We start from the raw sequence: 67,957 nt of genomic DNA, 5'->3' as shown, positions 1-67,957 counted from the left end.
GATACTTGGGCAAGCTCAAGTCTATGACCCCTGGTCTCTGCAGTCTGTGTGCGCACACGCGCGCACACACACACACACGGGTTCCCGCACCCAGGTCACCTGACCTCTCAGAACCGCACAGGGAAAGGTGATCCTTGCTCCCCGGGAGCCCAGCTACCTTCACGGCATCCTGCCCACCCCACCCCCCTGCCGCCCATCTCAACTGCTGTCCCCAACAACAGCTCAAGTGCCCCAAACATGGGCATGACGGCACCCAGGCTCAAGGCAGTCCCCGGCTGGGACCTCTGCAGAGCCTGCCTGGAAATAGGAGGCCAAAGAATGCAGTGGGCAGCTTGGCAGAGGGACAGACGGAGCCACCGGGCTTCCAGTAACACGCTGGCCCTGCCCTGACCTCGCCCACCGGCTCAGGGACTCAGCCAATAGATGCCCGGTCCTGGGCTCCAGCCCCCAGCAGCGCCAGGCCCAGCACAGCTGCTGGAGGGCCCTCCTGGTCACCACCCCTTGCCCCCGGCGACAGCACGACTGGAACGGGATCCCTGGCCTCTCAGGGTTCCAGCCGTGCCGGGAAGGGGGTATCTTTAGTTTCCCTTCCTGGAAGCCCACTGGCTCCAGTCCCACGTGGCCCAGCAGCCTCGCCTCCAAGCCCAGGCCACCTCCCCCTCCAGCAATAGCTCCCAAGGAGAGGAGCAGCCGCTGGAGAAAGGCCTGCCTGGCCAGTCCGTCCCCGGGGTTAGGACCCCATGCCCAGCTTGAACGGCCCAGCCAGGCCTCCCGGGTCCCCTCCTGAACCCTGCTCGCTCGGGGGTGTTGGCCCAAATACACCTCACCCACGCTCGAATCAGAGGACCTTCGATAACGTCAAGGCGAGTCCCTTGCCAGAGGAGGAGACCGAGGTCCAGAGAGAAGAAGGCAGTGGCGTGGGGTCCCAGAGAGAGTGGCAACCAGGGCAGGACAAGACCCGCGGCCGTTCCTGACACACCAGCGTGTTTTCCCGGCACCAGGCTGCGAATCATGAAATGACCCGGGTGGGGGACTCCTCGATCGCACGACTTCCGGGGTGCAGGGACGGGCAAAGCCGTTGCAACCGTTTTGGGAAGAGCTGGAGTCCAGGAAACCGAAAGGCAGTAGGGCCGCCGGGAGCAGCCGGAGGAGAGGGGGCTTGAGTGCCCAGAGGGGAGAAAAAGGCCAGATGAGAAACAGCACCCACCTGTGGGGCCTGTCCCAGGAGGAGGGCCGGGGACAGGACAGGTGATAAGACACTGAGTCAGCAGCGGGCCAGGAGAGGGCTGGCAGGATCTCAAGCTGCAGGGTGGCCCCGGGGCCTTGGGAACTGGGTGAGAGGGCAGTGAGCCCCTGACCCAGGAATGAAAGCGGTCAGGTCGGGCCTGATCTCATTTCCTGGACACGAAGACGCACAGCATGGACTGTTCAACCGAGACTGGGTGGGGGGGGGAAGGGAAGACTGGAAAACTCTGCTGTCTGTCTGCCCCCAGGGGCTCAGGGTTTGGGTCAGGGGAGAAGGCGGAGAGGGCAGGCAAGACGACAAACAAGTAACGACACAGAGACTTAAACCGTAATTATATTCATTGTTTATATATAACAGAAAAATCCAGAGGCTAGGGGTTTCCAGAGCTGGTTGGCCCTTCAAGGATGTTGGCAAAGGGCCAGTTCCTTCTGCCCTTTCATGTCACCAGGTTAGGGCGACTAATTATCCTGTTGCCCAGGACTTTTCCAATTTTAGTGCTGGAAATCCTGCATCCCGGGAGTCACGTCCAGACGTGTGGTCACCCCAGCACTGGAGATGGTGCTCCTCGTGGGCACAAAACGGCTGCCGCAGCTCCAAGCATCACACCCTTACAAGACAGGGCACTAAGCAAGAGGAAACGGGGTGCAAACAAAACAGATTTCTCTCTGAGCCTCCCAGAAGCCCTCAGAGCCCCTCCCCTCCTGTTTCACTGATAGGCCTGGGTCGCATGGCCACCCCGGACCAATCACTGGCAAAAGCGTAGGGGGTTGGGATGACTGGTTTAGATCCACCACCATTCATCCCCTGGGGACTCTGGGGTCCCCGGGCACAGCAGGGGCACAGGTGTTCCCTTAGAGCTGAGGGCCAGCGTGGGGCTTCAGTGAGGCCTCGATGGCAGGAAGTGAGGGCCGTGGGGGGCCTGGAAGAGGGGGAGGGTGCCAGCAGAAGAAACAGGGGCCATTCCGAGCGGAGCGTGTGCCCGGGAGGCCTGGGAGGCTGGAGCCCAGGGAGGGGGCTGGGAAGAGGGGCAGAGGCTCAGTCCCTCCAGGGCCTGGGAAGCGGTGGGAAGGAGTTTGGGTTATTTCCCAGCTCCTGCCTCTGCGGGGCCAAGACCCCGGGGAGTGAAGGGAGGAGCCCCAGGTGGAGGTGCCTCCTGCAGGGGAGAGGCAGAGGCGTGAGGAGGGGCCGCTTCTGGATCTGCTCTGAAGGCAGAGCTTTGTGTCTGGACCGATCTCGGGGTGCAGGAGGAAGGAGGGGGGCAGGACAAAGGCCCCGTTGGGGGCGTGGGTAGCTGGTGGCCTGGTTTGCCAGTTCCGGAGCCCAGAAGACTATGGGAGGAGGGTGAGGGCGTGGGATAGATCCGGGCATCAGGCTGGATGCGGACGGACGGACGGACCGACCAAAGGGCTGTGTGCGGCTGCTTTCACCCTCACATCTGGGTCAGCGCCCTGGGCTCACACCCAGCGAGAGAAGCAGATTGCAGGGGCGGGGGGTGGGGGGGACGGGTTTGCAAACCTTTTAGGCTGAGATGTAACATCCACCCAGGCAGATGCAGAAATCCTGGGGGTCCGGGGTCAGGACACAGAACGCTCCCAGCCTCCGCAAGGCCTCAAGCAACCCTTCCGAAGTTCTGCGGGACGTTGGGGCCTTTTCCGCTTTCGGAGGTTACGGACGGCGTAGCAGCGAACATCCTAGCCCACGTCCTCTGATGAGCACACGAAGGGGTCCCGTGGCATTGCTGGGTCCTGGGCCGGGAGTCCGCTCAGCTTGGGCAGACACGCTGACGCGGGTACAAAGTGGCCACATCCCCGCGTGTCCCACCAGCGCGATGCGCGAGACTGCCCGGACCTTTACGCTGAGGATTTAATTTGCCGCACTCTTGGTTGCGTTTGCAGGCCTCTCAGGTCTCCGTCCTCCAGCTCCGGCACAGGGGACCTTAGCACCACTCCCAAATGGCCACCAGGCCTCCCCAAAGAATATTCCATCCGAGTAACCCAGGGCATTACCAGGCCAGCAGGGTAAAGTCAGGTCCCAGAGCCCCGGCCCTCCCTGGGGCGCTGCTGTATAGGTCCCTTTGTAGAAACTTTATAGAAATTCTGGAACTATCGCCGTCAGTAGCTCTGACTAGCGATAGAACCTAGAACCTAGCCAGAACCTGGAAGAAGCCCCGCTTCCGGAAGCAGCAGGACGCAGCGGGAGCCAGGCACAGCGGGGCCAAAGACCGGCAGCCTCCAGGAGCTGGGGCCTGGACCGGGCACGGGGCGCCGCTGGCCAGCAGGCGGGAGCTGACGGCCCCGAGGTGACCGGCTGCCCGTCCCCACTGCGCTTCGCTCTTGTGAAGAGATGTGGGGGTGACTCCGGGGACGGCCTATGGTCCCCACTCCTGGACAGGCAACCGGTGGCACGGTCCGCCCCACCAGCCCCAGCAGCCATGGCAAGGCTCAGGGGCGCCGTAGGGCACCCACCTGCTCCTGGACCGAGGGGAGCGGCCGGCCCCTCTCCCGCTCCCCCTGCACCTGAGCGGCTCGACCCGGCTGCCTCAAATACCCCACTGGATGTACGGCCAGAGATGTGAGGGTCTGTAGGGCAAGCCCCCGTCCCCCACGATCCTGCTCTCTTCCTGCCGTCAGCTCAGCCCGTGCCCCCAACCCACAACGTCAAGACCTCCCTGCTCTCTTCGTTCACAGTGGAACAAAAACCCAAACCCGTCTCCCCCTGAGCTGACCCCTCCGCAGCCTGCCCTGCATCAGCCCCTTCTCCCCTCTCCCCTGCGGGGCCATCTCCCGTCTCAGACGCGCCCCTCAGCCCGTCCTCGGTTCACGCAGCCAAAGGCCCACCGCCCCACCTGTGGTCTGCCCAGTCTGTCTTAGTCCCATGGGGGTCTCGGCGCACTCACCCCTCCTCTCGGGCCCGGCCCCGCTCTCCCGGGGCTTGCCCCACACGGCGCGGTCCTCAGTGGCACGAGCGGGGCGCCCTGCAGTTGAACTCTGACAACCGTCTACCTGGAGACAGATCCCACAGGGGAAGGGCTCAGTCCCGCGAGACTGCCCCTCCCTTCAGAGGCAAGGAGGGGGTCCCCAGGGAACCCACCGCTTCCGTCTGACTTGGCTACACATCAGAGAGTGATGCCCTCCTCCTCGGATTCGAGTACCTGTTGGAGAAGCAGTTTATTGTACCATAGAGGAAACGCTCAAGGACACAGGCGGCCGGCCGGGGGAGGAGACACATAGGGCGAGGTCTGGGAGGCTCCCAAGCTCAAGAGCTTCGGTCCCCGTGGAGCTGGGCCGTTTCACTCTCCTCGCATGTAGATGTGTTCACCCAAACCCTGTGCTTCGGGGGATTTTCACGGAGGCTTCCTCCCGTAGGCACCATCAGTCATCAGTCCGTTTCCAGCCCCTCCTCTCTCCTGGGAGGAAGGGGGCTGGGACCACGGCTCGGGTCTTTCAGGCGGCCGGTCCCCATCCTGGAGCCCACCCCCCACCCAGAGTCACCCCCCTGGAACAAAAGACATTCCTATCACCCGGGAGATTCCAAGGGAGCAGAGACCAAACCCTAGAACAAAATATGTTCCTAGAACTCTGATCGCTTAGGAAATTACAAGGGTTTTGGGGGCTCTGAGGCAGGAACCAGGGGCACAGACCAACACATATTTTTCTATTTCTTTACATGGGCCTCTCTTCTCCATTTCATTAAAAAAACATTTTTTTTTTTATTTAAAAAAAATTTTTTTTAACGTTTTATTTATTTTTGAGACAGAGAGAGACAGAGCATGAACGGGGCAGGGGCAGAGAGAGAGGGAGACACAGAATCGGAAGCAGGCTCCAGGCCCTGAGCCATCAGCCCAGAGCCCGACGCGGGGCTCGAACTCACGGACGGCGAGATCGCGACCTGAGCCGAATCGGACGCTTAACTGACTGAGTCCCCCAGGCGCCCCTCTCCTCTCCGTTTCAAACACCATGACAGCAGGGGTAGAGTCAGGAAGCAGCATTCTCTCTGTAAATGGTGGCAAAGTACGGCGTGTGGGCACGGGTCCACACTGCCGGGCTTTCTTGGGTTTCTTACAAGCTATTTACTCAGCCCAGGGTGAGCATCACCGCCCGGGAGAGCTAACACCTAAGATTATGTGTTGGCGGTGTTGGGCTGGGAGCCTGGCCAGGATCCACAAGTGGCCTTACTTCTGGGACATTCTCCCCATTTAATGAGCGGACCCCCTTCCTGTGGGCGACCGTGCGGCACGTTAGCAGGGGCCAAGGCTTGCAGTCTAGAGTAACACACACTTCACTCCCTGGAGACCCTGTGCCCCAGGGGACCTTTATGCTTCCGAGGCTCCAGTGTCCCGCATTCCCAGCTGTGCCTCAGCAGCGAGTGGCGAAGGGAAATACACTCTCCCTTTGCAGAGTCTGGGGGACTCTGCTTACCTCTTTGCACTTCGTGCCCCTGCCTGCCTCCTGGACCGCCAGTGGTGGTCACTCACTGAGCCCTGGAAGGCCTTCGTCCCTTGGGGCGCCCTGGGGACCGCTGATGTCCTCCCTCGAAACATCATTACCTGTGGTTGTCTTGCCCCGACGAGGTGGCCCTGAGGGCCTGCTTAGGGTCACGCGGGACAAGCCTGTGTGGATTTGGAGACCCTCTGGAAGAGGGTTCTGGAGAGATGCAGGACCGGGTGGGTGGCCCACAGCCAGGGTTCCGAGCTGGTGTCCCCGGGCAGGGACAGCAGAGGATTCCGAGGGTCGGCACTTCGTGCACGCTGGGTGTGGGAATAACAGACCCAAGACCGAGGGCAGAAAGGTCCGGAAAGTAAGATGGAGGATGTGGGCCCAATATCATACTCTCCTGTGGCAGAACGTTCCAGAAATCGAGTGGGCTTCCTCACCCAGTACTGGGCCCCTGTGGCTGGGTGCTCCTCTCAGGAATGCAGACAACTTCTGCAGGGGTGCTGGAGCGCAGAGGGGAGGGGCGTTGATCAGCTCAGGTAACTGACTAGCCAGGGTTCCGGAAAGTCTCATCCTTCCAGAGGAGCAGCCACCGGGAGGCGCCCCCAGCAGGCTCTCGGCACAGGGGCCCCGGAGCAGTTGCTGGGCCGCATGTCACTGGGTGCAGATCTCACGGGGGAATGGGCCTCCTCTAAGCTTCACCTTGCCAAATTTGGCAGACCAGGAGGTGAATTCCCAAATCAGGGACAGCAAGCCAGTGTGAGGGACAAACCAGACCAGGCTTTGGTGAGGGGGAGACCAGGTGGGAAAGACCAGTCCCCGAGTCACCTCAGGTCACCTTCGGATGGTCTGTACCCGGAGGGTCCACGGCACCTGGGGAAAGACCTCGGGCCCAGGCGGACCTTGGAGAGGCCTCCGGCTAGGCTGGCCAGGGGACTACTTGTTCCCAGAACACTGCCTGCCCCAAAGGCCGTTCACCCCGGACGGTCAGGCCGGGCCAGGGGGCAGGTCTCCAGCCCAGGAGCCAGCGGCGAGGGGTGAGAGATGCCAGCGGAAAGGCCCTGTTCATGCCTCCGCTCGCTCGGGCTGCCTGAGGCCCGAGGCCGTGGGTGCTCTGAGACGTGGGCCTGAAGGTGGGTGAGTGCACGGCGCTGGGACAGGGGCTTCGCCCCAAAGCGTGAGAGCTTCTCTTCCCAGCTCGTGCACACTCAGGCGGAGGGTCCCACATGTTGGCCTTGGAGGCTCCCACCTACCCAGGGCGGATGCAGGGATCCAGCAGAGGACCAGGAGAGCTGACTGGGCCGTAACTAGGGCAGGGCTCGGTGCCGAATGAAAATGCTGGGTCCCTGCTTCAGAAAGTACTGAGACTTCTCAGATGAGGACTGCCGAGCATTAAGCCCAGCGCAGGCTGCTTCTGAGCGTGGGGCACCTACGTGGGTCATATCCTCTGAAGCCAGCCCTGCAGCAGAGGGAGGAAGCGAAGAAAAGTCCGCGGTGAGGGGAGCAAGGATGTTATAATGGGCATCTTAGGTGCACACATGGCACATGCAAAAGCCCTGTGGCCACACGCCAAGGGCTATAGCGAGAGCCCTGGAGTCTACCTCCCTTTACATCTTGGGTCTCAGTTAAACCTCTAAATAACCCCATGAGATAGATGCCAATAGCCCAGCTTAAAGAAGTTCAGGGGTTCAGAGAAGTGGGGGGTCCTGCCCAAGGACACTCGGCTGGCAGACATTGGGATCCAAAACCAGGCCCCAGGGCTATCTCAGACCACCCTGGCCGTGCCCTGACGTGGCTCCCCTCTCAGTGCCATGGGGCCCAAATCCTGGCTCCCCCTCCGTGAGTTCAAATCCCAGCTCTGGCCCTACTTAAAGCTTCGGCCAGTTACTCTCCAGCCTTTGGTTTCTTCCTCCGCAAGATGGATATTGTGTCAATAGGCCTTCACCCTCTACAGGATTATTTCTCACAATATACACGGAATGCCGAGAACGGCACGGGACACGGAAAAGCCCCAGATACGTGTCCTCCATCAATGCATCTTGGCTCTTGCTCCTGCCCCAGTGCCACCCACCTCCCCACCCCGCCCCCCGCCCCTCCGGTTCTAAGTCTTGCCCGCCACCCCGGAAGCAGACCTTGTCCACCTGCAGGAAGCCAGGCCACCAGGCAGCGCGTGCAGGACTCCACGGCCCACGGCCGCTGCGGCCCAGGTCACACACACACACACACACACACACACACACACACACATTTTCTCTGCTCACTCTCACCGTGCATTGGGGCGGCTTTGGCCAAGTGGGAAGCCGGGCTGCGAAGGTCTCCCTCTAGTGGCCCCAGAAACAATGGCTGCTGCCATGGTTTCCGACCCCGCAGGAAGCAGTGGGGACCTTGCTCCTGTGCTGAGCGACAGCAGAATCCTAAGGGGCCCCCCCACTCCCAGCCAGGCCCGGACACCTGCCTTCTGTTCATTCACATGTGAGCGGCGGGAACCGAGCTCTTGCCTGCGGCAGCTCAAGCCAGAGGCTCGAATCTCAGGGCAGGATGACAAGGTTGGGGATCTCAAGGCAGCGGGGTCCCAGGCTGGGAGGAGTAAACCTAGCCCCCCCTCAGGTGCTGAGTGCCGCCCCAGGGCTCGGACCACTCACAGAGCTAGTAGAGGGGGCGGTGGGCACGGCGGGCAAGGGGTCCCGCAGCTCTCGATGTCCAGGCAGGAGAGGAGAAAGGCGGCCCAGGAGGAAGGGAAGGTGCAGGAAAGGCCCAGAAGCAGGAAGCTGTGAGCAGGGTTTGGAACCCTGGGCAGTGGGGCTTTGCTGAAAGGTAGGGGTGTGGGGCAGGGTAGAAAGAGAGCACGTTGGAGGGGTGAGCTACCACCACGTGGAGTGGGCGTGCGATGAGCGGACGACGGCTTTGCCCCTGTTGTCTCACGAGAGTGCCCGTGGCCCTCCGCAATGACCGATTCCAAGGAACGGTTCCCCAGCCTGCGGCTCTGGACTCGGCGGGAAAGGGGCCAGAGAACCCGGATGATCACACGCAGTCCAGGGGCGCCTGGGTGGCTCAGCCGGCTAAGCACCTGACTCCAGCCCAGGTCACGATCCTGCGCTTTGTAGGTTCGAGCCCCGCGTCGGGCTCTGGGCGGACAGCTCAGAGCCCGCTTCGGATTCCGTGTCTCCCTCTCTCGCTGTCCCTCCCCCGCTGGCACTCTGTCTCTCTGTCTCCCCAAAAGAAGTAAACATTAAAAAAAAAAATGTTTTTTTAAAGAAAAAAGAAAAAAAAAACAAGCAGTCCAGTTAATTCTGAGATCACGACTGGCCACTTCCCGGGCTCCCTGTGGCATCATCTAATTACCAGGGCAGGTTGCAGGCCGGAGACTCTGAGCTGGGTGGGGGGGGGGGGGGGGGGTCTGGAGTGAGCCGAGCACCCCGGATTCCGGGTCGGGAGGTGCTGGTGCACTGTGAGATACAGCAGACTGCGGGGCAGGGGCCTCGGGGGGCACCCGAGGCTAGCGGAGTTGGGAGGGAACTATCGGACCTCCGTGAGTCCCACGCTGTCCGGGCTCCTGGTCCCACCTGGGAGACGAGGCAGTCTGTTCCCAGCCTGCTGGGAAAGCGCGGAAATGAGGCCTCCCCCAGGGCTGGGAACCCACTTCGCTGCCACGTGTCCCGTGTTGCTTCCCTTCGCCTCTCTGAGGCCAGGTTTCCCCACAGCCGAATGGGACCGAGAAAGCCCACGGGTTCCTTGTGGCTTTCTCCTCTCTTCCCCCTCTTCTTCTTCTTCTTTTTTTTTTTTAAATTGTGGTAGAACACACATGCTGTACCGCTTGCCATTTGAACCATTTTTGAGTGTCTCGATTCGGTAGCATTAAGCACACTCATGCTGTTGTGCAACCGTGACCGTCACCCGTTCCCAGAACTTCGGCATCTTCCCGAACTCAGTCTCTGTCGCCGTGAAACACCCACGCCCCCTTGCCCTTCCCCCAGCCCCTGGCGCCCCGTCCCTCCGAACGGGACCCCTCCAGACACCTCAGTAAGTGGAACCCTGCGGTATTTGGTATTTGCCCTTTCGCGACTGGCTTCTGTCACTGAGCGCCTGGTCCTCGGGATTCATCCACAGGTGTCAGGATTTCCATTGTCCTTAAGACCCGGTGCTATTCCGTTGTGTGCACGGACCTCACGATGCCCCAGGGGCACCTCCTACCTGATTCTATCCTCAGGGCTGGTTCCTTTCGGGCTTTACCGTCTTCACTCCCAACTGGCAACAGCAACAGACCATAATGAGAATGACGAGGATATGCTACTATAGTGGGTTGAATGGACCCTCCCGCCAAATAGGCCCCCCCACAACCTACGAAAGTGATCGCGTTTGAGAAAAGGGTCTGCGGGGGATGCAATTCAGTTAAGGATCTTTAAGGAGATTATCCTGGATTGGGATGCGCCCTAAATCCAATCACCGGTGTCCTTATGAGGGATGGGGAAATGGCCGCCACGGCCACGGAGACAGAGAGAGACCTGAGACCACAGAGTCAGGGCTTGGAGCCGTGGAGCTCCACGCCAAGGAGTGCGTGGGCCACCAGATGCTGGAAGAGGCAGGAAGGATTCTCCCCTAGAGACTTCGGAGGGAGCACGGTCCTGCCCACACCATGGTTTCTGACTTCTGGCCTCCAAAACCGTGAGAGAATCAACTTCTGTTGGTGGTTTGTCCCCGTGGCCCCAGGAAAACAGCACGAGGACCATCCAGAGAGAGGTCACTGCACGCACTCATGGGCCAACCCTTCTCAGCCATTTTCTCTTCCCATTTCCCAGACTAGTAGGCTCTGACCTGGGAACCAACCAGCTCCCCAGGCAGCTGAGTCCCAGTGACCTTGACTTCTGGGCTGGGCTCCTCACCAACCCCCCCCACCCCCACCCCAGCAGGGGAGCGGCGCAGAGAGCCCACTTTTTCCGAGAAGAGTGTTTGATGTGTTTTACAGGCATTCTGTTATTATGCTTATTATTTACGGTCAGCTTTAGGGACATAAACTTGCAGCTGAATTGTTGGGAGTAAATTTTATTTTCATGGCTCTCAAACACAAACAAACAAAAATAATCAGCCCATTAGTAGCTGAATATTGCCATAATTCTGTGGGATATAAATTTTGCTGCCATCATAACTGTAAAATACCAAGAACCCGCTGCAGCAATATTATTGGGAATAAATGTCACTGTGGGGCCCCAAACACACAACAATTCCACACTGGCTGCAAAGGGGTCTCACCCTCGTGAGTTAGGCAATCCTCAAGCATGACACTCGGGTACTATTCAGAAGCTGTGTGGGGTTGTTGGGAATCCAGTCTACCCCTTCTGATAACACACAAATAAAACAGATGATTCCCTTTGTAGTTACGTTTTCAATCAGCGGGCTGACCAGAATTTTTTATTGCGACCGTAAACCTATAAGATGCAAAAAGAAGAAACCGTCTCAGCTCCGGGAAAGATGGAATGATAAAAACATACAGCTTGAATTGCAAGAAGTCTCTGGGATGGATGGGACTAGGGGTGTCAGATGCGATGCGAGAGGCTCCGTTATTTTGAATGTCTGATGAATAAGGAATAATTTTCAGGATAAGTATACCCCACCTGTAGCATGGATATACTTATACTAAACGGATAGCATGGATAAACTTATACTATACTTAGTATACTATACTATACTATATACTATACTAAACCATGTCCCCCCCTCCCCCGCCCCTGCTTGGAGTGAGGAGAGGTGAGGGGTGCTTAGAGAGTGTTCACGTAGCCTTGACGTTGACTGCTCACGTACAAAGGTGAAGGAGAAGAGAACAGGTGTGACTTCTTTGTTTTGTTTGGTGTTTTTTTGGTTTTTGGTTTTTTGGGGGCGATAGGGGATTTACGTGCGCATTTCGGTGAGGCCTCGGGGACTCTGGGGGGAAGTGGAGGGTATGCTAATTGCTGTTTTACGAACGGGGAGCTGAAGTAGCTGGGACATAGTCACACAGCTAAATAGGAATCCGGGCCATGGGCAGAACCCGGTCCTTCCCCTTCCTCTGCGGGGCAAGGTCACAGAGCGGGCAAGGTCACAGAGTGCTTGCAAGGGCGCTTCTCTCAGCTCTGCAGAGTTTGCTAACTCAGGAGGCTACACCTCCAGTCCTTAAAAGCTTTGCAGAAAGCCCGGCTTAGAACCAGCCTCTGAGCCCCCCACCCGCACCCCTGGGGGAAATCAGCCCCCCAACTCTGAGAGCCAGGGCTTGCTTTGGTTCTAAAGCTGCACCATCGTGGGGGCGGGTGGGGGGTGCCTGGCTGGCTGGGTCAGCGGAGCACGTGACTCCTGATCTCGGGGTTGTGAATCGGAGCCCCACCTTGGGTGTAGAGATGACTTAAAAATAAAATCTTAGCAACAAAAAAAAAGTTGCACCGTTCTCTCTTCTCTCGGATCGGCCTTGCTTCCCGAGCCTATAGGAAAGGGACTTTTTTTTGGCTGTGAAGAAACCCACCTTCCGAGGCAGCTCTGTTCCTCTGCCTTCCAACAGGAGGAAGTTGGCCGAGGGGAGCCCCAGGGACCCCTGGAGTAGCCTCCACCCCAAGGGGGCTCTCGGGATGAGCCCCCAGGCAACAGTTTAAATAGCCCTCTTCCCTGCTACTGCCCGACCTGGGGTTTTGGCAGAGTTTGGGCGGCGGCCGTGGGTGCGCACAGGCGCCCTGGAGACCCCTGGGGTCTGCTGAGCGGGGCCAAGAGCCCGGTGTCCCCTGGGACCTGCCACCCTTCCCACTTCCCATGTCAGGTGGTGCCCACAGGACATGCGGGTCTTCGTTTCTGCTTTTTGTTTTTTCTTAATGCAAATAAGGTGAAAATGTAATTGTGTTCCCCAACTACACGCAGAAACAGCTGCTTCACGGCAGGCTTCCGGGGGCGGGAGGGTGGAGGTGGGGGGTCCCTGCATCTCCCGGCCACGTGGTCCCCAGCTCCACCTCATGGGCTCCGGGGTGACCTGTGAGCCCAGCCGACCGCGGGGTGCCCCCCAGGCCCTCCCCGCCTGCCTCTCACCTCGCTGGAGCCTCAGGCCCCCTCGCAGTTCCCAGAGCATCACCCAGGACCGTTGTCCCCCAGGTTTTCTTCGCGGCTCCCGCCTCGCTGCCTGGCTTCACTGCCTTCACGAGGACCATCTTTTGAATTCTGTAATCCACCCGCCCCTCGCCTCGTCCCCCTAACCCGGCTCGCCTCATTCCTTCAAAACACCGTCAACCTGACACCCCGTGTCGTGCGGGTGTTTCCCTGCTGGACTGCGGGGAGGAGGGGGCCCAGAACAGCGCCCACCCTTGATGGGGCCGGAGCAAAGCGTTGCTGCAAAACAAACAAACAAACAAACAGTGAATGAAGGAGGGAAGGACCCAGTTTGCTTTACAGTAGCGACCTCTGGACGTGGAGCCTGGACGTCACCCTTTATTCTGCAGCGCGGGGCCATCATCGTTGACCCGTGCACCCCTTTGCCTGTTCATTTCTTCCCATCGGGATTAAATCCTCTGAAAGCAGCATCCCCCTCGCAGAGCCGGTGGGCCGGAGACCCTGCGTGCAGTGGGTGCCCCGGGGTCCCTCCCGCTGCTGAAGGACAACACGTTCTCCAACAGGGACAGGGCTTCTCACCCGGAGAGGGGGTGACCGCCTGCAGGGGGGGGCACTCATCTACATGTGTCTGCGCGATGCTCTGTGTAACCGCCTTTCCCAGCGGGACTTCAGAGACCACAGTTTGCAGCCCTGCCCTCCCTCTGGCTCCTGGAGCTTGGCGCCCAGGGGAATCAGAGAAGGCCTTTCTTACATCACCCCCCGCCCCCCGCACCTGGGCAGGGGCAGGGTGGGTCCACAGCCAAGACGAGGGTGCTCACAGCAGCTCCTGGGGCTGGGCAAGGCTTGCAAGGCCAGCCAGAGGGCAAAGGGGCCACTCTTGGGCCCCTGGAGAAGCGGGAGAGCCTGGCCCCTGTCCCTGGCCACACTGGGCCTGGGAGAGTGGGCACAGAGGGGACTGGCCCCTGAGACCCCGCAGGGCTGGCCCTGAAGCACAGAGGGCAGACGTCCGCCCTGGGGTGGGGGGTGCTCCTGGGGGACCATCTCCACCCCCCCCCCGCCCCCCAAGGCCGGTCTCCAGGAGGCCAGGTCGCAGGGTGGAGCTTCTGGCTACAGAGAGGGTGGTGATGGAGGCCCCAGATACCGGGCCTTCCTTCCTCTTTCTGGGAAAAGAGCGGGCCGCCCTGTAGGCCCTGGGAACCTGCCCAATGTCCTCCACACCCCCTCCCTGCACCTGAGTGACTGGGCAAGGGCAAGGAGCCCCAGATCCCAGGAAAGCTGGGGGAGGGGAAGGGAGGCAGGGAGGAAGTGTCCTTTCAGCCTCAGCCGGCAACCTCAGCCCTACGCGCCCCCCCACCCCCCACCCCCCACCCCCGCCGTGCCAGCTATAGAGTGAAGGTGAGCAGTGTCCCAGGAAGCTTTGGAGGAGATCCTGTCCACCTGCCCGGGGAAATTCTGTCTCCCCTCATGCCTGGCAGGCCCTTGGAGGGAGGCCTCCTTGGGGGCCCCCCGCCCCACCCAAGGCGGGTGGGGAACACTTTTCCCCAGAGCCACCCGGCAGGTGTGGGGCTGCGGGCAGGCACCCGTTCGCTCCAAGCCTGGCTGGGAAGGTGTCTGGGTGGAGGCCGGGCTAGGGAAGGGGGGGCATTGGGTGTCCCCCAAATCCTCGGCAGGGTGAACCAACCAGGGCAGGAGCCCCCGCCTGCGAGCGGCCCTGCTGTACCTGGACAGGTGTGCTGGCCCAGCTCTTCAGTTGGCAGAGGGCCAGCAGAGAGGAGTGGGGGTGGGGAGCAGGTGGGAGACAGCTGAGGGGAGGGGCTGGGCCCTGGAGGCAGGAGCTGGCACCCCACCCCATTCCGTCATTACCTCTGTCATTACGGGAAAGGAGGAGGGCCTCCTGGGGTCTCAGCGGCGCTGCCTGCTGGTAAGTCCCTTCCCCAGTGGCCCCTCCACCTCCCACAGGCCCGCTGTGCCCTGCCCACCACCGGGGCCCCATTCCCAGCTCCTGCTAAAGGTGGCCTCTGTGCCACAGGGGTGGGTGGGGTGGGCATCCATGCCCCACTGGCTCTGCCCTCTTCTGGGGGCCTCCTCCGTGCCCCGTTGCTAAGGGCCACGGGGGGGAGAAACACAGACCCCTGTTGGGGGAGGCGGGCTGGGGCGCGGGGCACTGAGCAGGCAGGAAATCGGTTTCCATCTGACCACAGATCCGAAGTCTCTGAGCACCTCAAGAAAGGTTCAATACCGTGCCCCGGGCGCTTGGGCCAGGCTGAGAAGCAGAGTTTTAACGGAAATCAGCTCAGCAGAGAGCAGGGCTACGGAGGCTTCCTTCTCAACCCTCCTTCCCCGGGGGGGGAAGGAAGCGCGTATGTTAGGTGCCACAACCCCCCTCTTGGCGACGAGCTCTCCTTTCCAAGTTGCCATCAGCCTCCAAACACCTCATCCTGGGACAGAAGCGGGCCTCAGGCCCCTCCTCCCCCAGCCAGGTCTTGGGGTCTCCTCCCCACACCAGCTCCCGAAGTCGGGCTAATGGAGAGGGCAGGCCGACCCCGGCAGGGACCCGGGGACCCAGCGGCCAGTTCTGGGCTCGGCTGTCCAGCTGTTGGAGCGAGTCCGGGCGTCCCCGCGGAAGGGTGTGCTGAGGTCGCTATAAACAGACTGCCGCGAGCTGGGGGGCTGACAACAAGAGAAATTGATTCTGTCCCGGTTCTGGAGGCCAGGGATCCGAAGTGAAGGTGTGGGCGGGGCCGGGCTCCCTCCTCGCCCCTTCCAGCTCCTTCCAGCTCCTGGAGCACCAGTCTGTCCCTGGGCTTGTGGCCTTGTCCCTGAAAGTCTCCAGCCTCACGTGGCTCCTCCTCTGGGTCTGTGCCTCAAATCTCCCCCTCCTTTCTCTTACAGGGGACACCACTGGAGAGTCCCGGATGACTCCCGTGAGATCCTTAGCTTAATGACACCTGCGAAGACTCTGTTTCCAAACAAGTCCTCAGTCACAGGTTCTGGGGTTTAAGAGACGGTCATGGGGCGCCTGAGGGGGCTCAGTGGGTTAAGCGTCCAACTTCGGCTCAGGTCATGATCTCGCGGTTCATGAGTTCGAGCCCCGCGTCGGGCTCTGTGCTGACAGCTCGGAGCCTGGAGCCCGCTTCGGATTCTGTGTCTCCCTCTCTCTGCCCCTCCCTAGCTTGCGCTCTGTCTCTGTCTATCTCAAAAATAAACATTAAAAAACTTTTTTTTTAGGGGCGCCTGGGTGGCTCAGTCGGTTGGGCGTCCGACTTCAGCTCAGGTCATGATCTCACAGCTCGTGAGTTCGAGCCCCGCACCAGGCTCTGTGCCAACAACTCAGAGCCTGGAGCCTGTTTCAGATTCTGTGTCTCCCTCTCTCTCTGCCCCTCCCCTGCTCATGCTCTGTCTCTCTCTGTCTCAAAAATAAATAAAAACATCCAAAAAAAAAATTTTTTTTTAAAAAAAACAAAACTTTTTTTTTTAAAGAGGTGGTCCTATCTTTTGGAGGCCACCGTTCACTCGGGGGTTCCCATGGTGGCCTTTTGGGATTCCCTCCACGCACATGCCCGCAGGCTCCTTCCGCCAAGGGTCACACACTCAGCAGCAGGGTCGCGGCCTGGGGTCCGGCTGGTTCGTCCAGCAGGACGGAGCGGGGCTGGGTGCAGAGCGTTCAGCAGCTGGCACTGTTCCAAAGTCCGCTCTCTCCTCTGGGCCCAGCCCTTCCAGCAGCAGGTGTGGCTCTGGGACGAAATTCCAAGCAGAGCCACCTCACAAACTCCACCTTGAGCTGACCGGGCCGCCACCACCCGCCTGGGTCCCCGAAGGGAGGAGCGCTTCCCGCCACTGGGAGCACCCACCTGGGCCGTCACATGAGAGAAGAGAAGTGAACTTCTCCACAAGCCACAGCACCGCTGGCTGATCCCTCATTACAGCCACTGAACCCGCCCTGCCCAGGACTGGTGACAAGAAACAGAAACCCATCTCAAACCGGCTTAGGTCAAAAGGAGATTGAAAGGCACATCAAAGCCACTGTGAGACAACAAACCACATCACACTCATCTTGACGACTATTATTTTTGTAATTTTTTTAATGTTTATTTCCGAGAGAGGAGAGAGAGGGAGAGCGCGAGCAGGGGAGGGGCAGAGAGAGAGGGAGACACAGAATGGGAAGCGGGCTCCAGGCTCTGAGCCATCAGCCCAGAGCCCGACGCGGGGCTCGAACTCACGGACCGTGAGATCGTGACCTGAGCCAAAGTCGGACGCGTCACCCAGTGAGCCCCCCGGGCGCCCCCCCCACATGATGACGATTATTTTAAAAATTAGGGGTGCCTGGGTGGCTCAGTCAGTTAGGTTTCTGACTCTTGATTTCGACTCAGGTCTCAGGGTTCATGGGATCGAGCCCTACGTCCGTCTGCACTGACAGCATGGAGCCTGCTTGGGATTCTCTCTCTGTCTCTCTCTGAGCCTTTTTCTCTCTCAAAATAAATAAACACACTTTATTTATAAATACACTTTATTTTTATAATTTTTTTAAATGTTTACTTATTTTTGGAGATAGAGAGACAGAATGGGGGAGGGGCAGAGAGAGAAAGGGAGACACAGAATCCCAAGCAGGTTCCAGGCTCCGAGCTGTCGGCACAGAGCCCGACGCGGGGCTCGAACCCACAAAGCGCAGGATCATGACCTGGGCCAAAGTCAGACACTCAACCGACTGAGCCATCCAGGTGCCCCAAATAAACACACGTTAAAAATTAAACAATAAATAAAAATTTGAAAGAGGGATTGAGTTCTCCATCCAGCCCCCTCACGCCCTTCTAAGAGATTTATGCATCCATAGCCTTGATTTTGGGCTGTCTGTCCAGGCGGCTGTCACAGAACACCCACCAGGGACTGGGTGGCTTATAAACAACAGGACGGTGTTTCTCGGTTTTGGAGGCTGCAAGTCCAAGATTGAGGTGCCATCGAGATCGGGTTTTGCGGAGACACAGACACTGGGGTCACGGCACCATGTGACTTGCTTTGACCGGGGATGTGCACTGAGTAGAGGCTGAAACGTGCTAGCACAACCAATGAGCTCCCTCGTACTGCTGAGATGGTCCGGTAGAAGCACACACCGGGGACACGATGGGTAGCCCGCTGGTCCAAGGAGGCTAATAAAACATATGAAGCAAACCCGGACCCAGCCCACAGCCCAGGCTGGATCTGCTGAACCCCAGCAAACCCACGGAGATGAGAGCCAAACTCAATTCTTACCGCTAAAGGCCATTCAGATTTAGAGACCGTTATGTGGCCCAATGATGGCAATGGCTGCCTGGTACAGGGAGTTTCTCCCGGGACCCAAGCGAAGCCACTAGTCAGTATTGGGACCGACAGAGGTGCTCCCTGGTGAAGCTAAGCAGAAAAGGAGTTGACGGTGTGTTGGTGAACACAGAACGGCCTGAAGAGTCTAGCACTGCCTTCTATCTGACCCACACGCTGTCGGATGGAGAACGATCCTAAACCACTCCTCCCCTTGGCATCTTGCCTCCAAGCTTCCAAGATCCCTTAGACCCAGAGCATTCCGGACAGGGTTCCTCAACTCCTCCCGGGCCACGTGCCGCCTGTCCCCGGGCCCTACGCGCCTAGCTTCAGCACCTCGAGGAAGGCCAGCTTCTCTTCCCCAGCTGCCAAAGCCCTTGATGGGGTGGCCACAGGCTTCCACCGTAACCGCCAGGTGGAGGGCAGGGAGGGGCAGCCCCCAGAGGCCAGGAGGAGCAGGAGGCAGGAGACAGCACTACAGACAACACCGCAAAGCGGAGTCTGGTAGATGTGGGTTCAAGCCTCAGCACCAACATTCACCAACTTGGTGACTTGGGATAGTTGCCTAAGTAAGCCAGCTGTGCAAATGTTCCGTCTTCTGGGACTGCCCGGATGTACCAGAGCCCACGGCACGTAGTAAATGTTCAAGAAAAACAAACAGCGATGCGGATAGCGGCCCTCGAAAGAAAGCTGAAGGGACGGGGAGGGCTGCCCAGTAGGAGCCGCGGGTGTGAGCACAGGGACGCACACAGAGCCAGCGGCACTGGGCTCTGTATCGCCCGCCCCCACAACCTCCGCCCGCGCCTCCTGCTTGTGAAACCCAACCGAAGGCACAGGAAGAGGGAGTCCGTTGACGTGGCCCCCACAGGGCAGCCTGTCCCGGCACAGAAGGACAATGAGACATCTGGAAGGGGGCCATCCAAGTTCCCCCGGGGGGCTGCCTGGGCGAGAGCCAGCTCACTGTGCTTCCCGAACAACCTCACCCAGGTCTGGGGTCCTGTCCACTCCTCTGCCCCCTGTCCCCAGGTCCATGAGTCACTCCACTCCATCGCCCCTCCCTCCTCTCCACCTATGGCAGCTGCCACAGTCTCCCCGCCCGCCATTGCTGTGGTTCAGCCCAGGCTCCGTCATGGCTCAGCTGAAGCAAGAGCCATGGCTCCTACTCACACAGCAGGACGTCTCTGATCCCCAGGTCATGCCCACAGCTGAGGGGCTGGGGCTCCTAAGGCAGCTCTCCTGGTGTCTCTTTGCGTCCACTGGTGCCCAGCGGCCACGCAGGCAGGGGCTGACCCTTGGGCAGGCCTCCCCCCTTCCCTCCCTCCTTTCCTTCCTCCCTTCCTTCCTTCCTTCCATAAGCCCTTGGCTGTATCAGGTTCTGCACTGAGGCCCTGTGGACCCACCAGAGAACAAGTACACCCCCCACCCTCACACGGTCTACACAGGCTTGTCAGGAGGACCAAGTGAATCCATATATGTGCCAGGGCCTGGCACGGAATGACAGGTATAGAAATGTTTGCTGTCCTTATGAATCACTAGCACCCACCTAGCAAGCCAACCCTGTCCAGGCTAGTGGACCTCTGCCTGCCTGGGTCCCACCGTCTGACCTGACCCCGGCCTGGGGCCCGGGCACCATAGGATCGCTGCATGGAGAGAGATCCACAGAGTCCAGAACCAGCCCCAGGACAGGTCCCCCGTGGTGGGGTGCCTCTCCCCTTGGGGGTCCTGGGCCCTGCCCAGAGCCTGGCCCCAGGACAGGAGTCCAACGTGCTAGGGAAAGCACTCCCAACAGTGGACAGACCCCATCCGTGCTCCTTGCAGGGAGGGCAGCCCTCCCTTGCCTCTTGGGAGATAAACGGAGCAGAGCTAGGGCTGGGGCACAGAACCTTGCAGCAGGATGCCAGGGGTGCCCGGAAGCCGGGGTTCAGCCACCAGCTCCTTTCTCGGGGAGGGGGGGGGGAAGGGGCCAGCTCCCAGGCAAAGGCTGAGCCCTGGTCATGCCGAGGGAACCCTGGGTGCAAATTAAATGTCTAGTTGTGGGCCCTAGTCGGCAGGCAGCCCGCACAGGCGGTGAGCCTTCCCTTTATCATCTGCAGCAAAGCATTTACAGTCAATAAACGGGCTAATTAATTCTCTTCAAAGACCTCTCAATTATTCATCTAGGGCTGCAGAGAGAACAATTAGAGCACCTCCATGCTCAAGGCTCTGGAAGTGGAGGCTAGGCTGAGCCACAGAGCTCAACCCCTGGGCTGCACAGCCTGGCCGTCCCCAGGGGCCCCCTCCCCCAACAGAGGCAGGCAGGCCTTGTCCCGGGGGCCCAGCGGGGAAAGGAACCCCTCTTCTCCCCCAAACTGGCAAAGAGCTGGGATCTTTAGCCTCATTCCTCAGGGGAGGAAGCGGAGACCCTAAGCTGTCAGTGACTTTCGTCCAACACCAACAGCCCATCAGAGCGGACTTGTGGACACCAAGCCAGGCTGTGGGCGTGCGGCCTCGCCGGAGGGGCAGCAGGTGACCCTGCTGGACCTGAGCGGAGCCTCTCTGCCTCTAGGAAAGCATTGTGGGGGGAGGAGGGGCAGAGGCCAGGGAGGGGCGAGCTGAGGCCACCAGAAACTGCAGGCCAGGCTGGGTAGATCTGATACCCAGTCACCCTCGGAGGGCTGGAGTCCCGGAGGCGCTCGGCTTGCACTGTGGTGGCGCTAAAGCCGCCTGGGTGCCCCAGCAATGCTGCTCCAAGGCGGGGCCTTCAGCTGAGAGCCCGGTTCCCTTCTCCCTTCCAGCCGCCCGGACTTGCTCCAGTGGCTGGAGGCGGCCTTGAGGGAGAGGGCAGTGGGCCTATCCCCCGGTCTACCTTCTCCAGGCCCCTCGTGGTCCGCCCTCAGTCCCCGGACTCCCCCAAACAGCATCGCCGGCAAGCTGAGGGTTAACTCCCGGGAGCTCCCAGACCGCGCGGAGTGGGGGGTGGGGGGCCGGGGGGCGTGCCTGTCGGGAAGTATGGATTTCTGCAGTGGTTTTACTGGAAAAGCTGTAGCTGAAGGTGGGAGGGGGTCACCATGGCAACTTCTGGCTATGGGAACAGGTTGGCTGTTGGGAACCAATTCTTCCAGGGGCCCAGGGGGCCCGTCTGGCGCTTGGCACCCGGGGGTAGGGTGGTGGAGGGGGGCAGGGCTGCCTCGCGGGGGTCCTCGCCTCCTTGGGGAGGCACAAAGACCCTCCCCAACCTGGAATTACCGACTTCCCCGCCTCCCTCCAACCTCTCCCCAGGGCCTGGTCCCTCATCAGCCGCCCACCCCCCACCCTTGTTGAAGCGCCCCCCACACCCAACTGTTAATCGATGAACCAATTACCAAGCGGCCGCCGGGGAGCTCGCGGGAACCTCCCTCTTAAAGCTTTGCGTTGGGAGAGGCCGACTCCGTGGCCGGGACTGAAATTCAGGGAATGCCATGAATCTCGAGGCTTCCTCTCCCAGGCCCTGCCCCACCAGCCCTGCCCCACCAGCCCTGCCCCACGGAGGGAGCCTAGGATTGCAGGGGACCGAGCCCCCACTCCCACGGGTCCCGACTGGGAAGTTCAAGGAAATCCTCCCTCCCCCACCCCCACCCCGGGCGAGGGACACGGGGACTCCGCAAGCCTGAGACCCGGGTTGGGGGCGGAAGTCCCGAGGCACAGAAGGTGCACCCCTAAATCCTGAAGACCCCTGCCGCTCCCATCCCAGGGGGATTCCGGGAGCCCCAGGCCTGTCCCAGTGGGATTCCGGGAGCCCCAGGCCTGCCCTCCGGTCCAGCCGTCTGCTTCGCCCTGTCCTGCAAAAGATCGAGCCCCCGGCCCGGCCCCCGAGGGCCTCCTGGGTGTCGGCAAGACCCCGGTGCCCCGCAGGACTTCAGGCCAGGGAGTGCTGGGCACTGCTGGAGGGAGGGTCGGGAGCTCCCAGGCCCTCCGGGCTCGGGTTCCTAGCCACCCCCCACCAGGGGCTGCGGGGGGGGGGGGGGGGGTTTACCCTTGATGTGCCCCCCCCCCCCCCCCCCCCCCCCCGCAAATCCTTCAGTCACTGGGTGGGCGGGTGCGAGGGGGAGGGGTGTGCCCGGGAGGCGCTTCCAGGAATCTCCAGTGGCGCTGCCCAAACGGCCAGGAAGAGGGCACGAAGAGGGCATCTGCAGCTGGCGGGGCCCTAGGGGACCAAATGAGGGGGGGGGGGGGGGGGGTGCTCCACCCACTACCCTCCCCCAGCTAAAGGGAGGACCACCCGCCTGAGTCCACGTGGGCACCGATCTGCTGGAGGTCCTTAGACGTGTGGTTCCTCTGAACCTCAGTTTCCTCATCTGCAAAATGGGCAGGATAAGACCACTCAGGTCTCCAGGGGGTGGTGAGCGCCGAATGAGACCACTAATGCTCCAGAGTGTTAATAGGTGCGGGATTCCTAGATCCCGCCCGGTTCTCTCCTCTTCCCACCCCCCACCAGAAAAGAGCTGGGCCCCTCCCTGAGGCATCCTGGGTTTTGCCGAGGGCTGTGGCTCCCCACCGTCGTTTGCGACCACGGGCGAAGCACCCCGGCGAACTGGCCTCTGTGAGCGCCCCCTGCCGGCCGGGTCCGCGCAGGCCGGAGCCCGGGTCAACCCGCCCCAGGTGTCGTCTCCCGCAGGCCCGCCACGCACCTACGGTTTCCCAACGCCCCTCGGTGACCCGAAAGAGTTAAATGGACCGCGGATGGGGTCGTATCCTCCCTCACCCCCGAGTCGCGGCCGTCCGCCGGGGCCGACTTCGGGGCCACCCAGATCGGCTCCGCCGCCCCCACCCCCACCCCACCCCACCCCCCCTCTTCCGCTGCTCCCCCTGCAGCCCCCCTCCCCTCCCCCATGCCGCCCAGGGCTTCCACCTCGAGCTCTCGGGTCTGCCGAATCCCGATAAAACATTTGGGGGAGATAAGTGCTGCGTATAAATAATTAAGACCACATGCATATTCGCCAACAGAAAAAAAAAAGTTTAAAACCCCCATTCCGGGAACAGCTGCTGTGTGGGGCCCGGGGCGGGGCTGCTGAGGCCCACCTCCACCCCACCCGCTCCTCTGGGGAGGGTCAGCCGGGACTCCTCCTCCGGCAAGCCCCGCCCCCAGCCCCAGCGCGACGCGGGGGCTGTCTCCCCGCGGGGCCCAGGGGTGGGGTAGGGGGAGACTAGCGCCACCGTGGGGGTGGCCTCATGCATCCCCAGAGGCCAAGCCTCCAGGCAGGGTCCCCCAACCCCAAGGCCAGGTGGGGTCTAGGGACCCACTTGGTACCCAATAAACATTTACTGGATAAATGAATGAATGGGCCAATGACTGAGGGCTCCTGGGTTCCAGCGGAGGGTCTGTCCTGAGCGCTGGCCGAGGACAGACAGCACTCCCCCCTCTCCCCGCCCCCCACCCCCACCCCAGGTGTCTGCAGACACCTTTTCCAGTTCCAGGTGCCGCTTGAGGGCCGAACTTCCAGAGGGAGTCAGGCCCCAGGCCTGGCCGGGTGGAGCCACCCCTCTCCCCTGCCTCCTCTGCCAGAGGGGTCACCATGGATTGCCCTGGGCTGGCCCTGCCCTGCCTCCGCTCCAGGACCTGTAGGGTTCCCTCTTCACAACAGTGTCTGCTCTGGTCCTTCCCGCTGGCTCTCAAGGTCCCCTGTCCCACCAGGCCCTGTGCCCGCTCAGGCAGGACAATTACAGACACCTTGCTGCAGGCCTTTGCCGGGGCCTGTCCCCTGGTGGCCTGCCCCTCTCCCCCTGACTCCTGTAAATCGTTTTGTTCACTCTGGGTTCATCTCCCCTCTTCCAAAGGAAGCCCCTCTCCCCCCCCCCCCACTCTGTTTTCTCACCCACATCATTTCAGGTATTTATTTCCTCTGTGTTCCAAGCCCCGTGCCGGGGGTCCCGAGAATAAAAGACACAGGTCTTGCCCTCCACAGCAAGTGACCGATGACAAGGTTCTGCTCTAAGGTAAGCCAGGTGCAGAGGAAACAGAGAGAAAAGGGTGTGTATTGTGGGAGAGGGCCGAGGGGCTGTTATGGAAGACATCCTGGAGGAGGAGACCAGCCGACCGGAGTCTGGGAGCCAAGTGGGATTCCTCCAGTTACAGAAGGGAAGAAGGGTTGACCATGCCCGGCCCGCCCCCCCCCCCCCCCGTTCTCCCAGCGCTGCCCCCTGCTGGCTCCACAAGCACCTGTGATACAGCCATGGGTTCCAATCCCGACTCGGCTACTCACCAGCAAGTTACCCTACCTCCTGGACCTTAGTTTCCTCACCTGTAAAATGGAGGTCATGGTCCCAGCTGTGCAGAGCTCCTGACCATCCATCCTTCGTCCTCTGTTCTCAGGAGGCAAAGCCCCCTACCCCAGCCCCCAGCACACGTTGGCAAATCTAATAGGCGCCCACAGCTACTGACTGGTGGATGGACTGAGGACCTTGGAGCTCTCCCCTGATCTTCCTTCTTCAGTGACAACAAATCCCAGCAGACAGCGCTGACCACTACTCACCCAGGACTCTGGGAACGCACCTTACACTCAGGATCTCCGGCATCTCATCCGGTCAACCACCCACCTGACCAGCGACGCGTGAGGGCGCAAGCTATGTCCTGCCCTTGACCCGGGCCCTGCAGGAGCATGGCAAATATTTGTTTGTGGAGGGAAGCTCCTCTCAGAGATCCGGGGCTGGAGAGACAAGTGGGCAGGGGTTGTGCCTCTGCAGGTGCCAGTCTGTGTGTTGTCATCTATTCCCAGGAAGGGATTCTGGGGTTCCTGATCAAAGACCCAGCTACCTCTGCCCCTCTCTCACACCCAGGGGCTAGGGTGAGCTCAGTCTTGTCTTTGCACCCAATGGGAACCAGAGAGAGGCCTGAGCCCCATCTGTGCCCATGACACTCTTGGTCTTAGCGTTTTTTTCTTTTTTTTTTTTTAAGGAATCTCTCTGCCCAACGTGGGGCTTGAACTCACACCCCTGAGATCAAGAGTCGCGTGTTCTACCCACTGAGCCAGCCAGGCGCCCCGACATCTCCTGGTCGTCAGATCCCACTGTGACCCCCGTCAAGCAGCTCAGGACTATTCACTGAAGCCGGCACTCCAGGCCCCTGAGTACGGGCTCTTTTTTCATTCTCCCATCTTGGACTTTGAACTCACTAGGCAGGTGTGCAGGATGAGAAATTCCAAGATCTAAGAGACAGTGATTTTCAAGCCTTCGTTCTGTTTGGATCGTGCCCCCTCTAATACAAAATGTTGGAGCTCATAGCTGTATATGTATAGTTATTTATAGATTACCAGAGTCCATGGGGCGCCCGGGTGGCTCAGTTGGTTAAGCGTCCGACTTCAGCTCAGGTCACGATCTCGCGGTCCGTGGGTTTGAGCCACGCGTCGGGCTCTGTGCTGACAGCTCGGAGCCTGGAGCCTGCTTCGGATGCTGTGTCTCCCCCTCTCTCTGCCCCTCCCCCGCTCATGCTCGCTCTCTCTCTCTCTCTCTCTCTCTCTGTCAAAAATAAACAAACATAGGGGCGCCTGGGTGGCGCAGTCGGTTAAGTGTCCGACTTCAGCCAGGTCACGATCTCCCGGTCCACGAGTTCGAGCCCCACGTCGAGCTCTGGGCTGATGGCTCAGAGCCTGGAGCCTGCTTCCGATTCTGTGTCTCCCTCTCTCTCTGCCCCTCCCCCGTTCATGCTGTGTCTCTCTCTGTCTCAAAAATAAATAAACGTTAAAAAAAATTTTTTTTTAAATAAAAAAAGATTACCAGTGTCCATGACTGTAGGACTGTATTATTTGCATTATAAAATATCCACCAAAGGTAGATATCTTAAAAGGATCAAATTTAAACACTTAAGCATAAAATTCTCCTCCCCACCCCAGGGGATCATCCTGTGTAGCTCACTTTGGAGACCAAGGTGGGGGGGGGAGGCTCTTTGGATCCCCAGCTGTGATGGGGTCTCCCTGGTGCCTCCCTTACTTTGATACATTCTCCAACTTCAAGTTCCAACCTTTCTTCTTCCCAAAGACCACCTCCCCCCAAAAACCACTCTGCCACTACGAAGACCGCGCTCTTCCTGATCCCAGCCATTCGGTCAGCAGCTGGGGAGCCAAGCTTGGGGTGCTCAGCGCTGCCAGCGGGGAAGGAAACTCGACTCGTATATGACACAGAGGACAGAAACAGGCCCACCAGGAACACGATAACAGAGAGACTGGGGATCCTAAGCAGAGAAACTTCCTGAAGTTGGGGAACAAGAGGGCACTCTTCAGTGACTGGTAACTGGCTGCAAACCCAAGACGCTGTATGGAGCACACGGCAGGTGTCAAACACATAGGAATGTTGTCCATAAACGAGGCGGGACCTGCCCCCAGGGCGCCGGACGTCTGTCCCTGGATCCAGACCCTGGCAGACGCTGGGCAGCCGTTCTCGTCCGTGTCCCTTATGACCTGCAGCTCCTCTAGGCTATTTGGGGCTCACCTGGGCCGGGCGGACGACGTGGGCTAGCCTGGAATTCTACAACAGATGCCCTTCCCCATCCTCGCCTCCTAGGGATAAGGGCCAAAGGGAGTCTCTAGGGCAGTGGACCCCAAAGCCCGGACCCCTTCTGTCCATGGCCACCCTCCAGAACCTTCTTTGCTCTTCCTTCCCACACAGCGTCTATCCCCCACCGGCTGCAGAAGCAGGCGATGGGAGGCAGGGGAGGGTCTCGGGGAAGGGCACCCTAACAAACTGGGGGGCAATGGTGGGAGCCGTGGCTTCCCACCAGGCAGGACCCGGAGCCTGGGGGGCCCTCATTCTTGAGTCCTCCGCACCTGGCAGGGGGTCAGCGTCTGTGGAACTGGACCCACCTCCACACGGGCCGCCGCGCCCAGGCCTGGAGTCTGAGCCCTCTGTCCTCCCTGCCTGCTGGGCCCCGGCCGCCAGGGCAGAGGCCCCCGGGAACAGACGAGGGCCCAGCCTGCACGAAGCTGACCTCGAGCCTCAGCCCAGGCCGGGTAACAGGAAGCCAGAGGCCGATGCCGGTAAGCAACGGAGATTCAGGGATCAGAGGTCTGCTGCCTGATCAGAAGCAGCCTGGAGTCGGAGGACAGATTACTGGAAGGAGGAGGAAGCTGCAGCAATAAATAAGGCCAGACCCCGAACACTTGCCTCTAGCTGACGGGAGCCCAGCCTGAGTGCAGCGCAGGGGCCCCAGGAAGGGGGGAGGGGGGAGGGCAGGAGGTGCAAGGTGTGCTTTGCTTGCAGCCTGAGCTGGGGGCCCTGGAAGGCAGGGATGGAGTGTTCGGTGTCCAGTGTCCCCGGGCAGGGCCTGAAACGCAAGGGATCTTCAGAGCTCTGCAGAAGGTCCCTTGGGCGCCGTCCCCACGCCTCCTGCTCCACTGCCGTGCGTCCCCCAGCCCCCACCCCCCCAGGGAGGTCCTTGAAGTGGGGACCCAGCCCTGGGCTTGCTTGGCTCCCCACAGGCCTCCCTGCCCCCACCCCCCCAGCTGATTCCTGGAAGGCTGGCTGCTTCCCAGCAGAGCAGAGGGAGCCCTGGGGCTACCGTCCCAGAGGATTTCCCAGGATTCCAGCCGCCCCACCCACCCAGCTTCCAGGTCTTCACTCTGTCCCCTCCGGGCCCCCTGAGACGCTCTTAGGACCTGGAGCTCCTCAAGGGCCTGCCCGCTGCGGCCCAAGGTGAGGGTGCCTCCGTGGGAGGGGTCGGATCCTGACACAACACCTCCCATCTTGGAAGGCTGAGCCCCCAGCCTTGCACAGGCTGGGGAGGGGCCCTGAAAGGCATTAAAGGCTTCCTGTCTGCCCACTCCGGGCCTCAGGGATGGAGGGCTGTGCTGGGCGGAGGCGGGATGGGGCAGTGCCTATTAAGCACCAGGTACTCTGAGGTTCGAGGGACCAAACTATGGTGGCGCTTGACTCGAGGCCTCCCTGGCACTTCTGACCAGGACCTTCCCCGGTTCCACCACCACTTCTCCCTCCTCATTGCCACCCTGACAGAGGCAACCAGCCCCGCCGGCCTGGCCCAGGGCATGGCGGCCATCCGGGAGCACAGCAAAGGGAGGATCTGGTGGAGGGAACATGACCTCTGTGTCTGGGGTCCTTCCTTGGATTTGCACTTTCCACCTCAGCGGGCATAGGGAGCGGTTGCAGGGAAATAGTCAACACGTGTAGGCTCAACGGGAAAGGCAGAACTTCCAAATTTTAGAAGAAAATTAGGAGGATATCATCACGACCTTGAGGAAAGGGAGCTCTTAAGCAAGACACTAATTATAAAGGGGGGGACGGGGTGCACAATGAATTCAAGGACATAAAAAGAGGAACTTGGAATCCATCAAGTATCCCATAGAAGTGCAGAGACAGGCCACAGAAAAGGAACTATTTTTTGGCACGACGTGCAACCAAGAAGAGTTGGTACACGGCATATGTGAGTGAGTGCCAAACCCAAACCGGTGAGAAAAGACTGAGGCTCTGCACCGAGGAGGAATCCAAACCAGCTAACACGTGGAGAAGAGGCGTTCAACTCCATTATGCAGGCGAAAGAGTAGATAAGAATCAAAACACGCCACTGCCCGCTTGCGCCGGAATGGCACAAGTCAGGAAGCGTGATCCTGCATTTCAGCCACTCTGGGAGGGGGTTCCGCATCGCCCCCTGGAGCCGCAGAGAAGCGTAGGCCGCCCCAGCAGGTCTGGCCGGGTGGGGGTGGGGGGCTCGCCCCAGGAAACATGAATGCGAATGCGCACGCGCACAGCGGCACCCAAACCTGACCGTAAGGCGGTCTCGAAACAGGCAGAACCGAGAGACAAACTGTGGTCCAGGCACACGGTGGAAAAACTACAGCCATGGCAAAGAATGAACCGCAGCTCCAACACGGATGAACGTTGCGGGCATAATGTTGACCAAAAGCAGCCAGGCTACCAGCGTGCACTGTGACTCGACTCATGGCGAGTTCAGAAACTAGCGGCAGTCAGCTGTTACTAAGGGACCCATCCATGGTGGCAAAACCATGAAGAGTGGCAGGTAACGATCATAAAAGTCAGACAGCAACAGGAACTGCTGGCAGAGGGAGGGTTTGTGAGTGACAAGGAACCTTCTGGAATCCTGGTCATGTTCTATTTCTTTTTTTTTTAATTCATATTTTTAAAGTTTATTTTATTTTTGAGAGAGAGAGAGAGAGAGAGAGCTAGCGGGGGAGGGGCAGAGAGAGAGAGAGAGAGAGGGAGACACAGAATCCGAAGCAGGCTCTGGGCTCTGAGCGGTCAGCAGAGAGCCCAACGCGGGGCTCGAACTCACGAACCGTGAGATCATGACCCGAACCGAAGTCAGGCGCTTAAGTGACTGAGTCACCCAGGTGCCGCATTGTAACTCTTTTAGAAGTACACGTGTACGTGAGCCCCCACTGTGCCAGGTCCTGGGCATCGGCCGTGCAGACCCCACCCAGCCGGCCCCTGATTGAGTTCCAGTGAAGGTGTGAGCTTCCCCTCTGCCTGCTGGACAGTGGGGGTGCAGCCCCTGCCCCCCTCACTGCCTCCATTCTCTCTTGGTCTCCCAAGCATGTGCCGAGAGGGCTCTGAAGGTGACTCCTCTGTTGTGCTCTGACATCTCCCTCTGCAGTGGGGAAGGTGCAGCAGCTCGGAGGGGTCCTCCGGTCCCCTTCCCTCTCTACACCAGCACGTGTGGCCTTGACGGAGGGGGGGGGGGGCAGCCCTCTCTCCTTTGCCCCCACCCCCACCCAGTCTGGGAAGATTATGGTGCAAACAGCTCTCCCTTGACTCCCAGGCTGCCGGGCCTGGACGCAGGCCAGCGCCCTATGGATCCTGCGGGCTCAGGGCCAAGAGGCTGGGATGGGAAGGACGTTTCCCCCAACCTGTTTACCGGGACCCAAGGCCGCTATCTCCAGTTCCAATCTGCTGCCTCCCTTTATCTCCGTGGGGCCAGCCCCTGGTTCCCAGCAGCGGCCTCCCGCCACTCACTTCCTGCCAGCGGCCCAGCGTTACAGGAATACGCACGCTGAACTCGGCTAGTGCGTGTGTGTGTGTGTGCGCTGCGCCCACACCCCAGAGCCTGCACCTGGAGGGGTGCCAGCGAGCCCGGGGTGCCACTAAAGCAGCCACTCTGAACTCATGTCTTGCCCCTCCCCCCCGCAAGCCTGCCCAATGTCCTCCCAATGCACGGGGGAGTGGCAAGTAGACATCTCCAGAAGGCCAGGGAGGGGGCTATCTTGGGGGCCTCCCTGGAGAGTCCTCCGTGGACAGACCAAGGCAGGACGAATGTCTGTTCCTCAGCCATTCCTGGCCTCCTCTTGCACGGGGACTCAGGGCCCTCCATGGTCAGAGCTCCTGACACGGCTCCTGGACTCCACGCTTCCCCAGGGAAGGGGTGTTGGGGGGAGTCAATCTGTATGTCCCCTTTTGTCTCTCATTCAGCTGGGATTACTGTGGGTCAGGGCCAGCCTGGGCATACAGGACACTCCAAAGGCCGAGGGAATCTCGGCCCTTTCCTATAACTTGCGGGCGATGGGAAGGGACGATACTGACACCCCCCCGGAAGGCAGGCCATCTCCCTGCCCTGCTGGCGCTGGGGCCAGAGGGGCTTCCTGGAAGAAGGGACCTCTCAGCTGAGACCCAAAGACTCGGAAGGCGATAACCAAGGACACGTGCCGATGGTTTCCGGGTAGAAAGGACACAGGTGCAAAACCTGGGGGTGAGAGCGAGGCCGGTGCACAGCGCATTCGGGGAACAGAGGTGTTGCCATCTGGCTGCCCTGCGGTGAGAGGGAGGGGCTAGACCCAGAGCCAGGGCTGTGGGGCGGGGCAGACCCGGAGGTGGCCTAGCCTAGGGCTGTGGCCTTGGGGGAGGAGGCAGCTGATGTGTGGGGTGAGGCGGGTCTGTGTGTGCAGGAGACTATCCCACGACCTTAGGCCTTTGACCTCCAGGGATGGCAGCTGGTTAGGGGGCTGGGCTCTCCTCTGAGGGGAAAGACTTAAGGGGTCTGCTCAGTGACCTGGGGTCGAGGGGAGGGGGTGCTCACGGGCCTTCTGTGAAGTGTTCCCAGCTTACCAACAGGATGACTCCGATATCAGCCGCAGCCAGGGACACACACAGGCACACGCGCACAGACACGCGTGTGTACACACACGTGCACAGGCACCCTGCACATTTGTACACGCACGTACACACACCTACACAGACACACTCACGCGTGCGTGTACACACACGTGTGCACCTGCAAACACATGCTCACACGCGTGCGCACGGACACACCAATACCTGTATACGTGTGTGCACACAGATACACACAGACACACGTGGGCGTAGACAGGCCCCCTAAGACCCAGCCTTGGTCAGAGGGCCTCCCCCCACGACAGGGTCCCAGAAACCAGGGCCTCTTGGCTCCAGGCCCCCACCCCTCCGGCCCCCTCCACCACCAAGGTGTGGGGGAACTGGCGGGACTGGCCCCGGGAGGGGGGCGGAGGGGAGGCTTGGACTGGGTGATGAGCCCTGTTAGGCCCCAGCTTCCCCCAGGAAGAGGCCGCCTGTCTGGGGACCCACCTCTTTGCCCCTTACTCCCTGCTCTCCCGAGAGCCACCATTGAGGCCCCAACCCCTCCCTTCCTGCCCACAGAGGCCTCTGCTCCCCACCCCACTTCCCAGCAGAAGGGCTGGAGCCAGACTCCGAGATAAGGGGCTTGTTTTCCAAGGGCCCGGAACTCAGTGCAGATTGTGGGTCAAGGCCAGAGGGGCACTGGGGTGGGGGAGGGCACGATGAGCCTTTACTTTAGACGGGGGTCCTTGCGGCCACTGATCCCACGGGGACTTGAGATTTCTGCCCCTTCAGGATGCCTGCGCTAGGCTTGGGGGGGGAGGGGGAGAGCCCCGGGGAAGTTGCCCCGACCTTGGATACAGCTGCCTCTCCACCCCTGCTCGATTCTCCCGCCAGGCTGGCCTTCCTTTGAGACCTACCCCAAGCCTTTGCCTCGAGTTTTCCCTTTGTCTGGTTAGCGACCTGCTCTGTCTTCAAAAGTCAGCCCAGTCACTGCTTCCTCCGGGAAGCCCACCCTGATGCCTCAGCCAGGCCTGCTGCAGCACCCCCCCCCCCCCCCCCGCCCCCGGTGGTGCTGACATCCCCCCTCTTCCCAGTGCTCCTCTCTTGGGCAGCATCCTGTCCCCACCCTGAGGACCCGAGCTCCGAAGGCAGCCTGGCCTTACTCTCCCTCACCCCCAGACCCAATTTGGAGCAGGCACATGGCAGACCTCCGATGAAGGCGTCAGTGTCCTCTTTGATCAGGGGTGCCCTGACCAGAGCCGAGGGTGCCTCTTCTGGTGAACTTGGGCCCTTCGGGACCAACTTCCTCCCATGGGGGACACACATCTGTGGCCGTACTCCAGGAAGGGGAGCAGCCGAGTGGGGCTGGGCACTCAGAGGGAGGCCTGTCCTTCTGTGTGAGGAAGGGTCATGCTGCAGAAGGTCCAGTCTGGGCTGAGTCACCGTGCGCCCCACAGCAGCACCACCAAGCCCCAGGGCCCTGGGCTGTGGCCAGTAACAATGATAATAGCAGTAGCAAGAAGTAAGCACTCACACGTAGCACTTACCCACAGCCCGGCACCAGGGTCAGCACTGAACACATTAGGTCAGGGACTCCTCAAAGCAGCCCATTCTGCAGTGGAGGAGACTGAGGCACGGGGAGGCTGAAAGGCTTGTCCAAAGCCGCACAGCTGGTAAGTGAGGACTGAGTCAGTCGGTCCCCTTCACTATTACCCTGCACTGTACCTCAGTTGGAGGTAGCCCACCCCTTCAGGGCAGGGGGTATGGAGGAGGGGGCTCCTCCTCTAATTAGCACCCCTCTAATTCTGCCTCCCATTGTACCCCATGAAGTGGGACGCTCAGACCGCTTGTGCCATCCTCTGTCCCTCTGCCTGGCATTTAGGCCATGCCTGACACGCAGGAGGTCCTCAAAAAAATCCATATCGAAAAAAGCAGATGGCGGGAGGCTGTTTTTTAGGGGCGACGGAAAGTAGTGGTTCAGAACGGGACCCTGGGGACTCCGGGGACAGCCGGCCGGGCCACCTCCGCCACATGTGACTGTAGGCATTAGCTGGTGCACGGCTCAGTTTCCCCGTCTGTGACTCCCTCTCCCCCAGGCCCATCTCGCGCCGTGTCCAACCCTCGAAGCCCGAACTACAACTCCCAGCGTGCCTCGGCACCCTCCTGCCCGAGCCTGCGCAGTGCCCGCCGGGACGAAGTCCGAACTACAACTTCCAGCATGCCGCGGGCGCTCCCGCAGGCCCTGGTCAGCGGCCGAGGTCGAGGTCGGGGAAGCCGTGCCGACCCTCGCCGCTCCGGGTAGCGCTCGCCCGGGAGGGTCGGGGTGGGGTCGGGAGCTGCCCCCGCCATGCTTCGTGGACTGGCTCGGGCCGCGGTCCAGCGGCAGGGGGCCCTCCGGACGCGGGGGTCTGGGGGCGGGGCGGGGGTCCCGGTGCACGTGGTGGACCTGCGCAGCGACACGGTGACCAAGCCCGGGCCGGCCATGAGGCGCGCCATGGCCGAGGCGGTCGTGGGGGACGACGACTACGGCGAGGACCCCACCGTCCGCGGTGAGCCGGGTGTGCAGGCCGGGGCCTGGGGTCGTCGCCGAGACCCCGGGGCGCTGTCCGTGGTGCTGGCGGGAGAGGCGGCCCCGGGAGCGCGGGTGGCGGCTCAGCTGCAGGCTGGGCGTGAAGCTCTGCGGGCCTAGCTGCTCAGTCTGTTAGGGATGCAGAGCCCCAGGTCCCACCCTTCCACCTGCTGAGGCAGAATCGGCACGCTAACAGGATGCCCAGGTGATGCGTGTGCACACTGAAGTGTCGTGCCACTGCTGGAAGAGATGGGTGTGGTCTCACCTTGCACAGGAGGGCTCTGAGATCAGCATCGCAGCGAGTGTGGCACACAAGGTCTCATACCCAGTAAACGGCAAGGCAGTATGTGAGCCCAGGTCTTTTCTCTAAAACCTGTAGCTCTTGTCCTGGACCCACTGTCTTTCCACGTGAAGATAAACAGAAAGCCGCTCTAGATAAGGGGGTTTTCCGCAGCCTGCACCTCTCAAGGAGCGGGCTCCAATAAGCTAGGGAGCGTTTTCAAAATTTTTTTTCAACGTTTATTTATTTTTGGGACAGAGAGAGACAGAGCATGAACGGGGGGAGGGGCAGAGAGAGAGGGAGACACAGAATCGGAAACAGGCTCCAGGCTCTGAGCCATCAGCCCAGAGCCCGACGCGGGGCTCGAACTCACTGACCGCGAGATCGTGACCTGGCTGAAGTCGGACGCCCAACCGACTGCGCCACCCAGGGGCCCCTAGGGAGCGTTTTCAAGTGACACAGTGACAGCACTCCCACCCTGGGTTGACAGTTGCGGACCACTGCTATTGCTGGGGTGCGTACAACCCTCTCCGGTGCCGGGGACAAGCTACAGGTTGCCACTTGAGCCCCCAGGGCCTGTCTGTGGGGCCAGATGGCGTCTGGTGATCATGAATTTTGCAGACACCTACTGTTGCCTGGAACTTCAAAAATGCTGAGCCCACTGCTTAGTAGGCATACCACCATGGGGTGGGGGAAGTGCTGGGGTTGACATGTGTCCACAGAGAGGGCCTTGACAACTGGGGGTGAGCGGAGGCGTGGAACTCACAGGGAAGGGGGACTTTGCAGAGTAGCCTCCTGAAGGGTGAGTGGAGCCCCCAGGCAAGGAAGGGAGCCAGCTCACCGGGTGGCGAGAAAGGTGTTTAGGATATGGATAAGGGAATGTGGCTGGAGTGTGGGGTGCCGGGGCCACCCCTGTCCCTGGAGGTGGAGGCAGAAGGCAAATCCCACTGCCCTTGAATGTCATGCTGAAGACTTTGGACTTGATGCCACAGGCAAAGGGGAGCCACAGCAGGCTCCAAAGCAGGAGCCAGAAGCCCCGCTCACCCCCTCCCCGAGTCCCCCCTCTGAGAGCTCCTGTCCTGTTCTGGGAGAGGAAGTCAGCAGAGAAACCGCAGGGCCCCACCTGCAAGGGGCTGATGGGAAAGGAAGTGAGACAGGTGTGAGGTCTGGATGGGACAGGGGGGTTCAAACCACAGTTTCAATTGGGGGGGGGGGAGAGACCGTGGCCCAGGAGGAGGCTGGGTGTAGAGGGTTCAGTGAGGGGCCTCTGGACCCAGATATGCGGTCACCAAGACCACAGACTGTGCAGCTGGCAGACCAGGGCTCTTGTCTGGCTTGGCCACTCACCTCATCACGACATGGGCTCACGGTTATGAGTGATGCAAGGAGACTGCCATTGTTGATGAATCCTCCTTGCACCCCATCCCTCTCCTCCTCAGAGCTGCAGGAAAAGGCAGCCACGCTGCTGGGGGTGGATCGGACCTTGTTCGTGCCCACCAACACCATGGCCAACCTTATCTCTGGTGAGCGGTGTCGGGTGACTCTGCCCTCCAGCCCCTCCCTCCGTGTTTCTCTCCTTGGTGCTGGAGGCGGGGCTGGGACAACATCAGTGGGGTCCTGAGCCATCTGGATTTCTGTTGGGCTCAGTCAGGAGGGCCCCTAGCAGGAGGGGAGGGGGGAGGAGAGTGAGGCCAGCGTGTCTGCGCTCCTCCCCCAGCTCCCTCCCCAGAGGCTCTCCCTGGGCCAGCCCTCTCCACACTGCCCTGTCTCCAGGTTCTGGTAACCACAGCCTTCTCTTGCCCCTTAAGGCCTGGGGGATCTTGCACTGTCCCTTCTGACTTCCCTACATGCTGCCACACCTTTAGAAGTTGTCCCTTTGTTAAACTCTCTGGCTCCCCAGTGCGCATGCGCCCTCGGTTTCCTGCTGGGCCCGACTGAGGCTCGTGCCCGGAGCCCCAAGGGGCAGCACCGTGGTGGGCTTCCAGTGCAGGAGACGCTCTGCCTGTGGGCCCCGTGGCACTCGGAGCCGACACTGCCCTCCCCCATCTATCTCAGTGATGTGTCACTGCCAGCGCAGGGGCTCCCAGCTCCTCCTCGGGCAGGAGAGCCACCTCCACGTCTATGAGCAGGGCGGGGTGGCTCAGGTAAGGACCCGTCACCCCTCACCTGGGGCCAGCACGAGCTGCTCAGCATTTCTGGTGGGAACCTGCTTTCCAGGCACCGCGATGGGACCTGCAGAGGGAAGAAATGGCCGGGTGGTGGCGTCTCTAAGGAGGCGGGAAGGAGAGCCATCCCCAGACTGACCACGTGGGGGCAGCCGCGGCTCCGGCCGCCACAGGGACACCGGCTGTGCTTGGTGTCCTGCTGCCCCCTAGTGGGTACCCAGAGCACACGGCCCTTGATTGCTGGGGCGGGGGGTGGGGGGAGCGCGCTAACCCTCGGGCTGCAGCACAGGGGCAAGGCTCCAGGGTCCAGAACTGGGGACAAGCAGACAGGACAGAGGTAGGAGGTGACCCTGAGCCCCTGGACCTGATCCTGAATCCCCACCCCAATACCTGCAGATTGCTGGGGTGCACTCCCACCCCCTCCCAGACCTGCCCCATGGGACCCTGGACCTGGCTGAGCTGGAGAGGATGGTCACACGGGGCCTGGGGAGCCCCTACCACCCGGTCTGTGAGCTCATCTGCCTGGAAAACACCCACAGCAGCTCGGGGGGCCGGGTTCTCCCCATCGACTACCTACGCCAGGTAGGCCCTACCCCACTTCTGTGCCCCCCACCCCACCAGCCAGCTCCTGGCTTCCTGTCCCATGGGGCCCCTCTCCGGGGATTAGGTCTCTGACACGGGCCGTGGGTGCCCATCGCAGCCAGAAGTGTTGTGGGAGGACATGTGGTCCCAGGCTGCAGATGTGAAGGGCACCATTGCCCCACTTTAGGCCCCAGAACAGAGACCCGTCCCCCACCCCTCCCTCCCAGGGAGCCCAGAGTAGCACCAGCTTGTGCAGGAACCGTCCCACTCCCTGGTGTGAGAACCTGAGTGCTAAGTCTCCGGACCTGCCCTTTGCCTGTGAGAAGGGCTGAGAAGGGCTGAGAGCATCTCCTTCACGGAGCAGGGGTGCGGCCTGGGTAGGAGGGGCATCTACCGCTCTGGCCACAGCCACCGTAGGCGTGAGATGAAACGCTCACCGTCAACCCCCTTTCCTAGAGGACGGCACCCAGGTCCAGGCAGAAGATGTGCCTGCTCAGGTCCCAGGCGGCCAAGCTGGTCACCAACCCAGCTCTCTTCACTCCGTACCCCCCACCTCCCACCCCCACCGTGGCTCCTCCAGGAACCAAACCCCGTGACCTTCTGGAGACCCATCCTCCCTCGGCTCCTGCCCCAAGCCCAGCCCCTCTGACTGTGGCCTGCACTTGGCCCCCAGGTGCGCCTCCTGGCCCAGAGCTGCGGGGTCCGGGTCCACCTGGACGGGGCCCGGCTGATGAACGCTGCGGTGGCTCTGCGCGTACCCCCCGCCCGCATCGTGGAGCACTGTGACTCTGTGTCCCTCTGTTTCTCCAAGGTGGGGAAGCCACCGGCTGCCTCCCAGACACAGGGTGATGGGGGTGCCCACAAGAGGAGTCGGAGCCGGGTGCCTGAGCTCCTATGAGGGCCGCTGCTGGCCCCGGGCCCCTCGAGCCCCAACCCCAGATGGGGCCACGGTGTCTGCCCTTCCCTGTCCCCTTCACATCCCCCTCCCCCCGGGGTGAGAGGACAGAGATGCACACCTGGGGGCGCAGGCACGCGGGACTCTCTCCTCTCTTCCTCCCAGGGCCTGGGCGCACCGGTGGGAGCCCTGGTTGGGGGGCCCAAGGACTTCATCGAAGGAGCCTGGCGCCTCCGGAAAGCCCTGGGCGGGGGGATGCGCCAGGCGGGGGTGCTGGCCGCAGCTGCCCTGGTAGGGCTGGCAGACGTGGAGGAGGTGCTGCTGAGGGACCACCAGAACGCTCGGAGATTTGCCCAAGGTGCCCGGACCTCATGCCCCCTCCCTCACCTCCTTTTGCTCCCGGAAGAGTGCCTTGGGGGTCCCCTGCAGCGGGACCCAAAACCCCAGCAGGGCCACATCCTTCTGATTCTGGAACACGAGGGTTAAGCCACTGAGCCATGACGGGTCGGGCCCCGGGGGCGAGGGTGGTCTCCCAGACCACGGTGATGCGGGGCCCGTACCACTAAACCCTCCGCGGGGGTTAGGAATTCTCATTTCCTGCGGGATCCGGCAGAGTGGAGCCTCTAACTTGGGCCTTACGTTTCCTAATTGAGTCCTCGAAACAGCCCCTTCGTGTCCCCACTTGAAAGAGGAGTAAACTGAGGCCCAGAAAGGTTCACTGATCCGTCCAAGGTCACGCAGCTAGTGCAGCCAAGTCTGTGGGACTCTGAGGTCCGTGTCAGGATTCAGGGTCTCTCTTTGCCCCACTCCCGTCGGGCTGCCCTCTGCCTTTCCCGGGGCGACAGGGCCGGACGGTGGAGGCGGTGGTGGGGTCCTGGGGTCGGGCTCCACTCACCACGGGACCTGGGCCCAGGGCTCCAGGAGCTGGCGTCCCCTATCTGCTCCGTGGATCTCGCCGCCGTGGAGACGAACATGGTGATGGTGACAGTGGACGGGCTGCCGCCCCAGGAGCTCTGCCGGCGTCTGCAGGCCGTGAGCGCTGACGAGGTGGCGCAGACCGGCCGCGCGGTGCGCGTGCTGCTGTTCCCCTGGACCGGGCGGTCAGTGCGCGCCGTGTGGCACCGCGACGTCTCCGCACGGGACACCGAGCTGGCGCTGAGGAAGTGGGGGTTCGTGCTGAAGCAGCTGGGGGCCCTGAGGACGGGGTGACCGGCCCCTGGGCCCCAGCCGGGCTCCAGGCGGGGAGCGGAGGTGTCCCGAGGGAGCAGGAGGCAGGAGAGGCAGTAAAAGGACACCCCGTTTCCCCCTTGTCTCCTTGGACCCCTGGACTTCCCACGCCCGGGGCGAAACCTTCCTCTGGCACTCGTTCAGCAAGCCCGGAGCGCCTCCTGTGTCGGGAACGGGGACAGGGACGGGGTGCCACAAATACCAACAGGAGGGACCCCATTCCAGCCCCTCACCAGAGCCCAGGAAGCAGCCAGGGCAGGGCCTCTGCTCCCAGTGCACAGAAGGGGAAGCGGCCCTGAGCCATCTGCTCAGAGTCACGCAGCAAATGAGCGTGTCCTGTGCTCGTATTCGGGGACACAGTGGGGAAAGGTGATAGGAAAATCAGAAAGGGATAGCGGGGCGCTGGATGGCAAAGAGCAGTAACTCCCGTGTAAGGGGGCTGGGCTTCAGCCTGTATTCATCTCTATGCATTTTCCTTTTTTAAAAATAAAACTTCTGGGGCGCCTGGGTGCCTCAGTCGGTTGAGCATCAGACTTCTGCTCAGGTCATGATCTCACGGTTTGTGAGTTCGAGCCCCACGTCGTGCTCTGTGCTGATGGCTCGGAGCCTGGAGCCTGCTTCCGATTCTGTCTCTCTCTGTGCCCCTCCCCTGCTCATGCTCTGCCTCTCTCTCTCTCTCTCTCAAAAATAAATAAACATTAAAAAAATAAGATAAATCAAATCTCCTGCTTACAAAAGAATATGTCTTTACTGTAAAGAATTTGGGATTGGATCTCGTTTTTTAGCAACTCCGGGGGTAATTTAGGCCCAGCTACAGACAGGGAGGCGAACCCTTGCACCCCCCGCTCCCCAGGGAACCTCAGCAGAGGTCAAGTTAGAGCCTCACAAGCTGAGAAGAACCCCCCCGCCCCGCCCCCATCCAGGATCTGGCGTGAGGCGGGGGGTCCTCTCCCGCCTGTGCTGACCTGACGGGAAGGAGCTTTGCTGGGTTTGCAGAAGGCATCTCTGGATGGACGGACACAGACACACAAACACACAGCTGGTAACAAGGTTATTGCCCTCGCACTCTTCATAAGCCACACGCGTGTGTTATTTATTCTGCAAAACATTTTCAGAGAGGAAAACAAGGCTCATCCGCACGTAGCATGAACTGATTTATTTAAGGACAAGTGGGCACACCGTTGCTACCTGGAACGGTAAATGCTAACGCACACATAGGAAGGGAAGCCCTCACTGGGGGCCCCCAGCAGTGCAGCCCCCGAAGGCCCCAAGGAACTTCCTGTAACCTTTGAAGTGATAAAGGGAGGCTGGGGGAGGGGAAGACCGAGACCAGAGAGGCCACCATCCCCCTCCCCCACCCCCACACACATCCCAGACTCTGGAAGGTCCTGAACCCCAAATGGGGCTGTCTGGGGCTTCAGGGACCCTTCTCCTCGGGGTCTCCTGCCTTCTCTACCTACAGGAGAGTGAGCGTGTCTCGTGTCTCCCGATGACCCAGGGTCTGCGTGCTGAGCCCCACCCACCTCCGTTCAGGAAGCCGGAGCCGCGGAAAGCTCCGGGCCCTGGTTTCTGCCGCTCTGGGTCACCTCGCCACCTGCCATGGCTCCCCCACCCCCACCGGGACTTCAGCACCTGTTTGTTTGGGACCCCCGGACATCCCGCAGGGAGCTGCAGATGGGAGGAGTGGGGTCCCGGAGTACCAGCCCGTCGGAAGCGGCAGCCCCACCAGGCCGGAGAACAAGGGGGCACCGGTGCATCCAGCCCACTCAGAGCCCTCTGCAAATCCCGGGGGGCTCCCAGGCACCCCTCTTCAACATCCTCCCCACCAACGCCTGCCCTCGAAGACCAGCGGACAGAACTTAGCCTAGGGGTCCACCTGACTGTAAGGGCATCTGGCTCTGCCATTTGCTCCGGGATGGTCAGGGCCTCAGACTTCCCTTCTGTAAAATGGGTGAATGGCAACTCATGTGAAGGGTACCCGAGAACCTCACAGGCAGACGAGCAGGCGGCACTCCGCATGGAGCCTGACTCAGTGGGTGTTTAAGGGGTAGTTGCTTCTCTCTCAAACTCACCCCTCCCCAGGTCAAAGGGTAGCTTCTGCGCCTGAGCCAGGGCCCTGGGAATGAGGACAGATGGCTCACCAGGACTGGCGGAGGAGGGCCACCGCAGGCCCTGCCCGCGAGACGCCAGGGGGCCCGCTGAGCACCCCCGCCCCGGCCCCACTGACGATCTCGGGCCACTTGTTGTCTCTTGCTGGGAGCCCTTCAACTCATGCCTGAGAGGAGGCCAAACCAGTTAGTCCTTAAAGGGCACAAACCGGGCACGGGAGGCCCCCAAACATCTGGCTTTGCCAAGCAAGAGGAGACCGGATCCTTGGCTCTGTCCCCAGCCCCCTGCCCCACCCCCAGGGGTGCCCTCCCAGCCAGAGCTCCAGCCAGGCCTAGGCATGCGAAGGGAAACTGAGCCCCTCTCCCCGCCGCCGCTCGCCCCTCTGAGACTCAGATGACCACGGGGCGGGGGACACCCGGCTGCCGGCTCAGGCTGAGGGCTTGGGCCGCTGTGAGCAGGGGGAGGCCGCTGAGTGCCTCCGAGGCGCAACAGCCCCAGGCCGGGGCTGCGGACCAGCCGAAGCTGATGCGGACGTCCGGGGGCCGTACTGGTGGGCAGTCTCAGGGAAGGCCAGGTGCGAGTAGCCGGTGTAGATGCTGACCCCCACCAGGGTCAGGGCACCTGGGGGAGGGGGCAGGGGGACCACTCCGTGGGGCTGCCCGCTGGGGGCAGCTGCCTAACCAGGTCCTGGCCAAGGCGGTCCTGCAGACACGGCCTCGGAGCCCCTGTCCACTGGCCTTTGGGGGAAGCGGAGGCTCCTATCCAGTCCCCGAACTCACCCCACAAAACCCCTTACAAACAGCACCACCTACACCCCAGCAACGGTCCCGACTCACATAAACCATCTCTGTATCCCAGCACCCTCCTGTATTCCCCGGAGTCCCCAACACACACACACACACACACACACACACACACACACACACAGCTAGTGACCTCTACTGGGAGTCGGGGGCTCCAGAGCTCTGACCAGGCCCCCTCTTCCTTGCACATCCCCCCCGCTTCATTGGGTTACCCCCTCCTCTCCTTCTGGCTCTAGCCTAAGTGTCCGGCCTCTGCCGGCCCTCTCCCCGCCCCCAAGATCTCCGATCCAGGCCCTGCCTGCCTGATCCCATCACCCGGTCTTCCCCTGAGGAGAACACCCTCCTCCCTCTGACACTCCGACTTTGCACAGGGTGCTGGGTGCAGTGACCCTGTGCCCAGAGGTTCTAGGGCAAGCTAAGAGTTGGGCACTGGGACATTTTCCTGTTCACCCCGAGTCAGAAGGGCCAGCCCAGAGAAGCACCCCGTGTCCCACAGCTGCAGGCTGAGCCTACCCTTTGTGCCAACTGTAGGAAAGCTGGCTGGGGGGGGGGGGGCACCCCGTCCGGCTGGGTGTTCGCCCCCGACCCCTCTGTCCCTCCTCCTCTTATAGCGCTGATGGTGGGGGGTAGGCGTGGGGCAAACTGGCCTCAGACAGGTCCCCTCAGGGTGACATTCCCGTCCCTGAGCCCCTACAGCCAGTGTGTCTGCCACGTGGATGGGCTCCTGTCAATGATGTCAGCTGACCTGTTTCCAAGGACTCCCCCCCCCCCCCCCCCCCCCCCGCAAGGAGAGCAGTGGTGCAGCCAGACTGGACCCTGGGCGAGGGGAGCACGTGAGGTGTTGCTCTTTGAACCAGGTTCTCCCTCCACCCACTGGCCAGCGCCCTGGTTCTGAGAGCCTAACGCCAAGGTTTCCCGGATACAGTTCTGACTCTTCTCACTGGCTTCCCAAGGTCCTCTTGATTGGATCTGGGCCCACACAGCCGGTCTCTGGGGTCAGGCCACAGCTGATTTCTCCCGCTTGCGTTCTCTAAAGCACACTCACGCCCAGGTTCCCGGTCCCCCAGTCTCTTGGCTCCAGGCAAGCCCGCCGAGTCCGTCTTGTCCAAGGCCTCCCACAGGGCACAGCATCCCCTGGGGAGGAGGCGGGCCTGCCCGAGAGGGAGCCCCAGGCCCACGTGGTCTGGGTCTCAAGTGCCATGGCCCTGACAGTAGAGCTGGCCCGGATGCCAGACTCGGCTCAGACCTCACCCCCCGACAGCACAGGCCACTGAGGACTGACCCTGAGGAGCCCCAGCCCACCGTCAGTGACCTCCGGCCTTGGGCTTCTGGGGGCACCGGCTGGCTGCCAGGGGCAGACGGCACCAAAAAGCCGTGAAGCTTCCTGCTGACCTTGGTGAATCCTTGACCGTCTCAGCTGGAGGCTGGGACCACAGAGAGGCCTCGGCTGCACCCCTACGGGAGTGCCTGGCCCGGTGCCCAGCAGAGTCTAGATGAATGTCAGCTGATGAACTGTCACCAGTCATCGTCTGGGCTAGGCTGGGGTCACTGCCAAGGACTGTGAGGCCCCTTTTCACCTGTCTTAATGCCTGGCCCTGCCCACTCTCCCTCCTCCTACCAGGCCAGTCTGGGAAGGAGAAAAGGTAGGGGTCAGCCCATGCCCTTCCTGCGGGTCTAGTAGGGCAGGTCGTGGGGTCGCCTCAGGGAGTCTCATGCCTCCCATGCCTAGAAGCTCAACCTCGGGGCTCCTCCATCCCTCGATCTAGGCCCACAGCCAGAACCCCTGCCCCTGTCCCTACTATAAAGGCCTCTACCCCTGCCCCTGCCCGTATCAAGGCTGCTGCCACCCAAGGTGCCTTTGGCTGCTGCTGCTGGATCCCCAGGGTGGGCCCAGGCTCAGCACAACCGATGGGAGCGGGGAAAGGGTGGCAGGAGAGGAGGCACGCCCTCCCAGGACCCATGGCCCCCAGGACTCACCTCCCAGCAAGAAGTAGCAGCCGGCGGAGAGCAGCAGAAGGACGCTCTGTGCCAGGGAACCGAAGAGGCCGCAGATCCAGCCGCACACGACAAGGACGAGGCTCAGGGGCAAGACCACCATGACAGCTCGGGGGAGGGCTGCCAGGAGCGGGGGCTCAGGGTGCGGGCGGGGACACAGACTGACCCCCCCAAGGCAGATCCAGGTGAGCGCTTCAGAGTCCTGTCTGCCTGGAGGTCTGCCTTCACAGGACAGTCTCACCTGGAGACTGGGGAAGGGACGGGCGTGACTCGGGCCCAGGACTCACAGACGAGGCGCTGCACCGAGGTGGAGGCATCCAGGCTCTCGCCGGCAAAGGGGTCGCTCAGGGGGACGCAGCTGTTTTGCCCTGCAAAGCAGAAAGGACTCGAAACCTGGTGGGCTGGACAGCTGCCGGGCCCCCACCCACCCTGTGTCCCTCTGAGGTGGGTGGGCCTGTGGGCACACGGCGAGGTTCCTGCCAGAACCCAGTGGGCTGACCAGTGGCCCCGGAGCCCCGTCAGATTCTCTCCTGGACCCCAGAGCCGTGGCTCCAAATGGGTTTGGAGGGTTTCAGACCTCGTGTTTTGTTTCTACAACATACACACGATACCTACACGGATGCCTGTCTACAGTTTCACACTGCCCTCAACCTTAAGCCCGGGGCCATGTGCGTGCTCACATGTGGCTTTGCCCGGACAGGAAAAGGTGCAGGTCATGGGGTGTCTGACTCCTGCACACACGTGCACACGCACCCACGTTTGGAAACACACGGGCACACGCACGCGCACACAGTCACACACACAGAGATGCTCACACGTTGATTCATACACACAGGGACACATGCTCACCACACACATTTCCGTGCACACACACTTGCACTCACACTGACGTATGCACACACGTTCACACCCTCTCGCAGATCCTGCTGACCCCCAGGGCTGGTTCTGTGCAGGGGAAGCCCCCCGGGGCGGGGGGTGGGAATGCCCTCCTCTCTCTGGACCTGGCAGCATCTATACAGGTCTGCAATGCACGTGGCACTCCTGTTTTATGCCCGTGTGCATGTCAGACGATCAGGTGGGGGCAGCGGTGTGTGTGTAGAGAGATGGTGGGGGGGGGGGGTCTCAGCCCAGAGCCCTGGCTGTGCCAGGCTCAACTGTGAAGACAGCAATCAAGACACGGCTGGTGGTCACCTTTCCAGGGTGCCTTCCCAGGGGCCCCATACCCCTTGGTGAGGAGGAACCGCAGAGTGGCCCCTGGGTGCCCCCTGTCCCTGCCTCTGCCCCCTCCTTCCTGCCGCCGCCCCCCACCCAGCTTGCATCCTGAGAAGCATCATTCTCTCCCTCTCCGGCAATGACTTGCAGGCTGAGCAAGGACAAGGTCAGGCATCAGCCAGCAGCAGAGCTCACTGAGAGCCTGGGGCTGACCGGTCATCTGTCAAGTACCTGCCGCTGCTCCTAACACAAGACACCCCGCCCCCACCCCGACACACACACCAGGGCGGGCAGGGGACTGGCCACGGCTCCTGCTCCCCAGGCTCTTGGGTCCTTAAGGGGTCCCGCAACCCCCCCACCCCCGCCCCCCAACACATTCATTTCCCGCGCCTGCACTGGTAGCCCGACTGTCACCACCCAGCCGGTTCTGGGAGGGGACGGAGGTGGCGGCGTGCGGGGGCGCCACCCTGGCCGCGCCCTCTGTGCCCCGGGCCCGCCACCCGCCGTACCTTCGCAGACGCGCCAGAGCCCGGAGGGCCAGGACCGCCGCGCGGCGCGCCCCGTGCGGTTGCCCGCGTCCGCCACCTCCAGGACGTACCGGTAGTCGCTGGCCACGGCGGCCGCCAGCAGCGCGAAGCTGAGCAGCGCGCCCAGCCGGGCCATGCGGGGCTCGGGGTGCAGGGTCCCGGGGAGCGGGGAGGGCCGCGGGAGTGGGAGAGTGCGGGGGGCGATGGGGAGCGGGGCGTGGGGGAGCCCGGCCGGGCAGGGGGCGCCCGGGATTTGGTGAGCCGGGGCGGGGAGTAGGGGGGCAGGGTTGGGGGGACGCGGGGAGCCAGGGCGGGGAGGGGAGCCAGGGCGGGGAGGGGCGCCTGGGATTTGGGGAGCGGGCCGGGGTCAGGGTTGGGCGCGGGGAGCCGGGGCGCGCAAGCCGGTGCGTCCGCTCTGAGCCTCTTCCGGACGCGGCGCCCCCTTTTCTGCCTGCGCGCTGGCCTCGCGATACGCCCCCCACCCCGCCCCAGGTTCGCAGGAAGATCGGTCCCACCTCTCGGCGATGGCGATCGCAGAGCTGGGCCCCAGGGGACAGAACGAAGTCTCAGAGCGGCAGGTAGCGCCGCTGCGGACCTGGGTTCAAATCCCAGCGAACCGAGGGGCCGGCCGCTGGACTGGATCCCGGGACAAATGTCTTAATCGCTCTAAACCTTTGAGTTTTCAGCCTCCAAACGGCCGGGCCGAGGAGGAGGAAGGGTGGGGCCTGCGTCGTCCCAGGAGGGGGCTCAGCAGGCAGCTGACAGCCTGAATGGTGGGAGGCAGCCGCCCCTGGCTGGGGCACTTGGCCGCTGGCTGGCCCTGCGGTCCTGGTCTTAATCGGTCTCCGACTAACCAGAGGGATCCGGTGAAGCAGGGTGGGTGGGCAAAGGGCCTAGGCAGGCTGGCGAGGGGGCCGCAGGAGGGTGAAGGCTTGCTTCCAGTTAGCTTCCAATTACAAATGTCACAGGGGGCAGGGCCCGGCTCTGCCTGTCCCTCACTCACTCAGCAAACATGGACGAGGCGCCTTCTAGGACACGGTCAGACGCCGTGGGTGGGAAGCAGGGGAGTCTCAAAGGGCCCCCACCCAGGAGCAGGCAATGACTTGCATGGTAGGGAGGGGGCTCTCTTGGGTGCAATTGTGGGTGATGGGGGGGGGGGCTTCTCTCTGGGCCCCTGGATGGTGGGTGGCTGCCCCACAGGGCCGGGCAGAGCCTGCAGAGACAGGGTCCGAGGCTGACATCCACATCGTCACTGAAGGTGGCCCTTCTCGGACCAAGTAGCTTCATGACCCAGGGTCACCCAGGCTCTCGTTTCTGAATGTTCCAGCCCTTTTCCTCCACTAGATTTGAGGAATACAGTCAGGAAGCAGTCATTGAGACACTACCTCAAGCATTCAGAGCCCATGGAATCATTTGGGGCTCCTGCAGGCTGTGCACCTTTCCAAGGCTGGGTTGGGGCACAGAGCAGGCCTAGGGGCTTCCCGGCTGTGGCATTGTGGGTGCCCCCGCCCTGCTCCGAAGCTGGGGAGTACCTGGGGGGGCGGGCTTCCCCTCTCAGGGGGCATTGGGCCTGGCAGGTGAAAGAATTCAGCAAACACAAAGCAGGTGTTCTGGGTGAGACAGGCATCTACAAAGCAGGTGAGAAGGGCAGGGAGCATGGAGGTGGGGCTTGCGGGGCAAAAGGGTGACTAGTGACCCTAACGTTTACCTATAAGGTGACAAGGACCAAGATTGCTTTAGTTGGCTCAAAGCCTTCCTGTGGGCTTGAAGGACGAATCTAGGGACGGGGAGAACCGAGGAGCCCCTCTCTGGCTGTGTGCTCTACACGTTCCTTCCCAGTGACGCCCGCTGTTCAGCCAGAGCTGGTTTCGAAGGGTCTTCTTTGCACCCCCATAAAACTTAAACAGGATTCTGCTGTCAGGGCCAGGGCCAGCACTGCTTGAGGCCACTGTTCCCACAGGGCCATGCAGCTCTGTGCAGAATAGACAAGTATTTCCCCCACACCGCAGTGCAGACGGCCAGGCTAGCAGTCCACGCCTCACTGCTTTAAAGTTCAGTGTTTTTAAACCCAATGTGAAGTTGGAGCCGCTGACTGGATTGTCCCCCAGGCAGTAAGCACTGGCCCTCGAGGGGCTACTTTGATGAATTCCCCCAGTCTCTGTCCTTGGGATGGACCCAAATTATACCCTAGCCTGGTTCTGGAAAAGTGCCACTTTTCAGAGTGACCCCCCCCCCCCGTTTTCACCGCTCATCCGTCTTCCGTCAACTCTTAACTCATGATTAGAGCTGTCGGTGGCCACCTGGCAGGCACCACGCCCATCTCCAGGACATCGCCACCAAAATCAGGGACAGGAGGGACCTGGCCCTAACTGGGAGGCAGCCAGCCACATTCCTAGTCAGTCTCATCCCCGGGGACCGACAGACCTATGAAGGGCTCCTCACAACCAGCTGGGCTTGACAACATCTGTCCACCCGTGAGCCTGGTCACCTCTGATGGAGCTTTGCTAACAGGGTAACAGGAAGGTGCCACTGATGCCCCATCACAGGATGCGCCTGCAGTCTCTGGGACGTACGCTTCTGTTCCCTCTGCCTGGCACACCTTTCCCTTCTTTGGTCGTCTGGCAGCCTCCTCCTTGCTCCTGGACAGACAGCTCAGTTCTTTCATCTCCACCCAATGCAGAGTTCACGGTCTTCTCAGCCTCCACACCATACGGCCGTTTGTTGGCCTTGGTCTTCCCGAGTTCCCTGCAGGAGACGAGTCCTCTCTGGCCTTCGTTCAGCTCCTGGACGTAGCATGCGCACACAGCAGACACACAAGCATCTGAGTGAATGAGTGGGCAGATGTGACCACCGTGGGATCAGGTGGGAAATAACCACAGAGAAGCCAAGGCCCCGGTTTGGCTGGTCAGCTGAAAACAGGCTCAAATCCTGTAGGCTGAGCCCAGGGGTGAGGAAAGCCCTGGCTCAGCTGCTCTGCTCTAAGGGCTAGACTCACCCTGGCTGGGCCCAGACAAGAAAACCCTTTGTGCCGGCAACACTGGTTCACAGCAAGCTGAGCTGCACAACAGAACCTTCTTTTCTTTCCAATTTTTATCGAGAGAAAGAGAGAACACACGCGAGAGCGGGGGGAGGGGCAGAGAGAGAGACTCCCAAGCGGGATCCCCTTGGTGAGTGGGTGAGTGCGGAGCCCGATGCGGGGCCTGAACTGTGAGATCACGAACTGAGCCGGAAACCAAGAGTCGGAAGCTTCACTGAACCACCCAGGCGTCCCAACAGTAAAGATGCTGCAAACAAGTACAGACATTTTACTGTAGTTACAACAGGACAAAGTGGGTGAAGGGTACATGGGGCCCCTTCGTACTATCTTTTCAAGCTCCCATGAATCTTAGTTCACATTTTTAAAAATGTTGTACTGGATCAACGGAAACCCTGGGGAGGCAGGTTTCAGTCCCGTAGAACGAAGGCCTTTTCGACAAAGTCTGAAAAATGGATCTCAAGATAGGCCTCAGCCCCCAGTCAGGCAGTTGACCCCGGCCACACCTGAAAGGCCGGGCAGCATCATGAATCAGGGAGGGCCCACCTCTGAGGCCAGGATGCCTGGGTTCAAGCCTTACCCCTAATACTTACTAGTTGTACCATCTTGGACAAGCTTTGCCTCTTTTCAAGTCTACACACACACACACACACAATGCAGGTAAGATTACAGGAGGCTTCAGAGACGATTTTGAGTTATTTTCAAGGGCAATCTGCAAAGAATGGTCAGCACCCCAAAGGGGTGCCGACCTGCAGACAGTGGCAAGTGGCTCCGTACTTGGCAGGTCACTTTGGGTCAGGCCGGTCCTCTTCACAGTGCTGGGGCAGGTGGACGATTCGATTCCCGAGGCAGACCGCAGGGCTCTAACCTCTAAATCACCCTGACAACCCACCATCCGCGCTGAGCGTGGAGCCTGCCTAAGATTCTCTCTCTGTCCCTCTCCCCACTTGCGCTCTCTAAAGAAAGATTAAAAACAAAAACGAAAGACAGAAAATACATTGGTAGAAGTGCAAACGTGGGAGGGACTGAGGGTCAAGCTCCAGCACGGTCCCGTTCCACAGCCCAGCCCGACAAAGCCAAGAACTTCATCACTGCCCGCTGTGCAAAGGGCCAGCTTCTCTACAAAGCCGACCTGTAAGGACCAGTTATTAAGGTGAAGTATCCACGTACCGACTGGCACAAATAACCAAAAATAAGCAACTTCGAGGAGTATAGAGGCTAGAATGCTTTCTCCCCCAACTACTGCAATAAATATTCTCCAACATTGAAGGGAAATGCACACTTTACTCAACGACTGAGATGTGGCAGAAAAATAGAAGACTGAGATGTGGGGCGCCTGGGGGGCTCGGGTGGTTAAGCAGCCGACTTCAGCTCAGCTCATGACCTCATGGTTTGTGAGTTCGAGCCCCACGTCGGGCTCTGTGCTGACAGCTCGGAGCCTGGAGCCTGCTTCGGATTCTGTGTCTCCCTCTCTCTGCCCCTCCCCTGCTCGTGCTCTGTCTCTCTCTCTCTCTCAAGAATAAAAAGTAAACATTAAACAAATTTTTAAGAAGAAAAAGAAGCCGGAGATGCATCTTGCATAGCTGGTTCACACCTGGAACGGGTCCAGACGACACGCACAAGTGGGCCTTGTGGCCCAGGGCAGGCTTTGTGTCTGCCAAGGCTCAGCCCTTCCCCACACCCGTGTGGGCGGGAAGCAGCAGTTGGCAGGCTAGGGAACCACAACAAAAACCCAACAAGACTTTAAAAACCCAGGAGACCCTGAAATGAAGTGTTTGAAATGAAGTAGTTTTTATTTTTCAGAAATGGCGGGATGACCTCCAACCGGGCCGAAACAATCCACCCTGCAGCTCGATTTCACGGAGGGAGAAAATCTGTCACCGTAACTGCTGTGTGAGCCTCTGGGAGGACAGCAGGGAGAACCGGTGTGGAGACGACGACGTGGGCGGGACACGGGTGTGCGGGAGCGAGCAGCGGCAACGGACACTCGGCCAACCAGGGCCGACGGATCACCCGCAGTGGCCTCCGAGTCCCCACACGTCTGAGGCGAGTTCCTGAGCCACTGCACTGTGCTCAGGGAGGGAGAACCGGCGTGCGGCTGACGACTCAGTCGGGCTGTCTAGTGGCGAAGCAATTTCATAAACGACAATTTCTGCTACCCACTTCCTGCTACCTTGCTCTGTCTCCAAATCCACCTAAGGGTCACCCTGTTTGCCCAATGACTTGGGACGGCTTTGTGCTCACTTAACTGTAGTTCGTGATGTTCTGTGAAGTAATAATTCAAACAAAGTAAGAAAAGGACATTGCAGAACCTTAGAAGCTGAGGATGTGTCTCACACAGACATCGTGACACGAGAAAGCCAGCCGAGGCAGCACAGGTTTCATGATGCCACGTAAGACGAAGAAACCACAGCTCAGGTTCAACAAGTGCAGGGACCGGACCCCCTGGAGGGCAGCCTGTGCGAGGGCACTGCGGCCAGGCCCGAGGGAGCACCCCAACTGCCATGCTCGTCACCACTGCTCCAACTTGTACATCACGCAATTGATGCTCTTGTAAAAGATTGCAAACAATGTAAACAAGTTCCCTATAAAAACAAGTTTCCCCCCAAAGAGAGTCCCGATCCACCTTTTAGGTCCATCGATTCCACTGCCTTCCTTGAGGAGGGTTCACATTACAAAGACACAGGTGCCCTGTCAGCCACCTGAGCCACGTCATGAACAGGAAGCAGCTGTTTGCAGAGGCCCGGGAACAGAAAGACCAGGAAACTCCTTCCACGGGTTTCTCGTCCCACCCTGCCTGTCCCCAGCCGTGTGACGGCTCCTCCAGAGCAGGGTGCCAGGCCTCTAGAAAACGCACTGTCTCGCATTAAGGACCTCTTCCTCACCCGTTTTAGAGAAATGTCACAACCTTGTGGTGTGCCTATGGTGCCCACTGGAGGTGAAGAGATATCTGGGCTTCACTGTCAAGACCTCTGCCCTCCCCCACCGCACTCCCGCCGTCTGGGCTTCTGTCACACCTCGAGGCCCGAGGCAGTCTGGGGTTGAATTCCACCAGCTCCCCCGGTATGAACTTGAAGATCACAAAGTGACGAGACAGGCGAGGAAGCCCCTTCCCACACACGGCACCTTCAGAGCTTTGGCAGGGGTGGGATTTTGTATAATCCGCTCTGGAGTAAGGGAGGCCCGTGCGGTACCACAGACCTGACGGGGAAAAAGGGTGGCCGCGCGACTTGTCACATCCAGGTGAGGTGACACGGGGTGCTGACCACACGAGACACGCGCGCTAGAAACTTAGATTATTACACAAATAACATCTAAAATGGTCTCCTTCACTCTCTGTTTGTCCAGTCACAGCAGACCCACAGTAGCATTCAGGCATCGAATCTCAGGCTCCACAGCTAGTCAACCTGAAGCCCAGATGTTTCCCTGTGAAAGGGCTCTGCCCACGAGAACACTCTTGTCACCTGGTCACCCTGGAAAGTCCAGGAACCAACGGCCCAGAAACCACCGAAGAAAAAAGAGAGAGAGACAGACTCAGTTGTTGTGCTCAGCAGCACCGGCTGCACAAAGAGGAGCCCCCGGCACCACTTGCAAGAAAAAAACAAAAGCATGGCTTAAATATTCTAATTTCAAAACGTGGACGTCCTTTCCTAAGGCGCGGTGAAAGGGCCCCAGAAGAGCCGGTCACTCTGGGGCGCGTGCGTGGGCAGCCGCGCTCCGCTCCGGGCCCAGCGTGGTGGCCGGGGGTCACTCCAGGGCCGCCAGCTGCTCAATGGCACAGCGCACCCTCTTTGCAGTCTCTTCAAATTCTTTCTGTTTATGGTTGGTTTCCTTTGCCTGGAAAAAAAAAAAAAAAGGCCATGTGAACCTGAACTGTGCTTCCCAATCACACCCTGCAGGTAAGATCAAAAGGGGAAAATAAGGAAGCATTTACTGAGCACCTAAGTAAATCGGGTGCTGTGCCAGGGTGGGGACACCCAGCCATACGGGGTGAACGTGCTGATTCAACTCAAGGGCCTGTCATTTAAACTGCACCCCAATAATTATAACAGACGACATATGCGCAAACACCATTCCACCTGCTTCACACCCATGAGCTGCTTTATTGTTCAGCGTCCCTGTGAGGCAGGCGTATCATTATTTCCATCATACAGATGAGGAAACCGAGGGCCAGCGGCGTGTCCAACTGTCTGTGGAAGGGCCCTGCTCTCGACCAGCACCCTGCACGGCTTCCGAAGCTCCCCCAGGTGAAGTCCAGAGCCCTCTCCTTGTCCACTCAGAGACACTGCTGAACATCAGCTTTCTCCTAAAACAGAAGAACTTCTTTTGCCGCCAGGCGCTCCCGGAACCTGCCTTCCGACCTTGTCATTCCCCTAAGCGTTCTGTCCAGGAGAACAAATGCCGACCTCATTAGCAGATCCAGGGACCTTTTCCCCTACCCTAATCTGTGTTCTCCTTGGCTTCTCTGACACATTAAAAACGAACAGACCTTTACTGGGTTGAATTTGTTTTCTAGGGGCAACTGCCTCTTGATTTTCAGCTCAGGTATGATCCCACGACCATGGGAGTACTCTGTGTGGAGCGTGGAGCCTGCTTAAGGTTCTTTCTCCCTCTCTCGCCTTTGCCCCTCTCCTCCATTTGCATGCATGATCTCATACATATATACATATATACATATGTATATATATATATATATATATATGTATATATGTATATATATAGTTGTCTAATTAGAGGCTAACTTAAAACAAAAAAGTTACTTTTCAAGGGGCACCTGGGTGGCTCAGTCGGTTAAGCCTCTGACTTCGGCTCAGGTCACGATCTTGCGTTCATGGGTTCAAGCCCCACGTCAGGCTCTGTGCTGACAGCTCCAAGTCTGGAGCCTGCCTCTGATTCTGAGTCTTCCTCTCTCTCTGCCCCTCCCCTGCTCACACTCTGCCTCTCTCTCAAATATAAATAAGAATTAAAAAGAATTACTTTTCAATATGTACTTTTTTGGATATCTTACTTTTGCTGCATGTATAAGGCTAAAATTACTAATTAAAAAATTACTTAAAAAAATAAGATTTAACATGAAAAAGGGCAAACAGCACATGACAAGAAACAGTGTGCCTAGTAACGGAGCCTCGTCTTTACTGACAATGGAAAGATGACAGTGGCTTTTTGTTGTTGTTGTTTTTAGAGTAATCTCTACACCCAATATGGGGCTCAAACTCATGACCTACACACATCAAGAGTTGCACACTGTCCCCACTGAGCCAGCCAGGCGCCTGGCCCATGGCCTTGCAAAATATATTTTTTATTTACTTTCTTCTTCCCTTTCAAAAAAGCCTAAAATTAATTAAGCCCCGATGTACACAGTCTGTAATTTAACCACCACAACACGGAGGTCAACATCTCCATTTTATCTATTTTCTTAATAAAGGTGGATCAAAGCAAAATTCAGAAACTCACTATGAAAAAACACAATAAGGGGCACCAGGCTGGCTCAGTCGGTTAGGCGTCCAACTTCGGCTCAGGTCATGATCTCGCGGTTCCTGAGTTTGAGCCCCTCGTCAGGCTCTGTGCTGACAGCTCAGAACCTGGAGCCTGCTTCAGATTCTGTCTCCCTCTCGCTCTGCCCCTCCCCAACTTGTGCTCTGTCTCTCTCAAAAATAAACATAAAAAAAAAATTATTAAAAAAATAAGTAAGTTAAAAAAAAAGCATATTAAAACTCACTGAGCACACGTGCTATCTGGAGCTTAGGACCCCTTTTTCCTTCCTCTCGTGCCTCACTTTATCCTCACTGTTGGTGCCCACAAACTCAAGCCTGGCACTTCTCTGCTGCTCCCGTATGAAGTTCGTCCCCCGAACAGACTTATTTTCTAATTGGTTCCACTGTATTTCATTTTTCTCTAAATGCAGAGGTGGCTGTGCAGCAGCAGAAAACGAGTCACAGGGCATGCGGCGTGCTCCCAAGTTAGACCCCCGACAGCCCCGGCCGTCTACCGATGCAGCAGGCCTTCTGTGCGTCAGGACCCGGGTGGGCTGCTCATCGGTGATCCCGTCGCGCTGTTTAGCGCCTCACATTTAAATCTGGGGCCTCAGAAATCCACAGCCTCACAGCAAACATTTGTCCCTTCGGTGTTCGTGTACCCCAAAACAATTATTCCATCGTGTTCTTTTGCCAGAACGTCTGGCAAACGATTATCTTAAACTACATGCTGCAATCACATAACTGATTTAATAAGTCATTCAAAGTTTCAGCCTCCAACCTTACTTACCCCTACAGAACACGAGGTTTGCGTGCCGGCCCGCCTCCGGGAGGGCGGTACCCTAGAGTGCCCACCTGGGTGCTCCAGGGCGAAGCAGACAGGCCTCTGGTGATGCCGGTCCCCTGCACTTGGCTCTGACTCGACGTGACCATCCATTCACATGGAAACGTGCATGGGGACCCGAGTTTTATTTTATACTAGCGATAAATTATTTGCAGCAGGGGCGTCTGGATGGCTCAGTTGGTTGAGCATCCAACTCTTGATTTTGGCTCAGGTCACGGTCTTGCGGTCTGTGGGTTCACGCCCTGCTTGGGATTCTCTCTCTCCCCCTCTCTCTGCCCCTCCCCTGCTCATGCACGCATGCGTGTGTGCTCTCTCTCTCTCAAAATAAGTGAATAAACTTAGAAATTATTCACAGCAAATCACAACTGGCTGACACTCTACAACACCACGTCCAGCAAAACCTCTCGCAATGACAAAAATACCACGCAGCGCAGCAGCGACTGGCCGCATGCAGCCGTTGGACAGGTGAGATGCTGTTCGTATGACCGGAGCACCAAATTCTGCATTTTACAGAATCTTCATCATAAAAGCCAAGTGTGGCCGGTGGCCACAGTGCTGGGCAGCACAGCTCTAGAACGTCACAGTGGTATAGTTGAGTGCCACGGGCCGATAGAAACTTTCCTGTTGTGGAAGTAGTATAAACCAAATAAGGAAAGTCTGAAAGCTCACACTTTGCATTCTTCTTTAAAATACATAAGTTTCAAAATGATCTGGAAGGAAACACATCCGTTAATGGTGGGCACCCTAAGTATAGAGGTAGGTACGGCTTTTGATTCTTCCTTACAGGAATTTATATTATTTATTTTATAATTAAAGTAATAAAAATAAATGCATCATGTTAAAGTATTTCCTTATCCTGACTTGAGGAGAACAAAAGCGGCCCTTGGTGGAAAGCAAAGCATTTTCTTCCCACCCCCGCACTTCGGGTCCCCTGGATGTTCACCTGGTCCGGTTCCGCCCCACCGCTGTGCACGCAGATGCTGGTGACCGAGCGTCTCTCGGTGGGCTTCCCGCTCCAATGAGCCCCCCTCCCCACGGACTGACTGCCCTCACCCAAGAGCCCCCCACTTGACATCGTTTTGTCTGTTTCAGTGCCGCACAGCTCGGTTTCAGCCGCCCCGGGCCACACTTCAGTCTCCCTCCTGCTTGCCGGAGGACGGCTTTCTCACGACTGTCCCCTAAGTACGCAGGCTGCTCTGTCACCTAGAATGGGGTCAGCCAGCTATGGTCTGCGGGACACATGGCTTGTTTCTCATACAGTCATTAGGCGAAGGATGGTTTTCACGTTTTTAAACGGTTGCGAGAAGCAGAACAGGAATACTACCTAACAGAAACCAGGCGGCCCTCGAAGGCCCGCGAAGGCTAAAATACCTCGGCACTTCACAGGTGTGCGGGCCCCCCGCCTAGAAGGCTCTCCCCAGCCCACTTCCCGATTCCAACACTGCAGCTCCCAAGGCCCCCACGAGTCAACACCTCTTCCACACCTTGCTGTACTGACCACCAATTTCTTCCCCCTTCCTAACAAAACATGACTGGCCCTCAGCATTTAAAACCTACCCTACCGGAACTATTTTGTAACCATCTCTAAAAGGGAATGTCGTTTTCAATCAAAAACGGACCGCAGAAACCGGGAGGGCGGGGCAGATCAGCCTTCCATTTTGCAGCAGGGAAAGTGTGGCCAAGGCTGGTCTCAACCCGCAAAGCCCACGCGTGGCAGGGACAGAACCAGGACACTGACCGCCAGCCCAGCGCTTCGCTGTGGTATCAACCCCCGAACGTCTGTGCTCTGTAACACGGCCAACTTAGCAGATAAAACTCGGGAAAAAAACCAAACAAACAAACAAAAAAAACACAAAAAAAACCCCAAGTAATAGAGAAAAAATTAGCTCTATTAAGAAACTATTCCCTGCGTACCTGAGATTCAGATTTAACGGGGAGCCCCGATTTTCTCTACGGTCTGGGCTGCTGGGTTCCCACGCCTTAGTGGGTCCGCAGGTTCACGCCTCTCCTCTCCGGATACCCTAGGATGCCTGTCCCCAGTGAAAGTTCACTTGCAGAAACCCAAGGTCCTTTCCCCCAACACCCACAATGCTCCTTCCCCGAAATGGCGCTATGTGCTCCCAAACCCTCTGTCCCCACCACGCTCACACACCACATGAACGGCCTCCCACAGACCGTCGCCGAAGGCAGGAGCGCCAGTCTAACCACCGCCGTCCCACCACCAAAGGCACCTCACGCTAAACACAGGAGGGAGCACGTTTCTCTCCGATCTGACTGCACGACCCCAAGGCCACATTCCAGGACAGATGCTTTCCTGTCCTTTGTATCCTCACATGTGCATCCGAGGGGCTTCAAATGTTACTGAGGAGAAGAGCCCCTCCAAAATGAGGGGCAGGGAGCTCAGTGGTACAGGTGCTCAACAGCTTGCCCTTGGTTCTTATTCCCGATAATACATACAATTTTGTTCTTGGCTCTCTCTTTGTCCAGTTTCAAAAATTCACTGAGGGTTAACTCTTCAAACTGCTTCTTGACAGAAAGAAAGGCACAACCAGATGAATGCTTCTTATGTTCCTCTCTAGAAAAATCAATACAGGAGAGGGTCAGGAGAGAAGAGTCAGGGAGACGGAGAAGAGCAACCGTCTGTCACCAACACCCACCACCCGCCTCACGGACACACCTCCCTCGGCTTCCGGAGCGCAGTGCGAAGTGCACAGGGCCAGCGGGAGGTCCCGGTGCACCCTGCCGCACAGGCCATCTCTGCCCTCCCCCCGCCCCTGTGGACGTCTCGCCGCCACGCTCGGGGCGGATGGGTTTTATACGGAGTCCCGTATAAATGAATAGGCATTTCGACGAATAGGAAGCGTGACACGGTGTGAGCGCAGAGGTAGCACACGCCAAATCCCTCTAAAATCCTCAGGGAAGGAACCGTTTGAAGTAATGTCATTTCCCTGGAATTGCTACATAATCTGCTGGTCCCAAATAAGGGCACCATCGGCCGGGCTTCTCCAGGGGACTCCCCGGCTTCACTCTCTGCGCTGGGACTTTTCCCTACACAGCGGACAGCAGTGACCACAACAGTACCGGAATGAACGCACAGCCACACAAAGACCCAAAGGACAGCCCGCAGAAACTAGCCTCTGAAAATATTCTAGCACTGGGAAATTCACTCCCGGGGGGCCTGGGTGGCTCAGTCCGTTAAGTGGCCGACTCTGGACCTTGGCTCAGGTCATGATCTCTCGGTCGTGGGATCAAGCCCCATGTTGGGCTCTGCCTTGGAGCCTGCTAGGGAGTCTCTCTCTGCCCCTCCCCCACTCGCACAAGCACACTCGCTCACGCGCTGTCTCAAAATGAATGAATAAACTTAAAAAAAAAATTTCAATGGCAAGAATACAGCCAGTACTTTGCCAGTGATCCCTGGTATGATCACCACGCCATCCCAGTCAACGATGGGTCATGAGAGCAAACACATTAGTGAAGACAGCAACTCTCTTCTGGCCAAGGAGAGACAACTCGGGTGATTCTCTAGAGGAAAATATTAAAGTTATGGAAGCGATCGGTCCCAGCAGGGGAAAAAAAGGTGAGAAAAGAATGTGGTATCAGCGTCACATACAGAAGGTCAGCTGTCACTGTCTATCTGAACATATACACAGAATTTTATTTATTTATTTTTAACATTTTATTTATTTTTGAGACAGGGAGAGACAGAGCATGAACAGGGGAGGGGCAGAGAGAGGGAGACACAGAATCTGAAACAGGCTCTAAAGCAAGTTCTGGATGCAAAACAAATCATTACCCACAGAAGAGAACACACACTGTGTAGGGGCGCCTGGGTGGCTCAGTCGGTTGGAGGTCCGACTCAGCTCAGGTCATGATCTCACGGTTGGTGGGTTTGAGCCCTGTGTCGGGTTCTGTGCTGACAGCTCAGAGCCTGGGGCCTGCTTCGGATTCTGTGTCTCCCTCTCTCTCTCTGCCCCTCCCCCACTTGTGCTCTGTCTTTCTGGACGCCTGGGCGGCTCAGTAGGTTAAGTGTCTGACTTCAGCTCAGGTCATGAGTTCGAGTCCTGTGTTGGGCTGCCGGTTGTCAGCAGAGCCCCCTCTGTCCCCCTCTCTCTATGACCCTCCCCTGCTTGCGCATGCTCTGTCGCTCTCTCTAAAAAAAAAAATAAAAACATTTAAAAGGGTGGTTTCTGTGGTACATGAATTACAGTTCAATAAAGTTTTATTTAACTAAAAAATTGTAATGTTTATATTTGATAGAGACAGAATGTGAGCGGGGGAGGGGCAGAGAGCAAGGGAGACGCAGAATCCGAAGCAGGCTCCAGGCTCCGATGGGGAGGGGGTGGGGTGTCCTCGAACCCATGAACGGCGAGATCATGACCTGAGCCACCCAGGTGCCCCTCAATAAACCCTGAAAAAACTCTGTAACCAGGGAAGCCCGCAGGTCACAACAGGATCCGCTCCTGTATTCTGTCAAACCTGAAAGGCATCAAGTACAGAACCCTAAGAGCGAGCCTTTCTCCGGCATCCACCCTGAGGGCCGTTTGGCCACATCAGGTTTGATTAGGTTGAAAGCACCACCGGGGCACTGACACACAGACTCATCCATCTGCGGTAACTGTTTAGGGCACAAAATGAAATTGCAAAGCCAGGGCCCCATCGCTAAGTTTTTGCAGGCCCCGCCCACAACAAAAGACGGGGGTGGAGCCGGGGCTCCCTGGAAGCGGCAGCGAGGCCGGCCCGGGGGACTTACATGGGGTCATCGTCTGGCTCCCAGCCTTCCAGCTCCTTGAAGCAGAAGAAACACTGAGCCAAATCGGGCTCGTTCTCAGTGGGACAGTGGATGAAGCCGGCCTCGGCCATCTGCAGGGGAGAGCTGAGGCTCAGGTGCTGGCGGGGGCGCTCCGGGCTCCCAGGAGCCCACAGAGGGAGGGGTCGCCCGGGATTCAGGAGCCCATAGAGGGAGGGGTCGCCTGGGACCTGAAGGCCACAGAGGGAGGGGTCGCCCCGGGGGCCCGGGAGTCCACAGTGGGAGGGGTCGCCCCGGGGGACCCAAGAGTCCACAGAGAGACAGGTAGCCCGGGACCGGAAGGCCACAGAGGGAGAGGATGCCTCGGGGGCCCGGGAGTCCACGGAGGGAGAGGTCGCCCGGGATTCGGGAGCCCAAAGAGGGAGGGTCTGCCCGGGACCCGGAAGGCCACAGAGGGAGGGGTCGCCTGGGACCGGAAGCCCGCAGAGGCAGGGGTCGCCCGGGATTCGGGAGCCCGCAGAGGCAGGGGTCGCCCGGGGGGCGCGTCGGGGCCCTGGGGAGGGGCGGGCCTGGGGCCGGCGGGGGGCCGTGCGGTCTCACCCGCTCCGGGGTGCAGGCGCAGCCCTCCAAGAACGGCCAGTTCTTGAACGTAGAGATGCGGTGGTCCTTGAGGTAGAGCTGCCAGGCCGGGGGCAACGACGAAGCGCCCATCCCGACACCGCAACCGCCGAGCGCCGACTCGATTCAAATCCGGAGGTTGGCGGCCGTCGCGGGGCATGTCGGGAACGCACGGTCCCTGAGCGCGCCGCCCGCGGCCTTCTGGGAATGCAAGGCTGGGCGGCGCGGTGCCTGCTGGGAGTTGTAGTCCTTCCGCCCCGTTCCTGCGCCGTCCCCGCAGGCGCTGGTCCCTTCCCCCATTTAGCGCTTTCTCGAATGATTGCAAAGTCTGGTGGGAAGAGGGGCTGAGGAGGCGCTGGAGTCCCTGTAACGGGTTCAGGGACTGGCCCCTGTCGAGCACATATAAATTAAGCCTGTGCCCACTAAACACTCACTCCCCTTTTTCATAAGTTTTTGTAACAAATATTTAATTCACAGATCAGCTTTTGGCTAAATCAAATTTTACCGATAACAGCTTCTGCCAGTTTGGGCCTTCTGGGTTATTTGTACCACGTTCCTATTGTCTGGAGTCAACATTTTAACATCTAAATGTAGTACCTGAAAGAAAAAAATCTCGAGGCTTTCATCAGCGTTAGTAAAGACACTGAGCATGTGCGGTTTTGGCCGTGGTCAGACTAATTTTGTTCATTTCTATGGGTAACAGTCTTTAAGAATTGGATAAGAAACTGGTAGCCTGCAGGGGCCCCTGGCGGGCTCAGTGGGTGGAGCCTGTGACTCTTGGAGTTGTAAATTCAGACCCCTCGTGGGGTATAGAGATTATTTAAACAAGTAAACTTAAAAAGAAAAAAAGTTAGTAGCTTGCATTTATTTCCTAGCCTAATGCAAAAGAAAATTGCGAGCAACACGCGCTTGTTTTAAACTGCATTGCTGGGATTACAAGGGAGGCTGATCATCTCAAACCTGTCACTTTCTTCTTTCCTGTGAATTGCCTCTTCATGTCTGCTTTGCTGTTGGGTTAATGACATTTTTCCTACTGCCGGGTGAGTTCTTATTCAAAAGGCACTTAGCCTCATTTGTCCTGCCCTCCGTGCCCTGGACCCCAGTTTGTTGTCTTTTCACTCTGTCGTATATTTTTTCTTGCAGAAGTTTTAAATTTTTATGCCGTCATATTTATCACTCCTTTTCTTTTTGACTGTTTTTTTTTTAGTTTGTTTGTTTGTTTGTTTACTTTGGTTTTTTTTTAATTTTTTTTTCAATGTTTATTTATTTTTGGGACAGAGAGAGACAGAGCATGAACGGGGAAGGGGCAGAGAGAGAGGGAGACACAGAATCGGAAACAGGCTCCAGGCTCCGAGCCATCAGCCCAGAGCCCGACGCGGGGCTCGAACTCACGGACCGCAAGATCGTGACCTGGCTGAAGTCGGACACTTAACCGACTGCGCCACCCAGGCGCCCCTGTTTGTTTACTTTGTAATCTCAACACCCAAAGTGGGCTTGAACTCAGCACCCACCCCCAAACCCTACCCAATCAAGAGCCACGGGCTCTTCTGACTGAGCCAGCCAGGTGCCCCTGACTTTTATTTTTTGTTTCTGGCTGGCTTCTTTTGTTTTGTTTTTGTCACGCGTAGAAAGGCTTGTTCTGCTCTGAGATGATTTAGAAAAGGTATTCATTGAAGATTTCTTTTGGTTTTCTCTTTTATTGTTAAAGTCTTGATCTTAAAAAAAAAAAGTCTTGATTCTTTCAGAAGTATATCAATGGAAGGTGCATGAAACAGGTTCAGATTTGTTTTCCAAGATCTGGCCAGTTGCCCCCACACTGTCCAGTAAGTGGCTTTGAACAAAGGCAGGTTTGAAACACCACCCGAGTCACATGCTTAAGTCCACTATGTGCTGGGGCCCATCTCTGCAGCGTTGTTTCTGCCCATGGGTCTGTTTGTCTGCTCCTGCTCTAGCTAGATTTTTTTTACAGGTGAATAAACGGAGACCCAGAGTGGCTGGTGGGAGTCTGGAAAGGACAGGGAGTGAATCCAGTCTCCAGGAACAGAGCTCTGAGCAGCTCCTGACTGCTAGGCAACCAAAGAGGGCCAAGACAGGCCCCCACCTGCTCCACAAAGTCAGGAGAATTCTAGAGGGCTTCACTTCCGCCCCAAAGCTTCAAGTGAGCTTGAAGGACAAAGGGACAGAGAAAGAACTGAAGTCTCTGAAGGCATCACTGACCTCCCAGACCTGGGCGTCCAGGAGGGGCTGGGGGCAGTGGCAAACTTGGGAGAGAACAAGGAAAGGGGGGGGGGGGGCCCCCCCCTGGTTCCCACCTCAGAGCGGTGTCCCAGCAACGGCAAATCCTGCAGCCTACGGGAAAAATCTGTGTGTCCTCTGTCAGGAACAGGGTGTTCTGAAGTCACTTCCCGAGCTGCAGGGGTGGCTGAGTGGCGCCTCTCACATCCGCAGGCCAGAAATAAGAGACCTCCTCAGTGCTCCGGCTCTACACGGGCTGCTGGCTTCTATTCTTTTAATGTCACAACTTCTTGGAAACTTTTTCTTTTTTAAAAATTTAAGTAGGCTCCAAGCCCAACATGGGGCCTGAACTCATGACCCTGAGATCAAGAGTCATATATTCTACCATGCTCTACCGACTGAGCCAGGCGGGTACCCCGGGAAACTTTTTACTGTATCATTTAAATGTTTTTAAAAAAATTTTTTTTTAATTTTTTTTAACATTTATTTATTTTTGAGACAGAGAGAGACAGAGCATGAACGGGGGAGGGTCAGAGAGAGGGAGACACAGAATCTGAAACAGGCTCCAGGCTCTGAGCTGCCAGCACAGAGCCCGACACGGGGCTCGAACTCACGGACCGCGAGATCATGACCTGAGCCGAAGACGGCCGCCCAACCGACTGAGCCACCCAGGCGCCCCTGTATCATTTAAATTTTTAAAAAATATTTATTTATTGTGTGTGTGTGAGAGAGAGAGAGAGAGAGCGAACAGGGGAAGGTCAGAGAGAAGGGGAGAGAGACAGGATCCCAAGCAGACTCCATCCTGTCAGCACAGAGCCCATCTCCGGGCTTGAAATCACAAACCAGGAGATCATGACCTAAGGCGAAATCGAGTCAGATGCTCAACCGACTGAGGCACCCAGGTGCCCTGCCAGTTTTTAAATGTATTTAGTTTTAAATGTTTATTTTTGAGAGAGAATGAGCAGGGGAGGGGCAGAGAGAGAGGGAGACACAGGATCCAAAGCAGGCTCCAGGCTCTGAGCTGTCAGCACAGAGCCCCACGCGGGGCTCGAACTCACGACCTGTGAGATCATGACCTGAGCCGGAGTCAGGCGCTTAACCGACCGAGCCACCCAGGCGTCCCTACCCCATTTTTTAACAAGCCATGAAAATAGTTATCCAGTCCACAGTCTATTTAGTATAACTTTTATATTCAATTGTTTATAGTAATACAATCATTTATATTAGATGAGAGGAAGAAATTAAAATTTCCCACGATCTCGCTTTGTTTACTGCTGTTACCCTGTGTATATCCCGCTGGTCTTTTTTTCTAGATCTATAGATATCTGTGTATCGTATGTCACGTGCCCACATAGAGGTCTATGCATCCTTCTTTTTATTTTATTTTATATTTTTTTTCAACGTTTATTTATTTTTGGGACAGAGAGAGACAGAGCATGGACGGGGGAGGGGCAGAGAGAGAGGGAGACACAGAATCGGAAACAGGCTCCAGGCTCTGAGCCATCAGCCCAGAGCCTGACACGGGGCTCGAACTCACGGACTGCGAGATCGTGACCTGGCTGAAGTCGGACGCTTAACCGACTGCGCCACCCAGGCGCCCCTATGCATCCTTCTTAAGTGAAAATAGGATCATAGAGGTGGCGGACACATTTTTGTTCTATCTTTTGCTTAGTTTAAGGCATTTTGCTTTGACAGGGCATAACCTAGGGGGCGCAATTCTTGGCCTAGGTGTGGAGACCGCCTGGGTTTCCTGCCAGAAGCTGTGGGGTGTCCCGCAAGGAATTTGTTGCAAACGTTAAACGAAGTCCCACACTTTGTGACTCATTTCCTTTGACGATCTGGAATAAATTCAAGTCACTCCTATAATGTCATTCTCGTGTGCCTGCGTCGTGGAAGCTTTTTGAATATCTTAGTGTTTCAAATTACATGCTACATTCAGCTTTCACATCTGAATCGATCTGATGTATCCAGACCAGCAAAAGGCTGTGGAGATTTTTAGTGGTATTGAGAGAAAGTGGAGGCGCTCCTGGGCGTGGGGAGAGGCCAGTTTGGCAGGAAGGGGAAGCCCACGGGGTCTGGGGGGGGGGCGCTTCACCATCGGGGTGCCCGCTGGTGGGGGTCCAATGCTGTCAGGGCTCCTGGAAGATTGTTCTCAAAATCATCTGCAGCGATAAGAAAAGACACATAAGAAAAGACACAAGAGCCTCAGGATTGGAGAGGCGCTTGCAAGGATCTCTCAGGAGGAATCTGATGAAAGAAAGAAACAGGGCGCCTGGGTGGCTCAGTCGGTTAAGTGCCTGACTCTTGATTTCCGCTCAGGTCATGATCTCACGGTTCATGAGTTCGAGCCCCGCGTGGGGCTCCACCCTGACGGGGTGGAGCCCGCTTGGGATTCTCTGTCTCCCAATCTCTCTGCCCCTCCCCCACTGGTGCTGTCTCAAAAAAATAAAAAACACATTTTTTTAAGTAATATGTGCTCATGTTAGCAAATGTGGAATTGCATTTTTTTTTTTTTTTTACTGTTTATTTTTGAGAGAGAGACAGAGTGTGAGTGGGGGAGGGGCAGAGAGAGAAGGGGACAGAATCGGAAACAGGTTCCAGGCTCCAAGCTGTCAGCATAGAGCCTGACACAGGGCTGGAACTCATGAACCATGAGATCACGACCTGAGCTCAAGTCGGACGCTTCACCGACTGAGCCACCCAGGCGCCCCTGGAAATGAATTTTTTTTTTTTTTTTTTTGGAAATGAATTTTTAAAATGCACTGTGTGATACCACTGATAACTGAGTTTTTCGTATGCATACATATGCCTCCAGGGGTCTAGCTGTCTGTGTATGCTTGAATTGGGAATATACTGGATCAGTTGTTTCTTGTGTTTTTGCTTTCACATCTGAATCAATTTGATGTATCCTAACTGATTTTCGCAAACTGTGTTCCATTACCTGATTATGTCATTGGGACATTTAGGTTGTTTCCCAGTTTTGAATATTAATACCGTTGCAGGGGCTATCTCTGTGTATTTCTTTGATTATCCGGAAGAGAAATTCTAAGCAGCAGAATTACTGGGCTAGTGGGTTTGGATCTATACTGCCAGGCTGTGCGCCCCCCGGCGGAACTGGAGAGGACCCCCTCCACCATCTCTCCAGCAGTGCTGGGCATAATTATCATTAGAACATTTTCTCTTCCTTTTTTTTCTATTTTTTAATTTTTTAGACATCTGTTTATTTATTTTGAGAGAGACAGAGACAGTGTGTTGGGGGTGGGGGCAGAGAGAGGGAGAGGGAGAGAGAGACAGAGAGAGAGAGACAGAGAGAGAGAGAGAGAGAGAGAGAGAGAGAATCCCAAGCAGGCTCTGTGCTGCCAGTACAGAGCCTGACATGGGTCTGAACCTGTGAAACCACGAGATCATGACCTGAGCCAAAATCAAGAGTCGGGCGCGCGTAACTAACTGCACCCAGGCGCCCCTTATTAGAATATTTTCAATGACAGGTGGGAAAGGACTGTCATTTTAAGTGACATTTCTAATATCCCTGGTATAATCTTCCCCCCATGTTTATTGGCCATTTATATTTTTTCTTAAACTATCCCTTATTCTTTATCCATTTTTGTCTGTTTCTAAATAGAAATTAAAACAGTTCTTATTGGGGCGCCTGGGTGGCACAGTCGGTTAAGCGTCCAACTTCAGCCAGGTCACGATCTCGCGGTCCGTGAGTTCAAGCCCCGCGTCGGGCTCTGGGCTGATGGCTCGGAGCCTGGAGCCTGTTTCCGATTGTGTCTCCCTCTCTCTCTGCCCCTCCCCCGTTCATGCTTTGTCTCTCTCTGTCCCAAAAATAAATAAAAAAAAAAAAACACAAAACGTTGAAAAAAAAACAGTTCTTATTGATTTGAAAGTACTCTTTATACAGTAAGAATATTAGTTATGTAAGAATTAAACTGAATGCTATAGGGGTGCCTGGGTGGCTCAGTCAGTTAAGCATCTGACTTTGGCCCAGGTCATGATCTCAACAGTTCGTGGGTTCGAGCCCCGTGTCGGGCTCTGTGCTCACGGCTCGGAGCCCGGAACCTGCTTCGGATTCTGTGTCTCCCTCTCTCCCTGCCCCTCCCCTGCTCTGTGTGTGTGTGTGTCTCTCTCTCTCGTTCAAAGATATTTTTTAAAAATTAAAAAAAAAAACACTGAATGATAGCAAAACCTTACTGAGGTGGCAGCGGATTAAATGAAAATTCCGAAAAACCCACTCCCCCGTGGGGGGTGGGGGGGGGTGGAGAAAAAGAAAAAGAAGAGAAATGGTAACTCTGTATCTGCCAGGTCTGTGGCAAATACTCTCCCCAGCTTATTCTTTGACTTGTGAAAGAATTCTCCACGTTAACATCGTAATGTTTGATTTTCAAAAGGATTCTCCACGTTTAAGTTGTAATCAACATTTCTGAACCAAATCCGCCCATCTTGTCCTGTATGCAGTTGGCTCTGCCTTATGCTTAACACAGGCTAACACTTTCCTTGGCCCCGATCAATGCCTCTCCGCCTCGGCACCAAGCCCCGTGCAGCTCCCACCTGTGTGCCCAGGCACAGCCTCCGGGGCTCTTTCAAAGAGAGGTGAAGTCTAGGAAGCCAGGGGGGGACTCAAGTCCTACCGTAGGGTCCCCAGCCTCCCGGAGGCCAAGGAACTAGTGAATGACTCCTCTGTGCTCCCCACCTACCCTCCTGTCCGTATGTCCGGGGGCGCTAAGGCAGGACCCATGCCCTCCGCAGTGAAGGGATGTGCCCCACCTGGGTGAGCACGTAGTCGTCCTGCGTTAGCTTCCAGATGATTTCAAAGTGATCCACATCGTGGAGTTCTTCAAACGAGGCGTTCCATCCTCCTCTGCACAGTGTCTGGGTAGAAAAAAGGGCCAAGCAGGAGCGTGAGGCAGCAGGGCCCTGCCTGACCCGGAGCAGGTGCTCGCTCGGTATTTGTTGAATAAACGGCTGATGGTCTTGGGGTCCCTTTGGGTGAAATAAAGGGGAAGGTAATGACAGCGCATGACCCTCAACCTCCGGCCAGAAGCGGGGTGCTGGGGGTACCTGATAAAATTCCCTGGACTGTCGGGAGAATTCGGGGGAGTCGTGTTGGCCCACGATCACCAGCACGTGGCAGGCGGGATCCACGGGCTGCGTCAGGGCCGCCTCCAGGAGCTGCTGTGGACCATTCCTCCGAGCATCCTCCCTGATGCGGGGGTGGGTGGGGGGGGGCAGGCATGGGTCAGGACGGAGAAAAGCCCGCGCGTCACTCCTGGCCCGCCTGGTAGGTTCAAGCTCAGCTGGGGAAGGAGGGGGCAAGTGACTCACAGGGTCATGAGGAGAGGGCCGTTCTGAGAGGTGAACACGATGGGCTCTAGGTCATAGATCCCACTTACCAGGAAAAAGCCTGTAAAGGTGAAGAGCAGTCAGAGGGCCAGGCTCTAGGTGGGGCCAACACCCCACCCTACCGGGCTTCCTGCAGGCACCCAGTGGGGCAATATGGGGCCAGCCCCAAAGGGACGAGACCAGGGTAGGGGTAGAGAAGAAGCAAAGACGAGCCCATGTCACAGGGCTCCAAGCCCCCAGCTCAAGCACGTCATGGCTGTTGGGATTTT

At 58.5% G+C, this 67,957-nt stretch overlaps 4 protein-coding genes and 1 long non-coding RNA gene across 10 annotated transcripts in view; 1 reads left to right on the top strand and 4 right to left on the bottom strand.

Moving 5' to 3' along the window:
- The first annotated feature begins 33,376 nt into the window (after positions 1-33,376).
- LOC121017988 (probable low-specificity L-threonine aldolase 2) lies at positions 33,377-39,280 on the top strand. The gene is made up of 7 exons (XM_040456557.1): positions 33,377-33,578; positions 35,318-35,401; positions 35,934-36,022; positions 36,440-36,625; positions 37,299-37,436; positions 37,686-37,878; positions 38,434-39,280. Exons 1-7 carry the CDS (start codon positions 33,377-33,379, stop codon positions 38,727-38,729), a joined length of 1,188 nt encoding a protein of 395 aa, XP_040312491.1. The 3' UTR covers positions 38,730-39,280.
- Positions 35,396-38,523, bottom strand: LOC121017989 (uncharacterized). Its single transcript, XR_005784980.1, has 3 exons — positions 38,416-38,523; positions 36,045-36,110; positions 35,396-35,537 (listed from the first exon to the last, which is right to left on the bottom strand). It is a non-coding gene; the product is annotated as an uncharacterized LOC121017989 (long non-coding RNA).
- Positions 39,281-41,245: 1,965 nt separating the features above from the next.
- On the bottom strand, positions 41,246-45,556 carry TMEM235 (transmembrane protein 235). Its single transcript, XM_040456777.1, is given in 5 exon segments — positions 41,246-41,391; positions 41,394-41,477; positions 43,637-43,774; positions 43,942-44,022; positions 45,376-45,556. Coding segments are annotated over 5 exon segments (603 nt in total). The 5' UTR covers positions 45,530-45,556.
- Positions 45,557-50,194: 4,638 nt separating this feature from the next.
- BIRC5 (baculoviral IAP repeat containing 5) lies at positions 50,195-60,295 on the bottom strand. Of its 3 annotated transcripts, XR_005784979.1 has the most exons (5): positions 60,093-60,294; positions 59,496-59,605; positions 57,203-57,320; positions 56,484-56,775; positions 52,161-52,264 (listed from the first exon to the last, which is right to left on the bottom strand). XR_005784979.1 is itself a non-coding variant. In XM_040456555.1 (4 exons), the coding sequence occupies exons 1-4, from the start codon at positions 60,201-60,203 to the stop codon at positions 52,175-52,177; spliced, it is 429 nt and encodes a 142-aa protein (XP_040312489.1). In that variant the 5' UTR covers positions 60,204-60,292; the 3' UTR covers positions 50,195-52,174. The 3 variants fall into 3 exon arrangements, 2 of the variants coding, with proteins under 2 accessions (XP_040312489.1, XP_040312490.1); XM_040456555.1 differs by lacking the exon at positions 56,484-56,775 and having other exon boundaries at positions 50,195-52,264; positions 60,093-60,292; XM_040456556.1 differs by lacking the exons at positions 52,161-52,264; positions 56,484-56,775 and adding an exon at positions 52,511-52,733 and having other exon boundaries at positions 60,093-60,295.
- A 3,698-nt stretch (positions 60,296-63,993) lies between these two features.
- Positions 63,994-67,957, bottom strand: part of AFMID (arylformamidase) — a 19,001-nt gene continuing 15,037 nt past the window's right edge. For 3 of the 4 annotated variants that reach the window (XM_040456547.1, XM_040456549.1, XM_040456550.1), the window contains 4 exons: positions 67,671-67,749; positions 67,407-67,548; positions 67,043-67,217; positions 63,994-64,507 (listed from right to left, as the gene is read on the bottom strand). In XM_040456547.1, coding sequence (XP_040312481.1) covers positions 67,068-67,217; positions 67,407-67,548; positions 67,671-67,749 — 371 coding nt within the window. In that variant the 3' untranslated portion in view covers positions 63,994-64,507; positions 67,043-67,067. The remainder of the gene's footprint in view (positions 64,508-67,042; positions 67,218-67,406; positions 67,549-67,670; positions 67,750-67,957) is intronic. The other variant, XM_040456548.1, reaches the window with a different exon arrangement.

Source organism: Herpailurus yagouaroundi, unplaced genomic scaffold (genome assembly GCF_014898765.1).
Source record: "Herpailurus yagouaroundi ecotype Mexico unplaced genomic scaffold, PumYag 217, whole genome shotgun sequence".
Lineage (NCBI taxonomy): Eukaryota > Metazoa > Chordata > Mammalia > Carnivora > Felidae > Herpailurus > Herpailurus yagouaroundi.
Note: the sequence above shows the minus strand (reverse complement) of the source record. Positions and strands in the feature narration are given on the sequence as shown.

Coding starts and splice junctions, on each gene's coding strand:
- LOC121017988 (XM_040456557.1), top strand. CDS start 33,377: ATGCTTCGTGGACTGGCTCGGGCCGCGGTCCAGCGGCAGGGGGCCCTC. Junction 35,402..35,933: donor CATGGCCAACCTTATCTCTG/GTGAGCGGTGTC, acceptor CATCTATCTCAG/TGATGTGTCACTGCCAGCGC. Junction 36,626..37,298: donor CCATCGACTACCTACGCCAG/GTAGGCCCTACC, acceptor CTTGGCCCCCAG/GTGCGCCTCCTGGCCCAGAG.
- BIRC5 (XM_040456555.1), bottom strand. CDS start 60,203: ATGGGCGCTTCGTCGTTGCCCCCGGCCTGGCAGCTCTACCTCAAGGAC. Junction 57,321..59,495: donor GAGCCAGACGATGACCCCAT/GTAAGTCCCCCG, acceptor TGATTTTTCTAG/AGAGGAACATAAGAAGCATT. Junction 52,265..57,202: donor AGAGAGCCAAGAACAAAATT/GTATGTATTATC, acceptor TTTTTTTTCCAG/GCAAAGGAAACCAACCATAA.